The 64,599-nt window shown below is 37.1% G+C and overlaps 3 protein-coding genes and 1 long non-coding RNA gene across 6 annotated transcripts; 1 reads left to right on the top strand and 3 right to left on the bottom strand.

Annotated features, from left to right (window-relative positions):
- Positions 1-7,889: 7,889 nt before the first annotated feature.
- On the bottom strand, positions 7,890-10,095 carry LOC110703678 (S-protein homolog 1-like). The gene is made up of 2 exons (XM_021881471.1): positions 9,733-10,095; positions 7,890-7,940 (listed from the first exon to the last, which is right to left on the bottom strand). Exons 1-2 carry the CDS (start codon positions 10,093-10,095, stop codon positions 7,890-7,892), a joined length of 414 nt encoding a protein of 137 aa, XP_021737163.1.
- Positions 10,096-14,001: 3,906 nt separating this feature from the next.
- On the bottom strand, positions 14,002-16,540 carry LOC110703677 (G-type lectin S-receptor-like serine/threonine-protein kinase LECRK3; the record flags this gene model as incomplete). The annotated part of the gene is given in 2 exon segments (XM_021881470.1): positions 14,002-15,941; positions 15,943-16,540. Coding segments are annotated over 2 exon segments (2,301 nt in total), but the record flags the coding sequence as incomplete, so codon positions are not given.
- Positions 16,541-23,888: 7,348 nt separating this feature from the next.
- On the bottom strand, positions 23,889-27,699 carry LOC110703622 (cysteine-rich receptor-like protein kinase 14). Of its 3 annotated transcripts, none has more exons than XM_021881403.1 (7): positions 26,612-27,699; positions 26,392-26,523; positions 25,472-25,599; positions 25,174-25,384; positions 24,847-25,085; positions 24,510-24,660; positions 23,889-24,419 (listed from the first exon to the last, which is right to left on the bottom strand). In XM_021881403.1, the coding sequence occupies exons 1-5, from the start codon at positions 27,438-27,440 to the stop codon at positions 24,892-24,894; spliced, it is 1,494 nt and encodes a 497-aa protein (XP_021737095.1). In that variant the 5' UTR covers positions 27,441-27,699; the 3' UTR covers positions 23,889-24,419; positions 24,510-24,660; positions 24,847-24,891. The 3 variants fall into 3 exon arrangements, with proteins under 3 accessions (XP_021737095.1, XP_021737094.1, XP_021737093.1); XM_021881402.1 differs by having other exon boundaries at positions 24,856-25,085; XM_021881401.1 differs by having other exon boundaries at positions 24,510-25,085.
- A 21,708-nt stretch (positions 27,700-49,407) lies between these two features.
- LOC110703621 lies at positions 49,408-60,204 on the top strand. Its single transcript, XR_002507711.1, has 3 exons — positions 49,408-50,931; positions 53,830-53,850; positions 60,172-60,204. It is a non-coding gene; the product is annotated as an uncharacterized LOC110703621 (long non-coding RNA).
- The last annotated feature ends 4,395 nt before the right edge of the window (positions 60,205-64,599 follow it).

Raw genomic sequence — 64,599 nt, 5'->3', positions numbered from 1 at the left:
GAGGAAGGTGGCATGAACATTTTCGCAAAGATGGCTTTGTAAACGTGAAGTCGGGTTTGCTGGTAAGATCTACAACATTTATTCTTAATTGTGCATTAGTGAAGGTTATATGCGGATATAATTTGAATTGTGCAGCTTGTTAATCAATTTTAACTCAGATTGCAAGGATATAGCTGAATTACACCTCGATTTATGTAATTTTAGTATGAGCTGACTACTATTATGAATATACAAATTTTTAGAAATTTGTCAAATAAATAGCTAGGTTTTATTCGGGTGAAATGTCTCTTAAAATTTATAGAGTAAAAGATTTTTTTGGGCAGAGACTACCATATCAACGTGTAGATTATGTGGTAGCCATTATTGTATGCTGATGATGTTAGGGTGTTTCAATGCAAATTAGTCTTATTATCTGAAGTGAATCCATAGAATGTATTTCATTTTCGTGGATGCCATTCGTGTCTTCAGTTTAAGTGCTTGCTCGAATTGACTTCTTACTTATAGAGTTAGACGTATAATGTTGTAGGGTCTGGAGGGTAAAGCTCTTATTTACAAGTTGCAATATCATATGGATAGTTCTAGTTTAATTTTTTTATTAAATGATTTTAATAAACAGGTATATTAAGTAATCATGTCAGTGTCTAGTATTCAGTGACTTTGAACAAAATTATTATGTTGATATACTCAATTATTAAATTGGACCATATATACTATGGACGGGGGTTAGTACTTTGGTTTGAAATCGTAATTATTGAAGTAGTGATTTGCTTGTTTGGTGCTATGCCATTCTGTCATTTGTATTTTGCTAAAAGCTAACAAGCATGTGTGTTTTATATAAATGGTTGTGATTCATTGTAGGTGCAGAAATATACAAGTAATTGGTTACATGGAGAATTGTATACAATCTCCTCCTATTGTTGGTGGAAATGAAGTAGGAGTCCAAGATAAGGGTAGTGGTGTTCGGGGTCGTAGGGGTTTGGTTCAGGAGGATGATTTGATCGCGTGTCAAGATAACTGTCGTGTGTTGGTTCCTTGTGTCGATGGTGAGATAACACAACCCAATGAAGTCAATGATGATGGGATGCAATACGTATCACCAACCAAAACATTTGAGTTAGTACAAACAATAGTAGCAAGTAATCATATCTGTGTAGTTAGTTATTTGGAAGAACCAAAGATTGGGATGATATTTAGGAAATGGGAAGAGGTCGAAGAATATTATAAGGAGTATGCTGAGCAAAAGGGATTTGGAGTAAGTAGGGTGCAAGTTGTCTATTCCAAGGGTGAGGTGAGGGACCGGATATCTACGACATGGAGGTGCGAGTGTTATGGCAGACCTGATATGAGGGCGCAACGAGAAGCCAAAAAGAGAGCAAAAGCTATGGAGGCGAGTGGTTCAGGTGGAGTCATTGGTGGAGTTGTGGGGGATGATGAGCTTAGTCGTAGTAAATGAAGGTCGAAGAAATGTGAGTGACAAGCTAATATTTATGCTAGTATTAATCGGGAAGGTCAATGGGTAATTAGGAGAGTGCAGTTGGAGCATACATGCCACGCTCCTATTCCTTCCGATGCTCGTCTTGTCAAAGAGTATCGAATGAAACACTTTACTATAAGAGCCAGGAAGACGCTATATAACTATTTTTACAAAGGGGTTCCTGTGAAGCAAATTCATGGGTGCATGGGCACGGAGCTGGGTGGCTCTGACCCTCTGCCATACACAGTAAAGGACCTTGAGCATGAGGTCTACAAGCGTAGGAAGCCGAAAATGGAGGGAGGCGACTCAGTTACAATGATGAAATTTTTTCAACAAATGCAAGGCGGGAATCAGAATTTTTACTATGCACATCGGTTGGATGCTGAGGGAAGGTTAAAGGACGTTCTTTGGGTGGATGCTCAGAGCCGGGCTGCCTATGAAGAGTTTGGTGATGTTATATGTTTTGATGCAACGTATCTGACAAACGACTATGATCTCCCGTTTTCCAACTTTGTAGGTGTTAATCACCATGGTCAATCAATTCTGCTCGGTTGTGCTTTAGTATCACACGAAGACTGTGATACTTTCCGATGGGTATTTCAACAATGGTTACAATGTATGAATGAAAATGCTCCAAAAGCAATTCTGACTGATCAGGCAGCTGCGATGAGGCAACCACTGGAGGAGGTCATGCCAACAACGAGACACCGTTGGCGCATATGGCACATAATGAGAAAACTTCCGGAAAAGCTAGGGAAATGTGATGGGTAATTGTTGATCTAACATAGGAGATTAAATTTGTTAATATAGTGTTTATTACTAATAAATGTATGTGTATTCATGGTTGAATTATGTGTTTTGTATTGCAGGTATCAAGAATTTAAAAGCGAGCTAAAGTGTTTGATATATGAAAGCTTTACCATCCAGGAATTCGAGAATAGATGGAGTGAATTTGTTGTTAAATACAAATTGGAAACCAATGAGTGGCTACAAATATTGTACAAGGAACGACATATGTGGGTACCAGCTTCTATGAGGGACTTTTTCTGGGCTGGTATGAAGACAACACAACGGGTAGAGAGCATCAACAACTTTTTTGACGGATTTCTGAATCGAAAAACAAATCTTTTTGAGTTTCAATAGAAATATGACAAGGCAATGGAGAAGCGAATTGATGATGAGACTGATGCTGATGCTAAATGTGGAAAGTACATTAGAAGACTAGTCACCGGTTTTGCGGTTGAAAAGTTATTCCAAAAAATATATACAAACACAAAGTTCCAAGAAGTCCAAACAGAGTGTCACAGATTGATGTATTGCTACCCTCGTGAAGAGAATATACTCTCTGAGACCCTAGTTCAGTATCTAATAGAAGACCGGGTTTGGATTGTTCTAGAGGGAAAGAGTGAGGCTGTTCTCATAGATAGGAGGAGGTTTTATTCGGCTACGTTCCATACTGAAACAAAAGTAGTTTGCTGTGATTGCCAAAAATTTGAAACTGACGGGATAATTTGCAGGCACATCATTCGTATTCTAGACCTTAATCAAGTTGTCGACATTCCAAAAAGGTATGTTCTAAAACGCTGGTGAAAAGACTTGTTGAGGAAGCACACAAGAGTTAAGGTTTCCTACCATGATCCTTCAAAGGTTGGGGTGTGGAAAAGGTATAACACGTTGATGACTGCATTTGAGCAAATCTGCGAGGAGGCTGCAATGGTGGATGATGGTATGGTTAAGAACGTTCTCACAACACTAGATCAACTTCAATCCAAGGTTAGCGGCTGTAGTAAGCGCAAGAGGGACCAAACGGGCCCTAATACAATACCGGACGATTGTGCAGCCAATGTTGAGCATACGCGGTCAGATGAGAATGGGAATAATTCTACAGTGCATACTTCAAATCCTGATCTAGTCTTTCCTAAAGACCCGGTGACTAAAAAGAGAGGCAGAGGGAGGCCAAAAGGATCACGTAACAAGGGACTAGCTGAGATTGGATACAAAAAGGCTAAAAACCACAATCGACAGGTAGTTTTTGATTATTTTGTTTTTAATTTTCATACATAACTCACACTATACAACAATTTTTCCCTAGATATTTTCGAATACATGTGCAGAACGCTCGATCCTCGGCTGAGAATGGGACTACTTACACGATGCATAATCCACATCATAATATATTCTTACCTAACAATGCTTCTATACAACCGGTTCCTAATAAGAGAGGCAGAGGGAGGCCGAAAGGATCGCGTAACAAGGGAAGGAGAATGCCAAACCCAATGAAGTGCTCAGAAGATATTACCCTCTTTAATTCATTTATACAGAGGCAGAGATTATACCAATTTTTGGCTGGTGTTAACGACTCACTGGACAAAGAGAAGAGGGACTTACTGAATCAGGACCCTCTTCCATCAATTGACGCAGCATACGCATTCATTAGACGGGAAATTGCCCGTCGTGGGATAATGACCGGCGTTTCATCACCGGGACAAAATCCCTTAGAAATTGGAAGTGGGCTCGTTGCTAATCGCCGGTCGGAATCTTAATTCCGGCGAGAAGACAAATCCCACCTAAAGTGTACCCATTGTGGAGGAACGAAACACACCAAAAAGGGGTGCTTCGAAATTATCGGGTATCCGGAATGGTGGGAGGAATACACAAAGAAGAAGGCCGCCACCAAGGTCGGCGTGAACCAGACCGGCGGCAGGGCACATCTTGCCGTGAAATCGAGCCCAACCCCCAGTAGATCTGACAATGATGGTGGCGGAAAAAACTCAGGCAAGGAAGGTTGCGCAGAGAAGATCGCAAGCATGGAGGAAGCAGAAAGTACCACCGAGAATTATGGTGGTCAGGAAGGTAGAGAGCAGAAAATGGAAAGAGGTATTGAAAATGGGAAGGATGAGGCAAGGACGGTAGAAGACCTAACCCACAAAAAACCCACCCCCTGTCACCCTCTAACCGTCCCTCTTAAAACCCCAAGCCCACAAAATAAATTTAGCCCAATAAAACAAAAAATAGGAGCCCAAGTTGAAAATACTCAGCCCCCTAGCTTAAACCAAAAATCTTTTGGCCTCGTTTGTCATAGACCTATCCCGTGGATTTTTTATTGTGGAGCTACTGACACTATGACGTGTGACCCATTAGATATTAAAGCCACTCAAACCACCCATCGTAACCAAATTCAAACAGCAAACGGGGAATATATTCCTGTTTCCCAGGCTGGGACCGTTGATGTTACCTCGGACATTCATTTAAATAATTGTCTTTTAATTCCCAGTCTCACTCATAAGCTTTTATCTGTGAGTCAGTTGACTTAAAGAGCTTAATTGTACAGTCTTAATAATGGATTCTGGTTGTATTGTGCAGGATGCTCTAATAGGACGGATCATTGGGCGTGGTACTGAACGAGGGGGTTTGTACTATGTGGATGAGGTGGCTCAACAGGGTAACGCTTTGCTTGCTCATGGATCACCGGAAAACCAACTTTGGATGTGGCATCGTCGGCTAGGTCACCCCTCTCTTGGTTACCTTAAACGTTTATTTCCCTCATTTAAAAATATTGATGTAGCATTGAACTGTGAAGCATGTGTTTTAGCTAAGAGTCATAAACATACTTATCATCCTAGTTTAAGTCATGCCTCTGAACCTTTTGCTTTGATTCATTCCGATGTATGGGGCCCAGCGCCTGAATTTGCGTTCCATAACTATTCTTATTTTGTTTTATTTGTGGATGATTGTACTCGTATGAGTTGGGTTTATTTCTTAAAACATAAATTTGAAGTGTTTGATGTCTTTGTTAAATTTTATCATATGATATGCACTCAGTTTCATGCTCACCCACAAATTTTACGATCGGACAATGGGGGGGAATATATAACCTTAGATATGGAATAATTCATTATTGACCATGGTCTGATTCACCAAACCACGTGTCCAGACACTCCCCAACAAAAAGGGATTGCTGAACGGAAAAATCGAACCCTTCTTGAAATAACCAGAGCTATCATGTTAGAATCCCATGTCCCGGTCTATTTTTGGCCAGAAGCCATTGCTACATCCACCTATCTCACAAACCGACTTCCCAGTAAACCACTTGACTACAAAACACCTCTCGACACCTTATCCTCTCATGTCACCATCCCATCAGTCCATTCTTTACCTCCACGAGTCTTTGGGTGCGTTGTCTATGTTCATTTACCAAAACGGGCTCGAAATAAGCTCGAACCTAGGGCAGTTAAATGTGTCTTTATTGGGTATGGGGTTCATCAAAAAGGGTACCGTTGTTACGATCCAATTCAAAAAAGGGTCTACACCACCTTAGACTGTGAGTTCTTTGAACAAACTTACTATTACACCCCGCTAAGTCCTCAGGGGGAGAATTTGAGTGATGACCTTAGCTGGCTGACAAATCCAGAAATGGTGGACCCAGATCCTACAACACAAGTAGGCAATACCACCGATGCTACCCCAGAAGCAGTAGTCTCACTTCCTTTTCGGTCTCCACCAAATCCGCCAAATAAGCATCCATCTGAAGAGGTACCATCTGAAAGCTCTCCTGTTTCCTATAATATGCCTGAAATTAATCCTGTCTCCGATGAAAGTGAACAAAAAAGGTATGAGTTACCTCCTAGAAGTACGAGAGGAGTTCCACCAAGGAGATATGATTCTGAATATGAGGACCAACGGTCGAGATACCCAATCGAAAGAATCAGCACTGAAAATCTATCCAGCACAGCCATAGCTTTCAATGCCTCTTTATACTCCGCAGACATTCCAAAGAATGTGGAGGAAGCTGTCAAGAATGAAAAATGGAAGTAGGCTATGGAAGAAGAGTATCAGGCCCTACAGAAAAACAAGACTTGGGAGAAATGCATCTTACCAAAGGGGAAGAAGAAGGTGGGATGTAGATGGGTATTCTCCATCAAATACAAAGCAGATGGAACTATTGAGAGATACAAAGCACGGCTGGTTGCTAAGGGATACACTCAGACATATGGAATCGACTACTCAGAAACTTTCTCTCCTGTGGCCAAAATTGACACGATACGAGTTCTGTTTTCTGTAGCTGCAAACAAGGAATGGCCTTTGTACCAGTTTGATGTAAAAAATGCCTTCCTTCATGGAAGCATTGACGAGGAGGTGTATATGGAGGTACCTCCTGGATATTCTCATGATTTTAGAGATGGGGAAGGATGCAGATTGAGGAAGGCTCTCTACGGACTAAAACAGTCTCCTAAGGCGTGGTTCGGAAGATTCACAAAAGCTATGAAGAAGTTTGGATATAGGCAAAGTAATTCCGATCATACTTTATTCCTGAAGAAAGAAAAAGAGAAAATCACCTGTTTAATCATCTATGTAGATGACATGATTATTACAGGAAATGATGAGGAGGAGATTGCAGACTTAAAGGGAAAATTATTTTAGGAATTTGAGATGAAAGATTTGGGCAATCTCAAATACTTTCTTGGCATAGAGGTCTTGAGATCAAAGCAAGGGATCTTCATTCACCAGAGGAAATATATTCTTGACCTTCTGGCAGAAACAGGAATGCTTGGTTGCAAACCAGCTGAAACACCGATTGTGGCAAATCATGGCCTTCAAATTCTTGAAGGTGCAAAATTGACTAATAAGGAGGAGTATCAAAAGATTGTGGGGAAACTTATTTACTTAGCTCACACAAGACCAGACATAGCCTATGCAGTAGGGGTAGTGAGCAGATTCATGCATCTTCCACAAGTACAACACATGACAGCAGTAATGAGGATTTTGAGGTACCTAAAGGGTACAAGTAGTACTGGGATTTACTTTGACAAGAATGATCACCTAGATCTAATTGCGTACACGGACGCAGATTGGGCAGGAGATCGTGATGGTAGAAAATCCACCTCTGGATACTTCACCCTAGTAGGAGGTAATTTGGTCACCTGGAGAAGTAAGAAGCAGAAAGTAGTGGCTTTGTCAAGTGTAGAGGCAGAATTCAGAGGTATTGCAAAAGGGATAACTGAAATCTTATGGATCCGGAAACTTATGAGTGAAATTGGTTTTCCACAAAAAACAGCATGCAAACTCTTTTGTGATAACAAAGCAGCAATAAGTATCTCAGAAAATCCAGTTCAACACGACAGAACGAAGCATGTTGAGATAGACAGACACTTCATAAAAGACAAACTGGAAGATAAGATAATTAAACTTCCATTTGTGAGATCAAGAGATCAGTTAGCTAATATCCTGACAAAAGCTGTCAACAGTGAAGCATTCGATGAGACATTACGCAAGTTAGGCATTGGAGCACCAAATGCCCAACTTGAGGGGGAGTGTAGAAATAACCATAATTAGTTCCTTAATTAAAGGGACTAAATATTGACCAATTTATTCTGCAAATATTTAGGCTGTATTTTTGGTAGTAGTTGTTGTAACCTTAGTAGTAGTTGCCTAATTTACAGGATACTTCTGTGTATAAATATTTGTACTATCACCAGCAATAAACACACAGAAAATTGCAAACACAATTCTGCTTAATTCTCTATATGACTAGGTACCCGACTTAACCAAACTTAGGAAACAAACACTTGTTTCCTTAACACACACAACTTTACTAAATTATATCCACAATAATAAGCATGAAGTCATAAGGGATTTCTTAGAGCTCGATCAATTCCACTAATAATTCTTTGGTCATCAGTCCCCTAATTACTCCATGAATAAAACCATTCCATTCTCCCTATTATTGATTTTCAGTTCAATAAGTTCAGTTTAATAAGTGATAAGTAGATAACATTCCCATTTTCTAATTTTCTTTATGCTCGGAATAAACAAGCATTTACCACCTGACATTAGCCAGGTTGGCTGCAAGTAACTCTTATTATCATTTTAATTTCATCTACGACTGCCTCTAAACAGGAAGTGTATGCTCTATCATATGAAGTAGATACAACAGTAACTTAAAAGAATGGAGGCCTTGCTTAGTCTTCTTATCACAGACTAAGCAATGAACAAATTGTTCTTGGGAATCTGCCCAAATCCAAAACATGTACAGGGGAGTATTCTGGATTCCAACCTACCAGCAAAGTAGTAAACAAATATTATGAGGTTGGACAGGGGAATTCAGGAACTCGACAAGCCCATCTAGTATCGCTGCAAACATTATCATTGAAGAGCGTATGTCTTAAGGCCTGTGTGGTAATTAGCGATTAACTGATTGGTAAGAGCTGGTTACATTGTTAGCTGTTTTGACTACCTGGTTGCATTAGCTGTTTTGACTAGCTAATTTATAAGAGTTTTTTATGTAGAGTTGTTTGGTAAAATTAGCTTATTATTTGTACTTGTTTGTTAGTTGAACATATGAAATGACAATTTAAAACATTGCTAATTTTTTTTTTTTACTTGACTAAGGTAAGAAATTGGGAGGGCAAGAATGTGCTTTTTGACATCCATTACTCAATAAGCTAATCTAAAAAGCTCTATTTTTTTAGCTTTTTATAAATTAGCTTATTTGCCTCAATATGCTCATTTAAAATGCTCTTTTACCAAACAACCAAATTAGATGATTTATGTAGTCAAACCTCTAACTTGGTCAAATAAGCTCATTAATTTGGTACCAGCATATGAAGCCTGGAAGTTCACTGAAAGTGCTTTAATTTGGCACCTGAATTCTACCTTGTAGCTCAATCTTACCCTGAATCCATTCATAGCATAGTGCTTTAGTGCTCATCCACCTTTAATCTTTTCCCTGAATGAAAATTGTCCTGTCAACTGTCAGGCTTCTTTTTCCGAATTCCAACTGATCCTTCTTGGACGAAATTATCAACTTTGCGGAAGCAATTGCTATTGTCTTAACAAACTTCCTTCGTCTTATAATACCTTACACCTTGACTTTTTGTGCTATTCATGTGCTTACTTTGATGATTAAATTTTACTTATTGACGATTAAAAATATTATTAGTTTAATTTTACATTGGATACATGTCCTAATACTTTAAGAGAAACATTCCACTTCTTAAAAAAAAAAAAACAAAAAAGGGGATATCTAATTGAATTAAGTAAAAATAAAATAATTTGATATTATGAAAAAATTAGGATCAATCTAAATAAAATTCCACATTATTATAGGGAAAGCAAAAGGGAAAAAATTGATATAAGATGTCCGATGTAAAAAACCGAAAATTTTGATTAATGACTTTATTTTGATTCATGTTGGGACTTACCAACAAACCATGACCAAAGCTAAACAATCTTACATAATTTCTTTATTAATTTATTACCCAAGTTGTCACGAATGTAAAATTCCGATGCTTAATATTGTACAAGTAAATTCCACTATCGGTTGCTTTCCAAGAACAATGACGACCACCACAATAATCATCTACAAAAATCTTGTTATCTTCAAATGCAGTGAACGATAAATGACCATGATTAGGCCATGTCAAGTTACATTCATAAGACATGCTCTTCACAATACTGGTGTTGAACGTCCAACTATAATTACCATTTCCAGGAATATGAGAAATCTCAAGATCTTTGGATTTAAAACCAGATTTTTTACAATGAATATCAAGAATATCCATAGTCGCTAATCCATTCACTACTTCCACCGAATACTGTCCTGGCAGAAAACTCCAACCCATTATCACAAATGGTTGATCTATCACTCCCATACATAAAATTAGGACTAGTAAATTTTTCAACATTTTTTTCCTTGAGAGGTTTCTGAAATGAATTCTAGAAATTTTGGGGGTTAATTAGCTAGTTTATTGTATTTTACATTAATTGAGCACTATATGTAACAACTAATGTGGAAGGAAATCAAGCATATATGGTAGATAATCGTCACACATTATTGACATGATTTCTTAATTAATGATATTTGTCTCTTTTCTAAGAGTGATGGATAACTCAAGTGGTTAGAGAATAGAGATTCTAACCCGGTATGGGACTGATTTTCATCCATGCCCTTGTGGCTCTCTCTAAATACCAAAAAAAAAAAAAATTGTCTCTTTTCTCCCCTCCCCTCCCCCCTTTTTTTAAATAAAAAATAAAAAAGTTCACTTCACTTTGTTTAAACGTTTTGTTCCTATTAAAGTTTGACTGTATATGGAGTACTGGAATAATTAAATATTCTCTATTGATATTATTTGACACATTTAATTTAGACATGAATATGTTTCAATCAGGTTTAATAAGTTAAATAAGATTCAATAAAAACTAATAAGGTCTAATAAATTCAATTAGATGTAATAAATTTTAATAAGGTTTAATAAATTAGATTAGTCCCGATTCAATAAAGTGAAGATAACACACCCTTTATTTTAAAGAAAAGAAGAGAACACACCCTTTATCAACTAAATTCAACTATTTTATTTCAATTCATCCCTATTAATAAACCAAATTCAACTTATGATCTTGTATTAGTTGTACATAGCGTGGTATGCGTTAATGAATTACTACTAGTTTAATACTGCACCCGGGTGCACAAGCTAAGGGGTTCCAACAAAAGTTAGTAAATGAATTGAAACATGGTGATCGAATTGTTGAAGGTTATTATATAACTAATATATAAAGCTAAACTTTTAGTCAGGCGACGAGGCAGTGACACTTGGCGTTCCAACTTTTTGCCAAGTGTCGTGCCACGTAGGATAGAGTTATATAGAATTCAATTTGTAGGATAAAAAAGTTAGTTTAGAAATTTATTTTAATTAAATTTGGATAGAATTTTAGGATAAAATTGTTAATTTAGAGTTTTATTTTTGATAAAGTACCAATGTTTTTATTATAGAATTTTATTTTTTAATAAAGTACACATTGAATTATATCTTTACTAGATGAAGCCCGTGCGATGCACGGTTTGTTAGTATTTTTGTAAAAAAAAATATTTTCATATTTATGTGATTAAATTGTTATTATATAAGTTGTAAAATATTAGATAAAATTCCTAATCTCTAAAGATAATATTTTGTATTTAATTAATTTAAACTTTAAAATCTCATTCGTCAATTTTGCTTACGTGGCATTTGAATTATTTAATTGTAAAAGAAATTAATAATTTCTTATTTAATTGGCTACAACTTAATTTATAATCCTACATGGCGCGCTAAGAAAATTAAATCTTACGTGACTCTCTAAAAACTCGAGGAAAAACTCCCCTTATATATATACTAGTTTTGTGCCCCGTGCGATGCCCGGGTTGTTTATTGAATTATAAAATAAATTTTTAATCTTTATACGATTTGCTAGATTGTGAAGTATATTATTCTAACCAATTAGTGTATATTATAAATGTATGTTTTACGCTTTGAACTATTTCCTTTGCCTAAAAAATATTATGATACAAAAATAATTTATTAATTTTTAAGAATGATAATCTAATAAATATTTTAATAAAATTATAATTGAATTTGTACATTTGAAATATTGGTATTTTATCAAAAATAAAACTAATTTTATCCTAAAATTATATCCAAATAGAATTCTAAATTAACTTTTTTTATCTTATGAGTTCTATTTAAATCTATCCAACGTGGCGCGACACTTGGCAAAAAGTTGGAACGCCAAGTGTCGCTGTCTCATCACCTGACTAAAAGTTTAGCTTTATATATTAGTTATATGACTAGTATCGTGCCCCGTGCGATGCCCGGGTTGTTTATTAAATTTTAAGATAAATTTTTATTCTATATATATCAAAGTAATGCCTAATAATATTAGTGAAAATGTTCGATTTAATACATAAAAAAAATTAAAAATTAGCAAAAAATAAATTAAATTAAATAAATGTTCAAATCCCGTTGGGTTGATTCGAACCCAAAACTTTAGGCAAGGGTTGAACAGTTTTGACTCGTAACCTGAAGTGACTCAATCCGAAATTACTCATGACCCGACCCTAATTGAAATGTCTACATAGTTATAAAATCTATTAGCTTAGATTGCGAACTATATTATTTTAACCGGTTAGTATATATTATAAATGTATGTTTTACTCCTTGAAGTACTTCCTTCGCTCCGAAAAATATTATGATATAAAAAAGTAAATTTATATGATAATTTTTTAGAATTATAATCTAATAATTTTTTTGAATAAAATATAATTCAATTTGTACATCTAAAAAATTGGTATTTTATCGAAAATAAAACTTTTAACTAACAATTTTATCCTAAAATTCTATCCAAATAGAATTCTAAACTATTTTTTTATCTTCTGAATTCTATTTAAATCTATCCAACGTGGTGCGACATTCAAATTTTATTTTATTGAAAATAAAACTCTAAATTAACAATTTTATTCTAAAATTCTATCCAAATTTGATTCAAAATAAAATTCTAAACTAACTTTTTTAATCTTATGAAGTGTATTTAAATTTATCCAACGTGACGCGACACTTGGCGAAAAGTTAGAATGCCAAGTGTCGCTGTCTCGTGACCTGACTTAAAGTTTAGCTTTATATATTAGTTACTAGTTTTGTACCCGTGCGATGCCCGGGTTGTTTATTAAATTTAAAGATATATTTTAATCTATATGTCAAGTTTCAAAACATATCATTGATACAAAATTAGTTAGGAATTGATGTGTTTTTGTAATGATTTAAACTGGTAGATATGTAATGACAAATAATAATAATATTGGTGAAAAATATTTTTGAACCCTATCTGAAATGACTCGTGACCCGACCTGATTGACAGGTTTACACACAGTAATAAAATTATATTAGATTGTGAAGTATATTATTTTAATTGATTAGAATATATTATAAACCATGGATGTGGTACATTTTGAACTAATTCCTTTACTCCAAAAAATATTATGATACAAAAAATAAATTTATATGATAATTTATGAGAGTTATAATCTTTTTTTTTTTTTTGAATAAAATTATAATTCAATTTGTGCATATGAAATATTGGTACTTTATCAAAAATAAAACTCTAAATTAACAATTTTATCCTAAAATTCTATCCAAATTTGATTGAAAATAAAATTCTAAACTACCTTTTTTTTTATCCTACAAATTGAATTTTATATAACTCTATATATCCTACGTGGCACGACACTTGGCGAAAAGTTAGAATGCCAAGTGTCGCTGTCTCGTCGTCTAACTAAAAGTTTAGCTTTATATATTAGTTATATGATTAGATTGAAAGTACACATTGAATTATATCTTTATTGAAAAAATAATTAGATTATAACTCTCATAAATTATCTTATAAATTAATTTTTTGTATCATAATATTTTTCTGGAGCGAAGGAATTATTTTAAAATGTACCACATCCATTGTTTATAAATTATAATATATTCTAATCAATTAAAATAATATATTTCACAGTCTAATAAAATTTTATTATTGTGTGTAGACCTGTAAATCAGGTCGGGTTACCAGTCATTTTAGGCAGGGTCATTATTTCAGGCTACGGGTCAAGAAATATTTTTCACCAATATTTTTATTATTAGTCATTACATGTCTACAAGTTTAAATCGTCACAAAAACACATCAATTGCTAACTAATTTTGTATCGATAATACGTTTGACATATTGATTAAAAATATATATTAAAATTCAATAAACAACCCGGGCATTGCACGGGCACAAAACTAGTATAGACATATACAAAATACATTGCTTCTAAATTATTTGAGATTTAAAATACAAGCGTACATATCTTTAAACATTACTACATTCATGAAAAACTAACAAATAAATACAAATCATACAATCACAACAAAATGACTACAGATGGCATATATTAATGCCTTAACTAATCTGGAGACAACATAGAAGAGCTAGGTAGTCTCGGATGTTGAGTATGAGGTTGGGCACGGAGGTTCCGGAACTTGAACGAGTCCTTCTAGCATCTCTACGACCCTCCTCATCGTGGGTCGTAGACATGGGTCTTCTTGAATGCACCATATACAAATTTTTACCATTCTTTCTAATCTTTTTTTGTCATTTAGAGCCTCGGTATCATCCTTGACAAGTTCGTCAATTGTTTCCATTTGATAGCAGTCAAAGGCCCAATCAGTCAGCAGGAAAACACCCTCCTCTTCATTGTTTTCACCCTGCACATTCCTCTGACAACAAATTATCTCAAGTAACAGAATCCCAATGCTGTAAACATCTACTTTTGCTGTGATGGGCATATTCTTGAACCATTCAGGAGCCACATATCCTCTTGTTCCTCTTGGGGCGGTATTTGTTTGGGTCTGATCCAATCTCAAAAGCTTTGCCAATCCGAAGTCTGATATTCTAGCATTATGATCATCATCCAGGAGTATGTTCTGTGGTTTAATATCACAGTGGATGACCTGGGTGCTGCAGTCTTCGTGCAAGTAGAAGAGTCCCCGAGCAATGCCCTGGGCAATCCGCAACCTCTTCTCCCAGGTTGGCTTAGGAGGCTGATAGAGGAAGTCAGATAGTGTACCATTGCTCATAAACTCATACACGAGCATCCGATGCTCTTCTTCCTCACAGAATCCTACAAGCTTGACCAGATTTTTGTGATGCGTGTGACCTATCGAGTTTACTTCTGCCTTAAATTCCTTATCTGCATTTTGTGACAAGGCGTCTAATTTTTTGACAGCAATAGGAGTTTGAGTGCCCAATTGGTCACTGATAAAACCTTTGTAGACCACCCCAAAAGCGCCTCGTCCTAGTTCTTCATTGAACCCATTTGTAGCCTCATTAAGCTCCTTGTACCTGAAGCTGCGGACACTGTAGTTTCCACTTACTTTTGGTTTCTTACGATGTGCAAAGAAATAAAATCCAATAACAGTACCAAGCAAAACAATATTGGCTGACCCTGACGTAGCTAGAAGTGCTGTCAACACCTTTTTTACTCTGTTATATCGCCTTTCTTTGAAGCCACTGCTGATTCTGACCTTGATAAATGTTGTTCTATCAACAGAGCGGTCGTTCTTCCCGTTTGAGAGAGGAAGTTTCTTTTTCCAACAATCCCCGTTTTTCCTGAAAATTCCAACAGCACAGAAGCAGTCTGCCAGACAAGCTTCTCTACACCAATCTATGGAAACATTCTGAAAGTGCTCATAATCAGACAGCGGCCAGTCCACATCTTTCAGCATCTTGAAATCAAACCGATTATTTTCTGGTGTTGTTTTGTCACAGCTCTGTGGAAGAAAACTCTGAAAGCATCCGCTCATCTCATCTTCAGGATCTAAAACTGTGTAGCCCGAAGGGCATATGCAGTGCGGTTTGCTGTCGTATTCTAACTTGCAGTAGCTGTTGTAACCACACACCCCGCTGCCTGTTTGCTGTATAACAGCCGTACAAATGTTATCCGGAGCAAAAGACTTGATTGACCATCCACCACCTGTAATAGACGATGAGTTTTTGTAGACATAATGTCTTAAAACACCGTCAAATTCAAGAATTACCCTCTGATAGATCACTTGTTTTTCAGATAGTTCATTGGAGAACATGTCAGTAACAATGCTACCATTTCTGGCTGCAAGATACAAGACGCCAGATTGGTTAAAAACCACCTGGTGTCCTACCTCTTGGTAAAACCAGTAGTATTCGTTTAAATTGTTGAAAAGAGGGAAGTTTGTGGTGTACAATGCAGCATTTCCACTTCTTTTTAGCGTAAATGAAAACCTGCCACCTGAATAGTTTTTTTTCTGTGAAACGAGAAATGAGCTGCCCACCAAGGTTCAGTACCTGCGTGGGCAAAAGAGTGTCAGTTGGCTCGTCAAAGCTTTGCCAAAGTATAGCAGAAGCCTGATTTGCAAGTATGAAATTGCCGGTATCAAGTATGGCTGCGTAGGAGAGCCTTTCACCATCACTACTGCCATTGCTAACCAACTTAGCTCTCCAAATCTCTAGCCCATCGGAGTTGGTTAGTGTCAAACCTTTGTCAGTAGTGAACTCTACTTTCGAGCCACTCAATACAAGATGATCTCTATTGGCACACCACGCTATGGTCTTTTCAGGGATTTGATTGAACCAAATGGCTAAGAGGAAATTTCCGGGTTGAATCTCCTGGAACCCAAAAGCAAAGTCCTTAGAAGGAGATACCCACGACGAAGAGAGATCACCTGCCTGGAGGATTGAACCTAAGGTTATGTTGTTTTAAGCTTGAGCTGTGGTAGGAAAGGGTAAGAAAATGCTAATGAAGATAAAAAAAGGTAGTTGTAATGCCATGGAATAAGTTTAAGTTGTCACAAAAATTCCCTATTATTATTTGGGGAGTGTGGAATAAACTCTGCTTTGATAGAGGTTATATATATTTTTGCTGTTACAAAATTTTTTTTCCACACTGGCGTGAAGTAAGGGCAACTGGGCAAGTAATTGTGTTACGTTTGTGAGGGTTTAAGTGATTGATTGACATTGACTTTTTTTGAAAGAAGATTGACATTGACTTTTGTTATAAACGAATATTGAATGAAATGGTTGCGCATGTGGCATGTCCCAAATTTGAGAGCCAGGGGAGCTATTTACTACCTCATGTTCAATTTACTCGCAATAAAGGAAGTATTATTTGTGATATATAAAATATTCCTTTGTTGCGAGTAAATTTAACCAGATGTAGTATATTAATACTACTCGTACAAACGAAGTATTTTCTATAACTTAGTTGATTTTTATTTTTATTTATTTTTGACGAAAGTTGATTTTAGCTGACTACTATGAACTCTAACAGTCTAATAAGGCAGAGCCACGCTATAAGTACATACATGTTGACTTGAATTCGTCTCTACAAATTGACTATGAGAAGTGAGTTTAACATGTTGAAAGAAAGATGAGAAGAGTGAACTCATATATTGAGTATTTTATTAAGTGCCCTAGCAGACCCAATTAATCCAACATGGTAATAATTAATCACTTATGTCTTATTGAGTTATTGTGATATGGTTGTACCAGGGTATATATCAATTATCGCACTCAAAAATAAAATTGAATTGAACGTTAATTTCCCTTATCATGTTGGTGCAATATTATTTCCAAAACCTAAATTAAAGGGTGTTGATCCAAAAGGCTAGTACTCCGATCCGTAATCAAAGTTCTCCCGACGCCATAATCCAATCCAATTACCATGTCTAGTATCTAGTAATAATTACTCTCAATCTAGTATATAGAAGTGTAAATTATTCCCCCCAGACATATGATATCACTAGCATAACTAGGCAAACTAACCATACGTACTACTATTGAAATTTGACAGCTATAAGCTGAAAATTCAAACCTGACTAAACATTATCGCTTATATGGGTACTATTGTTGAAGATTCAAACTCGACTAAACATTACATCGCTTGTCAAACTCAAGAAATATTGGAGAAAGCAACTTAACTTTTGCATTGATGATAATCACAATATAAATACAATACAATAGGAAACCTAATTAGCTTAAAACTCCTAACAAAACAAACTTAACATAAATACAATATTAACATAAATATAACCAAACCGACTCTAATACTCCCCTCAAGTTGGAGCATGCAAATCGCGAATGCCCAACTTGCGTAACAGAAAACCAAACTACTGATGTCCAAGAGCCTTGGTTAGAATACCTGCCAACTGATGACCTGTCGAAACATAGGAGGTAGAAATATTACCGTTTATCAACTCATCACGAACAAAATGACAGTCTACCTCAATATGCTTCGTACGCTCATGAAATACCAGATTCTTAGCAATATGCAGGGCTGATTGACTATCACAAAATAACTGCATACGCTTAGAATGATTAACACCGAGAACAAACAACAACTGCTTCAACCATTTTAACTCATGAGTAGTGAAAGTCATAGACCGGTATTCGGCTTTCGCCGAGGATGTGGATACGGTAGACTGTTTCTTAGTCTTCCAAGAAATAGGAATCGACCTAAAAACACAAAATAACTTGTCAAGGAACGCCGAGTCAATGGACACGCCGCCCAATCACTGTCACAAAATGCCGTCAAGCGTAAATCCTTCATAGGTCACAACAAAATGCCTTGTCTCGAACTACTCTTATCGCAGTGCAAGACACAAATGGCCGCATCCCAATGAAAAAAACTTAACATAAATACAATATTAATATAAATATAACCAAACCGACTCTAATATCGTTATCTATACAGTGCATTATTGTCTTGTTACCTTTCTTTTGGGTAGATATTTCAAGTTCCACATGAAAACAGATCCGAACGGAATAAATTCAAAGCATATAATATCATACAAATGGATGTCCTATATATCCAACTACGGAGTAATTATGATTCAAACTCCATGTGAGCAAATTTCAAGGTTAGTGACTGGTTCTATTCTTACAATTAATTGATTGCGCGCACTATAATAGTGGACATTCACTGCTGGTTGAAATTTCAAACCTAACTGAATACATCATTCGGGTAGAATCCAAGATTGTCCTAATCGGGATCCTAATTAGGATAAACATTGTCAAAATCTAATATTACTACCTCCGTTAACAGTTATTTGTAACGAAAGGGACATGCGCGGACTCCTAGGTAAAACTTCTTAAACATGATTATTGAAAGTTATGGATATGTAATTAACTACATTATTTTAATTAAAAAAAAACCAATTCCAATTAAAAAGAACATCCCAGAACAACCACCACACGCCACCCAGAACCCACGAACCACCACCCACGCCACCCACAACTCACCGACAACCACCCACGAACTGACGGAATCCACCCAGAACCGACGAACCACCACCCACGCCACCCACAACTCAATGAAAGTCACCCACAAACCACTGAAATCCACCCAAGAATCATGGAAACCACACAATAACTATGAAAACCACCCTAGAACTACCAGATCTGAAACCCAAAACCTAAACCCATCCACGAAACTACCCCAACGAACCGCCCAAAACCACCACTACTGACACCAACCCACGAATCGAAACAACCATCCGCGAATAACACCCACCCACAAACCACAAAACAACCCCCAAACCATAAATTACCACCTAATCTACCAAACCCACCCACAAACCATTAACATCCACCACGATCTGAGAAGAAATTACGATACAGAAGAAGATGAAGAGGGAAGAAGATAAGAGATGAAGAGGGAAGAAGATGACAGATGAGAGAAGATGATGATGGTGAACTAAAAAATGAAGATCGAAAAAGATGAGAGATGATGAACTTAGAGATGAATATGGAGGAGAGAGATGGTGGGTAGATGAGATTAATCTGATTTTTTGAGGGGAAAAGTTAGATAATGAAAAGTTAGATTAGAGTTATAATTATTTGTAATTATGTGTAGTATTATGCGTTAATAATTTTTAAATGAGGGTATTCTGGTCATTTTACCAGAAAAAAGTTACTATATTAGGAAAAAAATAGATTTGTTGCAAATAATAAGTAGCACCCTATTTTGGTAAATGTTGTAAATAACCGTTAACAGAGGTAGTATACTACCTCCGGTCCACTTTAGTTGCAACTTTGGGGAGGTTTGCGGAGGTCGAGGCAAAATTTCCTAAACATGTTTATTGAAAGATAAGGGTATACAATTAAGTATTAATCAAGTAATGAAAAAAATCAAAATTCAACCCAATTTTAAAAAAGAAACCCACCACCACCAACCCAGCCACGACCACCAACCCAGCCACGGCCAACCCAGCCACAACCCCCAAACCACCGACCCCACAAACCCAACGACCCCCAACCCACCGATTCCAACAGCCACGACCACCAAACCACCGACCCCCAGCAACCCACCGACCAGAGAAACCCAACGACCCCCGAACCACCGACACCGAAACCACCAACACCGAAACACCAACCCCGAAACCCACCGATTTGAAACCCACCAACCCAACCCACCGATTGGAAACCCCAACCAACACTGCCGACACAACCAACCCCGAAACCATCAACCGCGAAACAACTAACACCAAAACGACCACATACTATCCCCCCAACCGCCGAAACAACCAGCACAGAAACCCACCGGCGAGCCGCAATAACCACCCACCTACCACCAAACCCACGAAGCCACACACCCACGAACACACAAACCTACAAATCTAGAAAAATAATAGGAATGGTTGAAGGAGGAGAGAGAAAAAAAATGGGGATGAGGAAGAAGATGTAGAAATTTGATGAACAATGGTGATGAGGAGGAAGATGAAAGAGGATGAAGGTGGCTGGAATTAGTTTTGGTGGCTAAGGGGTTGATTTTGGTGAAAATAGATAACTTAATTAATGTTAGGGTTTAAGCTAATTAGATAAAATCAGTTTTGTATTTAGGGTGTTTTAAAAAAAAGTAAGGGTAAATGGTAATTTTACCACTAAAAAGTTACTAAAAAAGGAAAGAAATGGGAAAGTTGCAAGTAAAGCGGACCGGCCCAAAAAGGAAATAGTTGCAAGTAAAGTGGATCGGAGGTAGTATAATAACTAATATATAAAGCTAAACTTTTAGCCAGAGGCAATGACAATTCGCGTTCCAACTTTTTGCCAAGTGTCGCGTCACGTTGGATAAATTTAAATAGACTTCATAAGATGAAATAGTTAGTTTAGAATTCTATTTGGATAGAATTTTAGGATAAAAGTGTTAGCTTAGAGTTTTTTTTTCGATAATATACCAATATTTCAAATGTACAAATTGAATTATATTTTTATTCAAAAAAGTTATTAGATTATAATTCTAAAAAATTATCATGTAAATTTATTTTTTATATCATAATATTTTTTGGGGCGAAGGAAGCAGTTCAAAGCGTAAAACATCCATTTGTAATATATACTAATCGATTAAAATAATATACTTCACAATATAATAGAATTTTATTACTATGTAGACATGTCAATTATGGTCGGGTGATGAGTCATCTCGGACTAGGTTATTTCAGGTTATTTAATTTTTTTTTTGCTAATATTTAAATATTTTTTTAAGATATTTTTTTAAACATTTCCACCAACATTATTATTAGTCATGCTTACTAGATAGCAAATCGTTACAAAATCACATCAATTCTTAACTAACTTTGCATCAATGATATATTTTAAAATTTGACACATAGATTAAAATTTTATCTTAAAATTCAATAAACAAACCGGACATCGCACGGGACACAAAACTAGTATATGTATATAGGGGAGATTTTCCCCAAGTTTTTAGAGAGTCACGTAAGATTTAATTTTCTTAGCGCGCCACGTAGGATTATAACATTTGGTTGTAGCCAATTAAATAAGAGATTATTATTTCTTTTACAATTAAATAATTCAAATGTCACACAAGCAAAATTGACGAATGAGGTTTTACCGTTTAAATTATTTAAATACAAAAAACATTATCTTTTGAGATTAGGAATTTTATCTAATATTTTAAATTAATATAATAATAATTTTAATCACATAAATATAAAAAAAAATAGTAGATGTTAATTTAAACTTAAAAATTTCATTCGTCAATTTTACCTATGTAGCATTTGAATTATTTAATTCTAAAAGAAATTAATAATCTCTTATTAAATTGGGTAAAACAAAAATTTATAATCCTATATGGCGCGTTAAGAAAATTAAATCCTACGTGGCTCTTCAAAAACTCGGAAAAAAACTCCCCTTTATATATATACTAGTTTTGTGCCCCTGCGATGTCCGGGTTGTTTATTGACATGTCTCCATTCTATTAGATTGTGAAGTATATAATTTTAATGGATTATTATATATTAGAAATGGATGTTTTACGCTTTGAACTACTTCCTTCGCTCCAAAAAAATATTACGATATAAAAAATAAATTTATATGATAATTTTTTAGAATTATAATCTAATTTTTTTTGAATAAAATTAGAATTCAATTTGTACATACTGGTATTTAATCGATAATAAAATTCTAAACTAACAATTTTTTCCTAAAATTCTATCCAAATAGAATTCTTAATCAACTTTTTTTATCCTATGACGTCTATTTAAATTTATCCAATAGGGCGCGACACTTGGCTAAAAATTGGAATGCCAAGTGTCGCAATCTCGTGACCTGGCTAAAAGTTTAGTTTTATATATTAGTTACTAGTTTTGTGCCCCGGTAATGCCCGGGTAGTTTATGGGCTTTTAAGATAAAATTATACTATTATAATTTAATTTGATTGAAAATAGAATTCTAAATTAACTTTTTTTTGCTACAAAGTCAATCTATATTTATCCAACGTGGTACGATACTTGGCGAAAAATTAAAACGCTAAATGATGTTGTCTTGTGGCCTAATTATAAATTTATTATTTGGTATTTTATCGAAGAAATAACTCTAAACTAATAATCTTATTCTAAAATGCTATCCTAATTTGATTGAAAATAGAATTCTTACCTAATTTTATTTATCTTATTAAATCTATCCAAGATGGCGCGACACTTGACGGTTTTTTATCATTTGAAGTCTATTTAAATCTATCAAAGGTGGCACTACACTTGGCGAAAAATTGAAATGCCAAGTGTCGCTATTTCGTGACCTGGCTAAAAGTTTAGCTTTATATATTAGTTATATGATATGATACTTCCTCCGTTCTATTAATATCGCAACAATGGACTTTTTGCATTATTCATCACTCTTGTTTGACCATATAATATGAGTTATACGTTAAACAAAATATAGTCAAGTGGGATCTTGTTGGATTCGTCTCATATAATACTTTCACAATATCAACTTTTAAGAATTTTTAATCTTACACAATTATAAATATTTAGCATATAAAATGTGTTTTGGGATGCGTAATTTCCTGCTTGTTGCAATATTAACAGAACGGAGGAAGTATGATATTAGTTTTTTAAAAAAATATTAACAAACCGTGCATCGCACGGGCTTCTTCTAGTAACGTTAAATTTGGACTAGCTAGTCTATAATTAATGTCAAAATACTCGGTATTTACTACTGAAATTATCTTTAATTGTAAGATCATACATATATAGATCCTACCCCTCATTATTTTTACAAGTAGGATTGCATGATCCTACCAAGTACCAACCAACCTTAAAATCCTACATATGATCTGGGTCGATCTCATGGTTTTGGATTATAGGATCATAGGATCGAATCAAGGTTTTACAATCAAAACTTTTATTTGGTTGATTTGCTCATTTAAAACTTCTAGATGAGCAAACAAGACAAGATACAACAATGATGCAATGTAATGTAATGCATTTGCCCTTTAAATTAGGGTCTTCAAAAACAATGATATTTGTGTCACACTTAAAATATTTAGTCATATTCTTTGAGAAAAAAAAATGTTTAGGCACATGATTGATCCCACACGCACCTTTCGAATTGTTTGAAGAGAATAAAATATAAACTATTTTATGTTGAAAAGCTTGTTACATTTTAATTATAGTACACCACTTTGGTTTCAACATTATACCGTTACTAAGATTGAGTGATTGAAAAAGTACGTGCTGACGTGCATGGTTCAAATTTAAATTAAATGGGCAATTAATCAATCAACAATCAACGAAGCTTACTTTGAACTGATTTTTATAATTATTTTAAGTGTAATAAGAATTCAAAGTATACTACTTTAAGGCAGCTAGTAAAAAGTTACAAGGGCTTAATTTAGAACAAGCATCAGTCTTCCCAATGCATAAAGAGTACTAAAGATTATATACATTCATCATCGAGGTGCAGGATATGTATGACTGAATGAAACTTCGTTTACTGATGTGAAGCCAGCAGATGATAATGATGACAGGCCGCTTGTTGCCTGATCTGTATCTGATGCATGGCTCCTCGATGCCAAATTTTTCTCCATGGTTGATACACTTGGCTCACCACTGACAATCTCCATAAGATATGCTGGTTCTGAAAGAGATGGGAGGCTTTGGGAACAACCTTCAAGCACTAAAACTACATCTTTCATGATAGGCCTGCACCCAACATTTTCTTGTACACACAGTAGTCCTATATGAATGCATCGTGTTATGTCATTGACTTGCCCATCTTCCCTCAGTAACATCGGGTCTATCAGTTCTAGAAGTTGCCCCTCCTTCCAGCATTTCCAAGCCTGCACAACGTGATTTTAAGAAAATTGTAATTGAAGATGAGCTAGTTATATTCTCATTTGTTATTGGTGTATACAGAGTTCTGTGTTCACCTTGCTTAATAGGTGCTCAAGCCGCCTTGGATTGTCAGATGCACTGTTTTTTCTCCCAGTAACAATCTCTAAGAGCAACACACCAAAGCTAAACACATCAACCTTTGTTGAAATCTTTCCATATTTTGCATACTCCGGAGGCATGTAACCACTGCAAAATATCAGCAATATCATGGTAAGAAAATTTCCTGAATACTTGCTGAGTGCCATATCTGTACCACAAGTTACTCTTCCGTTGTCAGTGGATTATAATTCAGAAACTCGACCTTTTTAGTCTATAGTCAGACTCAGCTGACTTCATGCCTATTTGCATTTACAGGATAGTGATACTACTCACTTTACTTACAATATACCAACAATTCTAGAAGCACTTCCATGGTCTTCAACAAAGTCTTGCTGTCCCAAAATCAGAAATTTTTGGATTCATGGACGCGTCTAGTAAAATATTACTAGCTTTAAGATCACGGTGAATAATCCTCAGCTGAGATTCTTCGTGCAGATAAAGCAGTCCACGTGTTATTCCTTCAATTATGTTGAACCGGATCTTCCAAGTTAAATTCTCCCTTCTATGTGGATCTACAACACACCCACAACAAAAATAAAATTGAGACAGAACTGTATCCTGTATTTAAGATTAAAGGATTGTAGAAAGGTTGAAATTTACGAAATAAAATATGATCAAGGCTTCCGCTGAGTGCTAGTTCATATATTAAAATCCGTTCTTTAACTCCTAAGCAAAATCCAATGAGCCTGACTAGATTTTTGTGATGAAGCCTAGCCACTAGCTGTACTTCATTTATGAATTCGGCTTCTCCATGTGCAGTACGACCAGTTAGCCTCTTAACCGCAACTAGCAGGCCACTTGGAAGCCTTCCCCTGTATGTACAACCACATACATAGCATACACTTTATTAAGATATAAAATCCTTTGAATTCTCAGGAAGCTAGATAAGCTGCCATACCCTGTAAACCACACCAAAACCACCTTGTCCAAGCTTGTTGGATTCAGAAAAGTCATTCGTCGCAGATCTTATTGTTTTGAAGCTAAACTCGAAGCACGACTCTATACTTCCAGCTCCAACAATGTCATCTGTTAGTGTATATACACTATTAATATCTAAGTTGAACAAAGTATATGTGAGCACCTGTCTTTAGATTGTTACATTAGTCTAACAATGGATGTGAGTACTGAGAGTCTATTGTCATTCATTCTTTTTTCTAAATCTATTTTTTCCTCTTTCTAACATACAAAAATAGCTCTAAAAAAAAGGCAGGACATACATAGAAGACAAGAACTAATTCCAAACGTTTCAATAAGCAAAATCTTTTCTGCTTCATATCTGATAACTTGTTATGTGTCTGAACTCTGAACTTCCTAATACTGTCAGCATGTACATACAATGCCCTCCTTTATTTTACTAATAAAACTTAAAATTATTCACTGCATCCCTAATTTATGTTGAGATGTAAACCTATTTTAAAAATCCGGAATCACATGTTAATGCTAATAATGCATTATTCCTCATAACAGTATAACTTGACAATTATCCTTAGGGAACTGAATTGAACAATAAAAGATTAAAAGTTTATCATTTGCAAAATTCTTAGCTGATGACCATATACACTAATGTGATAAAAGTAATATCCTAGATCAAAAACTTCAAACTTTGTCATAAGCAATATTCAATAATCAAGAAGTTCCCACTTATATTCACACCAAAATAATGAAAACAAACTCCATGTTCAATTCTTTCATTACTTGTTGAAATCCTATTTTAATTACTCGTAATTTTATTCTTACAGACTTTAAAAATTTATCGTAGGACAGAAAAAAAAATAATTAAATTAAATAAAGAGAGAGAAGAAGAAGAAATTTACTTACCTTTGTGGTCCCAGTGTTGCTTCCTTCTCTTCAAGATCATCCTAGTGCCAATTATGAGGACTAGTAGTGTCACAACACTGATTATAGGAAGGATAATAGTAAACACTGCTATTCTGTTGTTAGCTCTACTCTCTGCATAATCAAAGATATGGACATCAAATTTAATTTGGAAGTAACATCTTTTCATGATATGAAATAGATACATGAAGGGTAAACAAACTTTTTCTGGTGTTAGAAGAAGGAGAAACTGGTGGTGATGCAGCAACAGATTTGGTGGACTTGTAGAACGGATAGAGTTCAAAACGAAGAGCACAACCAGGTGTAAAAATACTTGCTCCGCTCTTTCCATTACAGTATTTATCACTTTGATTCGCGGCATAATTCAGGCAGGCAGTACAACCACTTGCAGATAAGCTAGGAAGACAATAGCCACCTGCATAGATTGTCTGACGATCACCAAATTTCGCTTCTTCAGTTGCAAAGTACTGAGGCTCGTTGTATCCGGAAGGGAAAGAGGATGAAGTTCCTTCAGCAGCAACTTTAAAAGCAAGTTTAGCTGTTACATTAGCTAATGTCCCACCAAACCGAGAGAGGTTAACAGCTGAGACACCGGTAGCATTGCAAGCATGTTCTGAAGGGTATGTGTCATCTTTTTGTGGCTTTAGGGTGGCTGGAGGGATGCATTGAACCATACAGTCGGCGTCTGCCCCCCAAGCAACAATCTGTTTTTGGACAGGACAATTTTGGCTGAGATCAGAAGCTGATTTGCTGATGCAGTCGTAACAGTCATCAGAAGATATCAGGTCTTTCCTACAAAGGCCTAGACAGTCAGGAACTGGTGTTGGAGGATACACTCCGGCAGTAAATCTGTAAAAACCACCCTGGTCTTTAACACCATCAGCAAGTGCCGAGAGTAGGCTATTCCGAGTTTGGATATACTGACTGTCACTGCTGAAGTTGCCGGTGGTGTAGCATCGGTAATAAGTATTACCTGCTGCTAACATTAGGCTATGATTCATGACAAAGTACAGAAACCAAAATTTCTCCATTTATGTCAGAGTCATTTGGTAAGAAGATCAGAAAATAGTTGTTTGAGTAGGAATTCTCAGAGTAAGAGGAAATTTGTAACAAGCTGCCTAATACTTTAATAGTTTAATGACTCGGTTGACTTGATAAGCATGTCAAGGGCAAGATATAAACGCAGTCCAATACCGACCTTATGAAACTTATGAAAATTATCCTAATACTTTAATCAGCTAATCTAATTAACATCCACGTAGTATACCAACAGTCCAATACCGACTTTATGTTTTTTGGTGTAGACTAGAGAGTCCAAGATTAATTTCGATTTCACTTATAGGATTATTTTCTTTCTCTAACTATAAAATCCAGAAATTTTGCGTAAACATTGTGTCATTTGGAGTATTTGATTTGGAGGTATTTGAAATATTACATTCGAAGGCCGTAACAGTAAAGACTTAAAAACTTATGCGAGACCGTTGAAATAAAGGAATTTTCATAAAATTTGTGGAAAAGTCATGTAATCAAACAGTACGGGCGTATAACTCCATTCTCCAAGTCCTTTTCTTTAATTTACTTTATCTGTTTGGTCAGATACGTAAAAAATAAAGTTGACCCAATAATCATCTTTGTCTTACTTCGATCTGATCTGATCTTTTTTCTTTGTTAGGGATGGAGTACTCTTTTACTTTCATACTACTATATGAAACTTTGAGCTTGTGTCCAAAAAAAAAAAAAAAAAAACTTTAAGCTAGAGTAAAAAGGATTGGAGGGAGTACTCTACATCCTTTTTTCTGAAATTTTTTCTATGAAGGCGGATGCACGATGCTCCGTGCATCCGTTTTCTCTTTAAAAATGCGGAATGAACATTTCGTTGTTCAGTAAAGAACATACATTTGTTTTGTAAAGAACATATATCTTTTTCATAAATAAAATCACATATAATTGTATTGTAATGAACATATAGTTGTATTATAAAGAACATATACCTATTTTGTAAAAAAAAAAAATCCAACTTCATGTTCTTTATATATATCTAAAGAACATCCGTAATATTAATTAAAATCATGATAATTAGAGGTGTTCAACTTCGGCCCAACCCAACCCGGCCCAGCCAGAAAATAGGGCGGGTTTAGACAAGCCTAAAAATGTATTTTTAGTTAAAAAAAATCCATTTTTAGTTAAAAAAATCCAAACTCGGCCCAAAAAAAGTCGAAAATCCAAATTAGAGTTATATTGTAATGAACATATAGTTGTTTGATAAAGAACATATACCTATTTTGTAAAAAAAATATCCAACTTCACGTTCTTTATATATATCTAAAGAACATCCGTAATATTAATTAAAAACATGATAATTAGAGGTGATCAACTTCGACCTGACCAGACCCGACCCGACCCGAAAATAGGGCGGGTTTAAACAAGCCTAAAAATGCATTTTTGGTTAAAAAAAATCCAAACTCGGCTCGAAAAAAACCGAAAAGCACACTACATTTTTCAAGTTTTTTGGACACAAGATATTATGTTATAGCCCAGCCCGACCCGAATTTTTTTATCACCTTTAATGATAATATAATGTAATGAACATTATTTTTTATTCAACCACCATAATTTAAAGACAAAATTCAAAGAACATTTCAAAATAAATAATTAACATAGGTCACAAATAAAATTATATTATTATGACAATCAAAGAACATGAAGATAAAGAACATTATTTAACTGCACGTTATGTTCTTTACAATTTTATAACATGTTCTTTGTACTTTAACGAAATGTTCTTTACATTTCTATACAATATTCTTTACAATTTTATAATATGTTCTTTTCACTTAAACTAAATGTTTTTTATATTTCTATGCTATGTTCTTTCCGCTTTTTTTTTTGGAAGAGATGCACCATGTGGATCGTGCATCCGCCTGCACGAACCATGCATTGCCTTTTTTCTATCTTATACAAACCTCAGTTACAACATTTCCCAATTTTTTTTTTATAACTAGTTGTGCCATCGCGCGCAATGTGCGTGATAGCCCAATTCACAAATATCGGATTGAGATAAATCGAAGGTTTCAATGGATGTGGCATAATGATCTGTTTTACTTGTTACTAAAAATGGGTGTGGTTGTTGCTATCTAAGATATCTATTTTGAATTGTGGGAAAATTTGGTAAGAACAAAAATATTAGAAGTAACACACAATGTAATAAGGGGGAATTCCAAGTTTACCTTCATGATTGACAAAGTTTGTCAATCATAGGGTATATATATGGTATTTCACCTTAGTTAGTTGAGGACGAAATTGTCAATTCCATCAGCTGACTAGATATAATTGCCTTGACTAAGCATCCACATGTGCAAGCCCTTGCCTTGTCGGACTTCAACGGCACATGCCCAAGCTTTGTTGGATTTCACAAATGCAATCAACCATGTTCTTCCGTTAGTTAAACAAACTCTTCATGAATACATGCAAATTTGTTTCAATGTAATTGCCCACAAATGGCAGAATATGATTGGGAAGAAGAAGGCATATTCCCTTTTGTATATTTACTTTCTTTATTTTGTATATATCAACATGCAAATTTGGATTGACTTTTAATAAATTGATTTTGAATATTATAGTAAATTAATATTGTAATTCGGTTGATTTGGGAAGAAGGAGGCATTTTTCCAAAGTATATTTACTATCTTTATTTGTATAAAACAACATGTAAATTAATATTTTAATATATAAATCAACATCTAAATTAATATTGTAGTTAAATTTGTAAGGTGTTATATTTATCTGATATTTTTTAAAAAAAATTGGTATTTTTATTATTTTCTAATGTTACGCTTTGATGTAATTGTAGATATGACGAAATTGAAAATGGAATTTTTTTTATTTTTTATTTTTGTTTTGAGTTGGTGAACATTTGGTAAGAGATAATTTAGCAAATAAAGCAGCCCAAAGAGATAATCTAGGCCAGGCTCACTAAAGACACCGATGTAAAATAGTTGTGTTGGCATTTAAAGGCCCAATGACACATTGTAGAATAGATGTGTTGGCATTTAAAGGCCCAATGACACATAGTGCATGTATTTTAAGGATTACATTATGTTTTGTTTGGGAAATAATTACTGTGTGTCGAATCAAATGGAAGTCAATTGCACTCAACAACTCAACCAAGGTAATTGAATCAATTAATATTATTATTACTCCCTCCTTTACATATTACTCGCAACAAAGAGGTATTATTTGTGAGACATAAAATATTCCTTTGTTGCGAGTAATATGTAACAAAGGGAGTATTAAAAATATTATTTCATTATTATTTTAATTATTATTATTAAAAAATAATAATTAGTGATTAGGGGATTTTTATCCACCAATCACCGTCTGACAAGTGGACCAACCAGGTTCCGCCACGGGTCCTTCACGAAGGCCAATAGGAGCCTGCCACGTGTCAATCACAGATACGTCCTCTACGGACCAATCAAAGCACGCCACGTGTCCACCCATGCCAAATGGGAAAACCGGCCATCAAGGCCCAATCCAGTCTAGAGGCCCGATCAGCCCTAGGTTTACCTGAAACCTAGAGAGTGGCACGCTTCTCAAGGCTATAAATACTTAATTAATCCTCATTAGTTAGGCAATCGAAAAATCAAGAGATCAAGCAGAGAAGAACAGAAATATTACGGAACACCAACAACCGGCTAATCTCGCTAACGACGCAGATTACCAACATTAAGCACTCTCACCTAGAGAGATCTTAGTACTTTAATTTCCGTATTAATAACTCCTTAATCAGGTACTAACTTGACCGTTGGAGGCGGAGCTCTCAGGAGTCTCCGTTATTTTGCAGGTACAGGCGTCCGGTTCCAGTCTCGGAATTGTAACTCTCCCGCAGGACATCAGAAAACCCCGAAACATTTGGCGCCGTCTGTGGGGAGAATACTTCAGAGATGGCATCCAAGTCTGTACCGACTCCTGAAGAGAGGCGTCTCCTAGACGATCCTCAAGTTCAGTCGGACCATGATACCGAAAGTGAATTTGAAGTTGAAACTCATATAGCTCCAGACGGGACCCTAAGGGCCAGACGTACCCGTCATACCGAAAGGAGGGAACGGGAGCATCTTCAAACAGGAAGCGAGCCAGCAGGCGCACCGCCTGCTCGGCAACAGCCGACTGATGGGTCTGCTCCCATCACAAGGAACGAACTCATGACCTTCATGAGGGACTTCAAGGGAGAGATTCAAGAGTTGATCAACAAAAAACCGCCTGCTTCAGTCAAAGAGCAGTCGGCCAAGAAACCTTCCACTTCACTGAAGAGGAAGCCAGTTCAAGGGCGAGAGGCGACTCCTCATCCTAAATCCAAGAAGCGGGAGCCACCTGCTCTTGATTTCACAAAACTCCGTTATCCTACGGGAAATAGGAAACCGGTTCGTCATATTCAGGCGGACGGGTCAAAGCAAACGTTCACAGATGCTCGGCTCCTGCTAGAGCAGAAGAAGAGTGACCGATTATCAGAGTCGGCTTCTACTTCAAATTTTCAAGAAAGTTTGCGAAATGCCTCGATGAGGCATACTCAGTCGTACCATGAGAGTCAGTCAGGCGGCACCTCCCGTCAGTCCGGCTTTCATAGTGCCCAGGTGGTACCAAACTTACCATTTGTGCCGCAACAACAGTATTTTATGCAGCCACCTCCATTTGGTGGACCTGCAGCAAAAAACGTCCAACCTATGGACTGGCAGCTACGGCTGCTTAGACTTGGTGAACAGCCGTCGGCCTTCTCCAAGGAAATTACTGAAGCCGCTCAGCCGGCCAAAGTAAAAAATGTTCTAGTAGGCGCCTATGACGGCACTACTAACCCAGAAGACCATCTGATGGCATTCACCAACCTGATGTACCTTCAAGGGTTGGATGATCCCACTTGGTGCAAGTGTTTCCCAGCGACTCTCAAGGGAATTGCACAGTAATGGTTCGGCAACCTGCCGACTGGTTGTGTAAACAGCTTCAGGACGCTTGCTTACTTATTTGCCTCCAACTTCGCTATGAACATCCCTGCGAAGAAAACGACCCTTGATTTGGGAACAATTCAGCAGGGCGAGAAGGAGGGGCTTCGTTCTAACATCAGGCGGTTCAACCTGATGAGAATACAGATTCAAGGGTTACCGGATGAGGTAGCTTATACTGACTTTTTTAGAGGTCTCAAAGACGGGTCTACCTTCAAATTTGATTTAGTTCGAAAAAGGGTGGCGACTCTTCAAGAGGCCTTGATTGAAGCAGAAGCCTATATACAGGCGACTGATCTGTGTACGATAAAACAGTCGGACGGGAAAAGGTTCGACAAAAGAGAGGGACGACAAAAACAGTCGTCCAACAAAGATGAGAAAAGAAAAGAGGTCTGGGCGGCTGATTCCTCTAAACAGCCGGCCCAGAAAAAGAAAAAAGAATTCAAACCATACTCCCCAAAGTATGTGTTTAACAAGGATAACCAGTTTATCCTAAAAGAAATAAAGGGACGGTTCTCAATTGAGAAGCCGCTCCCCATGAAGGGTTCTGCAAACAACCGGAACCAAGATAAAATTTGTGCTTATCATGATGACGTTGGTCATCACACCAATGACTGCATCAGTCTCATGCGGTACCTAGACCGCTTGGCTGAGCAAGGTGATCTTGACACTTATGTCAAGAAATATACGGGGAACACTTCCTCAAAAAAGCAGTCGGCCAAAAAGAATCAACAGGCTGACAGTTCTGATACAGATGATGCAGTCGTCTACACCATTGCAGGCGGCTTCTCAGGAGGCGGCCCCACTATTCGGGGCAACAAAGATAATATAAGGCGGTTAGATGTAAATTCCGTTCACCAAGAACGGCCGTCCAAATATACATTTCCTGAGATTGTCATCACTGAAGAGGATCTAGGAGGGGTAAAAGGGCCGCATGACGACCCTCTCGTTATTGAATGTAAAGTGGCCAACCAGAGAGTTGGCCGAATCCTCATAGATACCGGGAGCTCCTCAGATCTCATCAGCAGCAAATGTCTGTCGAAACTGAAATATCAGACGGACTGCATACATCCGGCCTCCCACCCTTTAATAGGGTTTGGAGGAGGAGTCGTCCACCCACTGGGACGAGTAGATTTACCCATTAAAGGGGAAGGACGACACATGGTAGTCCGGTTCCTAGTAGTAGAGGAACTCTCGGCCTACAACATGATTATGGGTCGACCAACCCTGAATAATTCCAAGGCTGTTATAATCCCGTCTCTTATGCTGCTTAAGTTTGAAAAGGATAATGGAACAGTCGGCTCCCTAAGGGGAGATCAGAGGATGGCCCGAGAGTGCTATCTCTCGGATGTCAAGCCCACTGTTGTGGCCACTGGGTCAAGTGGAGAAAAAACAGACCTTGACAATGTCAAGGAGAGTGCGCCTGTTCAAGAAGCAGGCGGCAAAAAGAGAAAGGCGTCCCAGACAGAGTCCGCGAAAAAAGCGAGAAAATAGCAATCATTGGCAGAGGAGCGGCCGGATGAGCTCCGCCCTCAGCCGACTGGTGAGCATGCGGACCTGATATTAGACGACTCACGTCCTGACCGAACAGTCAAAGTTGGGACGACTGCTCTGAGAAACCTTGGTGACGACTTTCACAACCTGTTGAAAGAATACAAGGACATCTTTGCATTTGAAGTCCATGAAATGCCAGGCATTAGTCCTGATCTGGCGGTACATAAACTCGCTGTGGATCCGAAAAAGAAGCCGGTACGGCAGAAGAAGCGGAACCATGGCGAAGAAAGAAGTCAGGCGGCAGCCGCCGAAGTTAAAAAATTACTTGATACAGGGTTCATTCGGCAATGTTACTTTCCAGACTGGGTTGCAAATGTGGTGCTTGTTAAAAAGCCGAATGGCACCTGGCGAATGTGTGTAGACTACACAGACTTAAACAAGGCGTGCCCCAAAGACAGTTACCCTCTGCCTAAAATTGATAACCTGGTCGACTCAACAGCCGGCCATGCCTTGATGAGTTTCATGGACGCCTATTCTGGTTTCCATCAAATTCCCTTATGGAAGAAAGATCAGGAGAAGACGGCCTTCGTCACTGATCAGGGGTTATACTGTTACACGGTCATGCCGTTTGGTCTTAAGAATGCCCCGGCTACCTTCCAACGAATGATAAACACAGTGTTCTTTGATCAGATTGGGAGAAACGTCGAGGCATATATTGATGATATGATTGTCAAGACTAAACTTCAGAAAGATCATCTGACGGACCTCCGAGAAACTTTCGCCACACTCAGGCGACACCATGTCATGCTCAATCCCAAGAAATGTGTATTTGGAGTTGAGTCTGGGAAATTTCTCGGATTCCTTATCAATCAGAGAGGAATAGAGGCGAACCCTGAGAAGGTACAGGCGGTCATTGACATGCAGTCGCCTCGTACCGTCCGAGAGGTTCAGAAGTTAACAGGTTGTCTGGCGGCCTTGGGGAGATTCCTAAGCCGATCAGGCGACAAATGCCTATACTTTTTCCAGGCAATTAAGAAAAAGGCAAGGTTTGAATGGGAGCCGGATGCTGAGGCCGCCTTCCAGAAATTAAAGGTTCACTTGCATTCCTTGCCGAGGCTGGTCAGCCCTTTGCCCAAAGAAGATCTCTACATGTACCTGGCCGTCTCTGATCATGCGTTAAGCGCTGTGCTCCTTGCTGAAAGGGACGGCTGTCAGCTCCCGGTCTACTTTGTCAGTCACGTACTGAAAAATGCCGAGTTGAGGTATCCCCTAGTGGAGAAATTTGGTCTTGCACTCTTCATGACTGTTAAAAAATTGAAGCCCTACTTTTTGGCACATGCAGTCGTCGTGTATACCGACCAACCAATCAAGCGGCCCCTTACCATCATGGAGTCGTCAGGACGAATGATCAAATGGGCCATAGAAATACAGAGCCTCGAAGTTACTTTCGAGCCTAGAAAAGCAGTGAAGGGGCAAGCCTTTGCTGACTTTATTGTAGAGATGACTCGTCCTCATGACTCTCAAGTTCCAGACCAAGTCTGGAAGGTATATGTGGACGGAAGCTCTACTTCAAATGGTTGTGGAGCAGGCGTCGTATGTCAATCTCCAGAGGGCGACAGGTTCGAGTATGCTCTACGCTTCAGTTTTCAGGCTTCAAACAATGAGGCAGAATATGAAGCTTTACTAGCCGGGATCCGCATGTGCAAGGCGGCAGGGGCAAGAAAAATAGACGCATGTTCTGATTCACAATTGATAGTGAGTCAGTACAATGGCGACTACGAAGCAACCCATCCGGCCATGATCAAGTATTTACAGGCGGTCCGACAAGCAGTCGGCTCCCTGGAGGATTTCCATCTGATCCAAGTGCCGAGATCAGAAAACAACCAGGCAGATGCACTGTCAAAATTAGCATCATCCGCCTCCTCCGATACTCCTCGAACTGTTTTTTGGGAAGTAATGGAGAAGAGAAGCATCGAGGAAAACCCTATTGGAATCCTAGACAGAAGCTCAACCTGGATGGATTCAATCAGGGCATATCTGACAAACGGTAAACTGCCGGATGATCCTCAACAAGCGGCAACACTGAAAAAACGAGCCTCCTGTTTTGAAATGATACAGGGAGAACTTCACAAGAGGGGGTACCTTCAACCCTTCTTAAAGTGTGTTACTCCTGAAAAGGGACGAGAGATATTAGATGATCTTCACTCTGGTTTCTGTGCTTCCCATATAGGTGGTAGGATGCTTGCTCAAAGGGCAAGGCGGCAGGGCTACTTTTGGCCTACTTTGGAAGCAGATGCAATGGAGATGGTGAAAAAATGTGACAAGTGCCAAAGGTTTGGCAAATTAATTCACCGTCCGGCTACTGACCTCACTACCATTCACAGCCCACTACCGTTTGCTAAGTGGGGCATGGACATTCTGGGTCCATATACGCCTGCTACAGGCGGCAGAAGGTATATACTTGTTGCCGTTGACTACTTCACTAAATGGGTAGAGGCGGAGGCTGTAAAGGGAATCAAGACGAAAGATGTAATTTCATTCATTTGGAAAAACGTCATCACTCGGTTCGGGGTTCCCATGTCTATGGTTTTTGATAATGGTCCCCAATTTGAGACGCCTGTTCTCAAAAGCTGGTTGGGAGACCAAGGAATTGCACATTACTTTGCATCTGTCGGTCGTCCACAAGCAAACGGCCAGGTAGAAGCCTTTAATAAAATCATCTCAGACGGTCTCAAGAAAAAGATTGAACGAGCAGGCGGCCTATGGGCGGATGAACTACCACATGTTCTCTGGGCCATTAGGACGACTGAAAAAGGGGCGACTGGAGAAACTCCATTCCTCCTAACTTATGGTGCAGAAGCTGTTCTTCCAATAGAACACTACGAGCCGACTCTTCGAGTAATGCTGTATAACGAAGAGGCAAACTGGGAAGCCATGCGCCTGGCATTAGACTCACTTCCTGAAAAGAGGGGCAATGCTGTTTTGCGCCATGAGATCTATCGCCTGAGAATGACTAGATCATACAACAAAAAAGTACACAGGCGTCCACTCAAAGTAGGGGACTTTGTACTTAGAAAAATGGAAGCAGTAGGTAGGGCTAATGAGTCTGGCAAACTAACTCCCAACTGGGAAGGACCCTACCGAATCTATGAGGAAGTCAGGGACGGTACCTACCGTCTGGAAACACCAGACGGACAACCGTTGCCTCGAACTTGGAATGTAGATAACCTTAAAAAATATTTCTTCTGAGAGATGTAAAGTAAAGAGCTACTTAATAAAGTTTGCACTTACTATTTAATTTTGTATTACGAGGGGCATGCCGTCTGTACCTTTACAGTCGGCTACTCTCCATTGAGTTTTTCACTCTATCTTCTGAGGGGCATGCCGTCTGTTCCTTTACAGTCGGCTACTCTCCATTGAGTATTTTACTCACAATACTTAGCTAAAAAGATTAGGGCCTGGCCGACCCTGTGTCTAACAGGCGGCTACCCTTCTTTTACTTAGCACCTACGTTCACCAAGAACTTACCAAGGCCACCGGCCGAATGATCAGACCAGGCGCCAAGCCACCTGATCAAATCTACAGAACTAATACGACCTGTCCCAACATCATAGCAGGCGTCCGACGGCATCCCTCCGGATGAAATTCGTCGCAGAGAGCAGCTCCCTTTTGGGTGGAACATTGTTCTATAAACTAATTACACGGCACCTATACGACTGTCCCCAAGGGCAACCACGTAGCCGTTTTTGAGACAAGGATAACTCTATCACTAACCAAACCAGTGGTAGCAGTTGACATCTGAGTCAGATGACCGCCTGTATTACTTGGGATAAATGCAGGGGGTACCTATTGAGTTAATAGCCAACAAACACTGGCGAATCAAGGGGTCTAGCCGGCCTCCGCCGCCTGGTACCTCTACTATTCAATCTAGAGTGTGACGAAGACTAAGTAACTCCTATGTTAACTTAATAGTCACTCAAACTTAGTATGGAGCCTAAAAGGTATGAGTCGTCCGCCTGTTTTTAACAAACAGGGACTCTCAACCACTACTCTTGCTAGGTTAAACAAATTACGAGTTAAAAGCCAACATTGGCAATAAAGGGAAACAACCGGTACCCGCCGCTTGTTATCCTACTTAATTCCTTGACGACTCGGTAATACTATTTACTTGGTCAGACCGATTGAATAAATAGTTCGAATACCGATTGAATAAATGGCCGACTGATCGTCTATCCTGGAAACAGACAACCAGTCGTCCAGGGGCATAGGCGGCGTACTTACTATTTGTACCTGTCTGCAACGTTCGGCCATACACAACAGTCGGTCTAGTGAACAAAGGGATATTAGATATGGAATACTTAGACAAATTTGAACCAAAACAAAAATTTGATTAAAAATAAGTCGGTCATTAAAGACCAGCAGAATATTCAAAACCCCGGCCCCCTGGCCGGGTAATTACAAAGCAAACGGCACGCAGGCCGTGGAAAAAATACTTAAAGCTTAAGAAGGGGGCAGTTCAGAATCAGCAGCTGCCGCCTGGTCAGCACTCTTCTTGCTGGACTCGGCTTTAGCTGCACCCTCTTTTGATGTCTTACCCCCAAGTGGCACAAGCGCCACAACCGGCTCTTCCTCCTCCAACGCACCTTCCAACGCCTCTTCTTCAGCAGCCGCCAGGATCTGTTGATTATATGTTTCGGAACACTGGCGGTACGTTCTTTCCCATGAGGCAAAGTCGGCACTGGGAAACAGTCGTTCCCAGGTCATGCGCTGGATTTGAGCGGAGTCTTCCACCATCTCCCGGACGAGCTCTTTCTTCTCTTGCTCGGCCTTTTCCGAGAGCTCTTGGGTAAGACTCTTCTCTTGGCTCACCAGGCGTTCTTTTACGTTGGCCAAAGATTTCTCCATGGCTTCGTAAGAGTGCATTTTTTGGCGAAGAGGTTTCAGCTCGGCCTTAAGGTTTGTGACGGTCGCCTCCAGCTCGTCAACCTTCTTTTGGGCCGCCTCTAACTGAGCCCGAACAGCGGCGGTAGCCTGCGCCTGATAATAAAGAAGATCAATGGTCAGTACTTCATTTTGGGCAATTTGAAACATTGCCTTATCACAGCTGGAGGCGGCCATAGCTTTTGCGGCCTTTACCTCTTTGTTTTTCCGATCAATCGGCTTGCAAAGGCTGTTGACTCGGAGCAGGGCCTAAGTACAAAGAAAAACATGCGTCAGTTTCCAAACAAAAAAGATAACAGGCGTCCTGGAACTCAAAAGCTCAAAAATATGCTAAGTATACCTCAGCAAGGACCCCTGAAATCCCATCAAGGTCAAGGGTGCCGGCACCCCTGACCGCCTCCCTGTCAGATGGAGGAACTACTTTAACCATGGACTTGGCTACCTCAACCAAGTCAAGCCCCTGAGGGCCGGCTGCATTAAGCGAAAGGAAAAAACAAGTTAGACCTAGTCAAGAAGGAAGCAAGTGTGAGTTTTTACAAGTGATTGTCCATACTTCTAGGCGGCCCCGCCGGGGTTTTAGAAGAAGTGGCCGGCTGCTTCTCAGCCGCCACTGTTTTCCTGGAAGACCCAGGAGAGCTTGCAACAGTCGTCCTCCGGGCCTTGGGGTCCGGCTGTTGCGAGGAAGAAGCCCTTGGAGTGCCAGACTGAAAACAAAAAGAGTTAGTATATGCATAAGACAACTCCTAAAAGAGGAAGAGTTTTCGAAGCTTACCAAGGGTGCCCCCTTGTTGGGGGAGTCGGCATAAGACTGTTGCATGAGCGAGGCCCGCAACATGGCCGCCGCAGTCTTGGATGCTGTTATTTTACTCATGGCGTCAGCTGCAAGAAATAAACAGCAAAGTTAGTAAAAATCCTAAGTAAACAAGGCGTGAAAAAACAGAGTATTTGTCAGGCCGGCTACCTCTAGAGCACCGACTGCTGAGGCCACAGGCGGCCAAAAAGTACTCGTCATAGAGCCACTTGAAGCTCGGGACGCAGTTTAGGGGTACTTGCTCTCGTACCCCTGACGTAGGGTTCACCCTAGTCTCTACTTTGAAGAGTCCTTTGTCTAGGATCTCTCTTTTAGCCTTTGGGGGAACAGGCGGCATGCTTCGGCCGCCTGCGAGAAGAGGCGGATCCCTATTCCACTTGTTAAAACGTTGGTTCAGCTCCGTGTCTGAACCCTCAATGATAAGGAAGGTGTTCCGCCAATCCTTCCATTTGTTCGCCTTACCTCTCGTCATGAGGTAACCCCTATGGCTTGTTAATTGGTACCAGCCGGTACCTCCCGACTTAGGGGTCCGGCTGAGATAGTTCATGTGGGCGAAAGCCTCAAAGCTTGGCTCCACCCCGTACATTTCGCACCCGGCCACATAGCCGAGTACGTTTACCCAAGAGTTGGGGGCTAACTGCCATAACCCCAGATCATACCCATCTAAAATCCGCTGAACAGCCGGATGTAATGGGAAGCGCAGTCCAGCTTTGATGGCCGCCACATAGCAGCCAAAGCAGCCGTCACCATAGCTGGTACCAGCCGGCCAGACGACAGTGTCTTCTGGATCCGACACGAACAGTAAAAATTCCGGGCCCATTCTGTGGTTGGCAATAAAGCTCGCCACGTTGTCTTGCATGGTTGCGATCCGGCCCCGGGGTACCATGCAGTAGTAGGGGCGTTTTCCTCTCTGTAAGAGGCGGACGGCTCCGCCCAATTGTCCCCCTTCTCAACTGCATGAGAAAGTCTCGCCTCTTGTAGGCGGCTATGTCTTTCTTCTGAGCCTGGAGAACTGTGGCCAGAAGAGCTGGACTCGGACTCGTCCTCTGACGAGTCCAAAGAGGACGACTCCTCCCCTCTCCCAGAGGGGCCCGCCTCCTCTCCCTTAGAAGGAGCAGGAGGAAAATTAGACATGTCAACGGTAAGATGGGAAGGGACCACCTTGGCCCTTCTCTCAGAACTGTCGGCTTGGCAGTCGCCTCGTTTCAATTCTACATCTGGCGCCTGGGCAGATGTTTCACTAAGGAGCACCCTTTGGGAGGAGCCGTCTGAGTTTGATATCATAGCAGTCTGTTTCGTTCTGGCCATCACGTTCTGCATAGACACAAATACAGTCGGACTTTGTATAAAGGGCAAAGATGGGTCCAGAAAAGGGCAGGCGGCACTCCTAGTCCTAGATTCAGCCGTCCCCGGTGACCGGCTGATCACTAACTTAGGTCGTGTCGTGTGCTTCCGTGGTGCCATTTCAAAAAATAAAAAGAAAATTAAGAGTAAGAGAACTGAGTTACCTGAACGAGTGACGGTTGATGAAGTCCTGGAAGTCCGGTGCAGTCGGCTTGTCAGAACAGGCGGTAGGCAGAAAAGGTCTGAAATGTCAGAGCAAGTTCAGGGGTCCGAATGTTCTCGCAAAGTTCTCAAATGTGAAAATGACCGAAGTCAGCACTTCCTTTTATAGGCAAAGTGAGAAGGCGAAAGGTCGCTTCCAAATTCAAAATTTGGGCGGGAAAATCTCTCGGCCGTTTGCAAGGTGACACCTGTAGCAGGCCGTCGCCTGTCACCGTGCGACACCTGTCACAGGCGACACGTGACCAGTCACGTGCCACCTGTGAGGGGCAAATGATTAGGGGATTTTTATCCACCAATCACCGTCTGACAAGTGGACCAACCAGGTTCCGCCACGGGTCCTTCACGAAGGCCAATAGGAGCCTGCCACGTGTCAATCACAGATACGTCCTCTACGGACCAATCAAAGCACGCCACGTGTCCACCCATGCCAAATGGGAAAACCGGCCATCAAGGCCCAATCCAGTCTAGAGGCCCGATCAGCCCTAGGTTTACCTGAAACCTAGAGAGTGGCACGCTTCTCAAGGCTATAAATACTTAATTAATCCTCATTAGTTAGGCAATCGAAAAATCAAGAGATCAAGCAGAGAAGAACAGAAATATTACGGAACACCAACAACCGGCTAATCTCGCTAACGACGCAGATTACCAACATTAAGCACTCTCACCTAGAGAGATCTTAGTACTTTAATTTCCGTATTAATAACTCCTTAATCAGGTACTAACTTGACCGTTGGAGGCGGAGCTCTCAGGAGTCTCCGTTATTTTGCAGGTACAGGCGTCCGGTTCCAGTCTCGGAATTGTAACTCTCCCGCAGGACATCAGAAAACCCCGAAACAATTAGTATTATATTTCATTATTATTTTGAATAAATTAAAGTGAAAGTTAAATGCATTTAACAAAAGCTAATTAAGTCAAAAAAAGTCAAACACATTCTAAACAAACGTATATGAATCAAATGAAAGTCAAATGCATTTAACAAAAGCTAATTGAGTAAAATGGAAGTCAATTGCACTTAACAAAGCTAATTGAATCAAATTAAAGTCAAACACATTCAAACAATGCATTTTGAATAAAGTGAAAGTCAAATGCATTTAAAAAGCTAATTAAGTCAAAAGAAAGTCAAACACATTCTAAACAAACGTATTTGAATCAAATGAAAGTCAAATGCATTTAACAAAAGCTAATTGAGTAAAAAGGAAGTCAATTGCACTCAACAAAGCTAATTGAATCAAATTACAGTCAAACAAATTCAAACAATGCGTTTGAATAAAGTGAAAGTCAAATGCATTTAACAAAAGCTAATTAAGTCAAAAGAAAGTCAAACACATTATACACAAAGGTTTTATAGTCAAACTAGTGTGTAGCTCAGGCGTTGCACCGGGTTGCTACTTTAATTATTATTTGTGATTATATGTATTCTATTTGATATTTATAATTTTTTTTTTTTTTAAAAAAATTAATTTTTTTATTTAGACCGTGTGATAATCAATTATATACATTTATTTTCATGTTTATAACATAGTTAATAATTGATTTAGATGGTTAAATAAACATCCTTCTCATAATAAGTTGGGTGTTAAAATCCCCTTATCATCATCTTTTTATATAAAGTAACATTGGCCGACGTGGCATAATGATTCATGTTGATTGAGTAGTGATGTTGTGGCATAATGAGAGATGGAGTACGTGACGTGGCGTGGTCTACGTGGCACATAGACGTTCTTAGTAACGTTTTTTAATATATAAATTTAGATGAAAGTCAAAATGCATTTAACAAAAGCTAATCGAGTTAAATGGAAGTTAATTGCACTCAACAAAGCTAGTTGAATCAAATTAAAGTCAAACGCATTCAAACAATGCTTTTTGAATAAAGTGAAAGTCAAATGCATTTAACAAAAGCTAATTAAGTCAAAAGAAATTCAAACGCATTCTAAAATCTATAACCCTTCTAAAATCCCTAAGCACCATGGCTGTAGCAATTTTACTGTTCCTTATGAATAGGAAATTGACGTTTCTGCCCTGCCCTTAGCACCCTTCCTTGATAGACAGGTCTATTTTGGTCTTTTCGGGCTCCCCATTTCTCTCTCCTGCTTTTGCTCCTCTCATCCTCACTCTTCTCCTAAGCATCCTCAAATTTCTCTCTCTCTCTCTCCACCATTATTGAAGCGCACTCTGAGTTCTCCATTGAAGCGCACTCTGAGTTCTCCATTGAAGCCTACTTTGAGTTTTCACTTCTCTGAGGTATAATGTTTTTTCTAAACCGATTTTACTTGCAAGTCCCACCGAGGATGAACCCAGGTGGAATGCTGATTTAGGGAAGGTGTAGACACCCAAATGTGTCTCCCCAAAACCAAACCCAGTGATGAATATCTTTCATTTCATTTGATTATCGAACAAAGCAAAAGTGTGAAAACTCTAGTGATGAGTATGTTTTTATTAAAATATCTCTTCTTTCTGTTTTTGAAAATATTTCTTTTCTTACCTTATTTATGAAAAACGTGCATTTCATTTTAGTTTGGTCCATGATAAGGGTCCAATAATGGTATAGTTAGATGGGTCTTGAAATGACCTTTCCAACGATATATTATAAGCCCAATTCCGATGAGTAATGAGGAAGTTATGGCCAAAATACTAAACTGGGCCCGATTTGGTTTTTATATGCGGACCAATGATCTAGATAAGGGCCTATTATTAATTATCATTCCTAAAGCTATTAGGATTGATTATAGTCTTTTAGAATATTCTAGAAGGTTCTTTTAAATCCTAATGGAGTTAGGATTGATAATTATGTTTCAAAGAGTTTGCAATTGAATAAAACTACTCTTTTTAAGAATCCTTGTTTTGTACGAAGTGGAATATATTCATATTTTATTTTTGTGCCTCATAAAATTTATCCAAATTTTATATCGTTGGATAGATCTTGAAATTATATTTCCAATGATATATTATAACCTATAACGAAAAAGATATGAATTAGATACAAAACTCTATCCAAAACTGACACCCTTCCACTATTTCGACCATATCTTTTATCTAAAAAATATTTTTAATCTGATTCTAATTGGGTTGGAAAGTAGACTTCAAGATCTTTCCAACGACATATTATATGCCTTATTTAGACTTCTATATCAAAAGATAAGATAAAAACAAATTCCGCAAAAACTGCTGTCCATCGAGTTTTATTTCGATTTGAATTCGGATTCTCTTCATATTCTTCGACCCTCTTTTTTCTCTATAAATAGAGGTCATATCTCCCCTTTTTTCAATCATCAATTCTTATTCTTTTTAATTCTTTCTTCTCACCAATATTAAGTTTGTGTTGTAGGTAAGCACTGCTAGAGAAGCTTGGGTTCAGCTTTGAAAAACGATTTTCTATGCCTAATGGATCTAGAAAATATAAACTAAACAAAGATTTTTACAATTTAAAACAAAACAATAGCACCATCAATGCTTATTATACTAGCATGACTAGTTTGTGGGAGGAAATTAATGTTATGAATGTTTTGCCAGTTGTGTCTGAGTCTAATGCTAAGATTAGAACTTTGTTGAATGCTATTTCCAAATATCAAGAAGAACACAGGTTACTTCAATTACTGAATGGTTTGGGTGAGCATTTTGGGCCTATAAGAAGCTAACTGCTCATGCTCACTCCATTACCAACTGTGGAGTCAGCTTGTTCAATGCTCCAACAGGAGGAGAGTCAAAGAGAAGTGTTGCTCGTGACTAAAAATGACCTTGATATTTTAGTTATGTATAGCAGGAATTCTAGTAATCATGGAAATCTAGGTTATGCAAATCCTTCTATTACAGCTGATAAGTTCCAAACTAGGGGTATACCTTATGTTTTCCTAGGGTACCCAACGACTCAGAAAGGGTATAGGTTACTTGATATATAGACAAAGAAAATTTTTTTTTCCAGAGATGTGACCTTCCATGAGACAATATTTCCTTTTTAGTTGTCATCTCTTAATCATTATATGAAGCCAATTCCCCTAGTTCTTACCCAAAGAACCAACTTCAATACTGCTTATATTGATGAAGTTGATGAGTCTGAACCTGTTATTGATACTACAGAACATACAAAACAAGAAAACCTCTTTGAAACTCCATCCTCTCCTTCTTCTCCTTAGCATTCTTCACTTCATTCTCTTAATGTTAATAACCAAGTATTTGATACTGTGATTGTTCCCAGACAAAGCACTAGACTATCAAGGGCACCAGCCTAAATGAAGATTATATTGAACCTAAGAAGAAATTTAATAGACATATTTCTAATTTGGCATTTCAAGATATTGCTCATGATTTTCATTGTTTCATGACAACTCTTGAGAAATATTAGGACCCTCTTTTTAACAAACATGTTGTAACTGAGCAACACTGGATTGATGCAATTAACCAAGAATTGGACCAATGTGAGAAAAATGGGACTTGGACAGCCACTCCTATTCCCCCAAGAAAAAAAAGTCATAGGATGCAAATGTATTTTTAAAACAAAGTACAAATCCAATGGTATTATTGAAAAACACAAATCAAGAATTTTTGCATTGGGAAACATGCAACAATATGGACTAGGTTATGGTGCAACCTTTGCTCCTGTTGCCAAAATGACTACTGTTAGAGCTCTTCTGGCAGATGCTGTTATGCAGGGTTGGTTGATATTTCAAATAGATGTCACTAATGCTTTCTTACATGGTGAATTAGATGAAGATGTCTATAAGTCTCTCCCTCAAGGCTATACTAGTCATGGAAGCAGAATAATAGTTGATCCTCAAGGGAAATCACCTGTTAAAGATTCACAGCTTGTGCGCAAACTTAACAAGTCTTTGTATGGTCTTAAACAAGCTCCCATGCAATGGTTTGTAAAGCTTCCACCTCTTATCTCTTTTGGCTATACTCAGTCTAAGTTTGACTATAGTTTGTTCACTAAATCTCAAGGAAATTCTATTGCTTCTGTATTGGTGTATGTTGATGATTTACTCATCACAGGAAATGATACCAATGAAATCAAGATCCTTAAGCAACTTCTGTCTTCTCATTTTCATATGAAGGATATGGGAAACTTGAGATATTTTTTGGGGCTGGAAATTGATCATACAGATTAGGGTATCTTTGTTTCTCAGAGAAAATATATAATTGACTTGTTGAAGGAGCAGGGAATGCTTAATGTTAAGCATCTCAAAGTTCTCATAGATTCTCATCTCAAACTGTGTGCTGATAAAGGCACTCCTCTGCTTAATCCAGTTGTGTATCGAAAATTGCTTGACAAATTGATATATTTAACTGTTACCAAGCCAAATATTTCATTTACAGTTCATTTGCTAAGCCAATTCATGCATTCTCCTACCTCAAATCATCTATAGGCATTTCATTCTTCTAATCATGAATTGTGTGAGAACTCCTAAATTCTCGCTGAAAATTAATGGCTCTATGCATGTTTTTTTCAATGCAAAAAGGGGACTTAGGCAAGGAGATCCCCTTTCTCCTCTTCTTTTTGTTCTTTTCATTGAATACTTGTCTAGAACTTTGAAGATAATGAGCAACAAGTCCAATTTCAAGTTTCACCCAAGATGTAAGGCTGCTGGTCTCACTCATCTTTGTTTTGCTAATGATTTTATTCTCTGCTGCAGAGGTGAGGTTAATTCAGTGAAATCGTTGATGAAGGGCTTTAGTGCATTTTCTAAGGCTACTGATTTACAGGCACTACACCAAAAACTAGATTAGAGATCGCAAAGTATAGAACGGTTACCAAAGGTAGGCGTTCTCCAGAAGAATATAGAACGTATATATATTAGAGGCGTTTTGTATGTTAATACATATAAAACGGTTAGCATAGTTAACCGTTCTCTATTTCTAAAAAGGGAAAATATGCCTTTTCAATGTAGAACGCTCCTCACGCAACCGTTCTATTTTACCCCATATTTTACCATTAGCCGTATTAAAAAAAAGTACAAGTATAAACCCTAACAACACTCTTTTTTGAGTTTTTCTAACTGAACCGCCGCCCATGTTTTCTCTCTCATCCTCTTGCTAAAATTTTCCTCTCTCCCTTCCTTCCATAGATATAGTTGGCTCTAACTTCTTCTCGCAGACCAAATTCTCAAATCCAATTCAATTAAAATAAACATCCAATATTTTCAGAGTTAATTTTAGATTCAAAATTGGAGAAGTTGATGAACACCCACCAATAAGAAACCCCGACGTACTGCGCATAAGGGTGCAAATCTTTCGGAATAGCAGCGACAATAAATATGTGTTAAGTTTACCACCGTCTCAAGGAGGACAAATTTGTCACCGTTCAAGCATGTAATGAAGCATGAATCAGAAAATGATAAACTGAAACAAAAGCCCAATGAAGCAATGCATGTAATCGAAACAGATGGTGATAATAATCCATTGTTGAGGTAATATACACATATGAGCAATAATAAAATTTTAATTAAATTTTAGGTCTGAAATTTAAGTTTTGTTTTTATTCACATAAATTCTCTCTAATTGTAGTTTGAATATTTGAAGATTAAAGTCTCTTGTTAGTTCATTTTAGAACTGGATTTAATTCTGTAAGTACTGGCTAATTATTTAAAGTTTATAAGGTTTAAACCTTTTATATTGCATGTTCTAGATTATTGAATTTATTTGTATAGTTCAATTTTTAGATCTAATTATACTATTATTGGTGCAGGAACACTTAATTTATAAAGATTTGAAGTGGAAAAAGCTCTTCAATACGAAGGAGATAAATTAATTTCAATAGAAGTTGAGTTGGTATATCATTTAATTTTGGAGCTATGGACAATGGACTTATGGAGTGGGAATGAATGTATCTATTAATTTATACTACTACTTGAATTAGTTTTTGTATGTCAGATTTTTTGGTTTATGATTTTCAAATCTGTGAATTGTATTATACTTTGTGTGAGTATATGATTATTGAGTTGGTTTTAATTCATCAATTTAAATTTCGTAATTTGAATTTTTTTTATAAATTCCATACGTATAACATTGTAATACGGCGTACAACTGTATAATATTTGTATAGAAAATACCACAGAAATACAGCGAGAAAGTGACGGATAATTTTTTTTTTTAATTTAGAAAATACACATTAGAGAACGGTTATCTTACATGACCGTTCTCTTTTGCATTGAAATATAGTACGGTTAAGCAGCCTACCCATTTTGTTTTCCTTTATTATTTTTCAAATTTAAGAAGGGAAAAGAGAACGGTTATGGCTATGAACCGTTCTCTATCTTACAGTATATAAAACGCCTATTTGAAGCGTTCTATATACTTTACACATCGCTTAGCAGAAGAACGGTTCTAAGACGTTCTATAAGGCCTATTTTAATAGTTCTATAAGCCCTTTTTTGTAGTAGTGAGGCTAGCCCTGAGAAAACATTTGTGTATTGTGCTGGTATGAATGATGCAATTATTCAGGAGATTTTGAGCATGACAGGTTTTAGCAAGGGTGCCTTTCCTTTTAGATATTTAGGAGTGCCTATTTGTTCGAAAAGGTTGACTGCTATTGATTGCGAACATCTTGTTGACAAGATGCGTGCAAGGATTAGAATTTGGGGTTCTAAACATATGTCCTTTGCTGCTAGAGCAATTTTAGTGAATGTTGTGTTGATGAGTATTCAGGTTTACTGGGCTCAAATTATGTCTACCAAAAGCTGTTTTTGAGAAAATGAATGAGATATGCGAAAAATTTCATTGGCATGGGAGTCTACAGCAAAAACCAGGTTATGTTGTTTGGGATAAAGTGTGCAGAAAGAAATTAGAAGGGGGCATGGGTATGAAGGATGCTGAAATCTGAAATCTGGCAACTGTAGGGAAACATTTTTGGGCTATAGCTTAGAGGAAAGAAAACTTATGGGTGAAATGGGTTAATGTGATGTACTTTAAAGGGAGAAACTGGTATACTTACCATCCTAGTTTGGATACTAATTAGTAATGAGAAAGATCTGTAGTATCAGGGATAAGCTTTAGAGTATTCACCCTGTTAGCTCTTTTGGGCAAGGAAACTACAAGATTAGCAAGGTGTATAAAGAGATGATGACTGATGCTACAAGGTGTAGATGGGATAAGCTGATCTAGGAAAGAATAGTTGTGCCCAAGCATCATTTTATAGCTTAGCTAGCCATTCAGGGTAAATTGTTAAGCAAAGACAGATTGCAGAAGTTTGGTATATCTAGTTTTGCTGAGTGTCTGCTTTGTGGGACACAAGATGAGTCTCATGTTCACTTGTTTTTTGGATCCTAGTACAGCAGAAGAATATGGGAAGACATTAGTAGCTGGATTGGTATTTCTGGTAGAGATTACAGCTTACAGAATGCTGCTAGAAGAACTAGAAATTATAAAACTACTTTCAAGCAATGTCTACTTAGAGCTTGTATTTTGGCAGTGGTGTATTGGATTTGGAAGGCTAGGAATGTGGCTCTTTAGAGCTAAAAAATTCTGTGTATTCACACAATTGTAAAAAATATCAAAGAAGAAGTTAGGAATAGAATGTTAAATGTAAATTCAAAGAAAATACATAGTGTAGATAAGGATTGGTTACAAGAGCAAATTATATAGGCTTGTTCTTGTTTGTTTTTTCTTTCAAGCAATTTGTTCTACCAGTTAGGTTGTTCCCGTTTTGGGACTAGTTTGTAAATATGATTTTGAGCTATAAATTTTACTTACCACAAAAAAAAAAAAAAAAAAAAAAAAAAAAAAAAAAAAAAAAACCTCATCTGTAGGCTGCCAAGAGACTCCTTAGATATCTTGCTGTCAGAAGATCATCTCAGGGTATACTTTTAGCTTCTTCATCTGCACCTCAACTAACTTCCTTTTGTGACAGTGATTGGGAAAGTTATCCAACTTCTCAAAGATCAACAACTAGTTACTGTATTTTACTTGGCAAGTCTCTAATTTCGATTCCTAGAAGCCAAGAAACAGAAAGTGGTTGCTAAATCCTCTACTGAGGCATAATATAGAGCTATGGCTCTAACAGCTTGTGAGGTTACCTGACTTAAATCTTTTCTCAAGGATCTGGGTATTACTTATCTTGGTCCTACATTACTCAACTGTGATAATCAAGCTGCAATTGCTATTGCAGCTAATCCTGTACTGCATTAAAGAACTAGGCACATAGAAATCGATTGTCCCTATGTTCAAGATATGGTAAAGTCTGGTGAACTTATTCAATCATATGTTTCTTCCAAGAATCAACTTGCTAATATTCTGACTAAGGGTCTATCTGTCAAGCAACATCAAGATATTCTTCTCACGCTTGGTGCTAGTTCTTCCTCTTCTAGCACTCAGCTTGAAGGGGGGTATTAAGGCAGGGGTAACTTAGGGGTTGTTTGGTAAGTAGTTTTTTGTATAGATTTTGGCTTTTAGCTTTTGAAAGTGGTCAAACAGCCAAAATTTGTTGTTTGGTTAATTGGGTTTTTGGTTGGTTAAAAAGCCAGCTTTAACGCCAAAAGCCAAAAGCCAAAAGCTAGTGATAGTAGCTTTTTTGGATTGACTTTTGGCTGAAATGATAACAAATAAAATTTTTTCCCTTTATTACTTTATCATCTCAATTTCCTTTCTCTCTCCTAAAACAAAAAAAAACCCACTATACTACTACTATACTACAGAGTGAATTTGGGAGAAGTTGGGGTGAACGTATCACCACTAGAGCAGCGGGAGCGGCGGTGCATAGATTTATCAAGCTCTGGCATCTGCTATACGGTAACTTTTTTTTTGGTTATTAAGTTTTTTAATAGATCTGTAGAAAATGCCCATTTAATTTGGTGAAATTTGATGTAGAATTTACCATTAAGCTCTTCAATTATCTTTTAATTAGGGAAGAATTTAATAAGAAGCCTTATTGGTTAGTTAAAACAAAATTGTTGAGATCTCAATTTGCAGATGTATGGGTTTTAATTTGCTTTTTATAATTTTTTTTTTAAAAAAAAACAATCTCATTAAAAAAGTGAGATCCCAACTAGCTTAATGCATGAGCAAAATGAAGAGGAAGCAAAATGACGTCTTTATTAGTGTTTTCTCCTTAGATTTACTACTATAACCCTGTTCACCCAAAATTTAATTATACAAAATTAAATTGTACAACAGTTGCTAACATGTATTAGAACATTGAATTTGCAATTTACATCTTTTAGGAATGAATTTGCTATTTACATCTTTCATATGTCCTGTCCCTGTGAGTATATAATTTTAAAAGTTTGAGTTTTAAACTTGTTATTCTAAACTTTAATTATCTTGTTATATGTAGTTGTTATTTACATCTTTCGTATCACGGTTTGGTTTTTCATTATACTATGTAATATATAAGTTGAAATAGCCGTGTAATAATGTTTTTACTTGTTTAGATGGCCCCAAAGAAAAACAAAAGTAATCACATTGAGGAGAGAAAATAAATGATGGAGAAATCCAAAATTTGGTGAATGTAATTAAATCGAATAGCTTGGTCTAATGAATTAATCCATAAAATTTTTGACATTTGTATTAAAAACACATTGTGGAGTAAAGGAAAAATGGTGCTATTACTCCACATAAGTTTTTGTGGAAAAAAGTGGTAGAAAATTGGGAAAATACCACAAACTTAGCATGGGATAAAGGCTGGCTTAAAATTAAATTAGATGGAATGAGGCCTAAATGGGTACTTTGGAAACAATTGAAATCGAAGGAAACCTGCTTAGGGTGGGATCATGAGAAAGGAACGGTGGCCGGAAAGTGATGAGTGGTGGGCTTTAAAAATAAAGGTTATTTTTTTAATGTTATTATAGGAGTGTTGTTTAATGATTAACAAGATGGGGGGAAGGTAAGAAAAATTTCAACTTATTATTGTTTTTTTTTATTGGAAAATGCAAATTTTGAAATCTTTCGTGATGAAAGAATTGAACCTGAGCTTGAATACAAAATGGATCAAGTTTTTGGGGGATGTGCCCAAGGAACCGAAAAGCTTACTCCAGTGGCCGATCCTCCTACAATGGATGATGAAGCATATGTCCCTTCTCCACCCATTAGTTCTCGTCTTGCTCATTCTCCTCATGTATGTGATTATGATGAAGTAGGTTCCAATTTGGGAAATGAATGGGATGTGATGTGGAGTGAACAAAGCCCTTCTTCCCCTAACCCCATATCCACCCCTAATAAGATCAATGATAAAGGAAAAGGAAAAGGGTAATGGAGAGTGGTTCCTTTCAAAGTAACAAGAGTGCAAGGTCTGAAAAAAAAAAGTCTGGAGGGAGTGCTGCCCTAAGTAATAAAATTGATGGAATGATAGAAATAATTGCTGAGAGGAATAGTTCCTCAAAAGAGTTTTAAACTACTATGGTGAATATGATGAATTTTATGAATGTTGCTACACCAAAATATAGTGTAACTGATGCTATGCTAAAATTGTGTTCCATGGATGATTTTGATTCCAGCTCACCTAAATTTTACTATGCTTGTACACTTTTTGAAGATCCACAAAGAAGGACAATCCTTTTAGAATTTTTGGATGATAAGAAAAGAGTTGAATACATTCGGTTTATGTATGCACAAAATGTAGGACACAAGTGATATGTGCTATTAACTTTACTAACTACTTAGAATTACATATGGTAAATTAGGAATTAGATTAAGAATGTTACTGTAGTGTAGACACCCATTTGTGTCTCCCCAAAACCAAACGCGGTGATGAATACTTTTCACGTCGAATCATAATCGAATGAAGTGAAAGTGTGCAAAGTCTAGTATTGCGGTTAGTTTTTATTCTTTTCTTTCTCTCTATTTTCGAAAACATATTTTATGAAAATAGCCAATCCAGTTTAGCTTGGTCCATGGCAAGGGTCCAATAATAGTGTAGTTGGATCGGGTTCGAAAAGAGCTTTCCAATGATATATTATAAGCCCAATTCCGATGAATAATGATGAAGTTATGGCTAAATTACTAAACTGGGCCCGATTTGATCTTTATATGCAGCCAAATGATCTAGAAGAGGGCCTATTATGAATTATCATTCCTAATGCAACTAAGATTGATTATAGTCTTCTAGAATCTTCTAGAGGGTTCTTTTGAATCCTAATGTGATTAGCATTGATAATTGAGTTTTATGAGTTTTATTTAGAATAAAAAAGTGTTTTTTAATGAAATTACAATTTTACCCCCTCGTACGCTTAATTTTATCAAAAATATGAAAACATGTGGAAAATTGCCTGCAGCGCCGCACAACAGACTGTCGCCTGGCGACAAGCCTGTCACACAGCGACAGAGGCAATTGAGGCGCTGCAGTCGTGTTTTATTCTTCTTAAAACTCCGATTCTTTTTTTTATCATATTCCTGCTTATTTTCATTATAAATAGCCTCCTTAAATCTCTGTTTTTAATTACCAACTCTCATCAAGAAAATCTTGATTCTCTCTCTCTCTCTTTCTCTTTTTCTAAACCAACTTTTTACAAACAAAATTCCGCATTCACAAGATCTAGATACACCTAGCATAATTCAAAGTTTTCTTCACCCTAGACGTGAAAAGTTTGATATTTCTGAGGGTTTGGTTCCAAATCTCTATTTCAATTATTTTATTTAATTGTTTTGTTTATATTTTCCTTGAAGTTACTAACGTGTATATTTTGTTATTAGAAAAAGGTACGAGGCATCCAAGTAAGTGCTTTAATTGTCTAATTGATCTTTTGATATAGAAATCATGCTTAGATTGTTATTTTGATTCCTAGTATCATGTTAGGATGTTTTATTGCTTCCTAGTATCATGTTTAGGGTTAATTAATATTTCTAATATCAACTATGATTAAAAGAATGCTTTATATCTTCTTTCCTAATATCATGTTAGTATCATGTTAGGGTTAAAGCTTTGATTTTTATTGTTTAGTGACATGCTAGGGTTTGTTATTAATCTTATTAGTATCATGCCTAGGATCTATCTATTATTATGCTTTAACATGATTATTTACATGATTATTGTGACTATTATTATGATGATTATTATCATGTGGCTTGATATATTTATTGTTATTGCTTGATCACACCTTTTATGCATGTTTAAAGGGAATTTGTACTGCAATCACGCTTAATAAGATAATTAATAATCTTGTTAGGGTTAATTTGATTATAATTCATGTGATCGCCAATAATAGATTTGTTTGTGCATTAATATTCAACCAACATAAATAAATAGGTTTAGGGTTAACCTAATGATTGCATGTTAGTCAGAAAGCGCACATGAATACGAGAAGAATAAAGTAGAGGCCTATTATTAGGCAGGTTCAATCTCTTTTAGGTTGGATTTGTACCATCATCCCCGAACTTCCAGTCTTGGTTCCATACCTATTGGAGTTAAAAATCTCTTGTATCGTTAAAGGGTGTAACCTTCACCCTGTGAACGGTTTACAAGTACCTAAAACTTGTTGGCAACTCTTTTGCTCTAGCTTCCTTCCCTTTGGACGCCACCATGCTTAAGTGCGTGTATGATCACAATGGGGTTCAAGTTTGAGGTAATGCTTGAAGTATTCCCTACATGTAGACACCCAAATGTGTCTTTCCAAACCAAACCCAATGATGATTACCTTTCATGTCATTTGATTATCGAACAAAGCGAAAGTTTGAAAAGTCTAGTGATGAGGATGTTTTTATTAAAAATCTCTCATTCTATTTTCGAAAACCTACCCTATTTATGAAAAACATGCATTCCATTTTATTTTGGTACATGATATTGGTCCAATAATAATGTAGTTGGATGGGGCTTGAAAAAACCTTTCCAACGATATATTATAAGCCTAATGCTGATGAATAATGAGGAAGTTATGGCTAAAATATTTAACTAGGTTCAAACCGGATTTTACCTACGGCCCAATGATCATGTGGAGGATCCAAAGGTTTAATCCTATTCCTAAATTAATTAGAATTAATTATAAGCTTCTATGAGTTCCTAAAATATCTTAATCATCCTTTTTGAAAAGATAAAATCAAAGAATTTGAAGTTGAATAAAACTTTCCTTTTTTTAAATCCTAATTTTATTCGAATTTAAAGATATTCAAAGAAATTCAGATATTATTTTTGTGCCTCATAATCTTTATCCAAATATTATATGGTTGGATAGATCATGAAATTATCTTTCCAATAATATATTATAATATTAATTCCAAGCTATAACGAAATAAATATGAATGGAATACAAAACTCTATCCAAAACTGACATCCTTCCACTATTTCAACCATATCTTTTTATCTACATAATATCTTAATCTGGTTCTAATTGGGTTGGAAATTAGACTTAAATAGATTTTCAACGACATATTATATGACTTATTTAGACTTCTAGATCAAAAGTTATGATAAAAACAAAATCCGCAAAAAAGTTGTCTCAGTGCCAAACGACAAGACTGTCGCCTAGCGACAATACCAGTCGCTTGGCGACGAGCTTGTCGTCTGGTGCTGACTCCTCTCGTTGGCGACCAGAGGTCTTTTATTCCGAATAGGACTCGAACTCTTTTCTATCGTTCCCGTGCTATTTTTTCTAAAAATAGGGGTCGTATCATCCTGTTTTCAAATCATCAACACCCAAAATTATCTTCTCTCTCTCTCTAAAAAGCTAGAAGCTTTCTCTCTCTCTCTCTCTCTTCTTTTTCTAAAACTTCCCTCTCTCAAAATTCCTCATTTATTAGCTCTAGACACACCTATCCAATTTCGAAGTTGCCTTCGCCCTAGACGTGAAAGGTTTGATATTTCTGAGGGTTTGGTCCCAAATCTCTATTTCAATTATATAATTTAATTATTTGATTTATATTTTCCTTGAAGTTACTAACGTGTGTATTTTGTTATTAGAAAGAGGTACGAGGAGTCGAAATAAGTAATTTAATTGTTTTTATTGATCTTTTGATATAGAAATCATGTTAGGGTGTTTTGCTTCACAGTATCATGTTTAGGGTAATAACAAAAATTTCTAATATCAAGTATGTATATTATGATGCTTCCTATTTCTTTCCTAATATCATGTTAGTATCATGTTAAGGCTAAAGCTTTGATTTTTATTTTTTAGTGACATGCTAGGGTTTTTATTAATCTTGTTAGTATCATCCCTAGGATCTTGTTGTTATTATGCTTTGACATGATTATGATAATTCTGATTATTATTATTTTGATGATGATGATTATAGGTATTATTATGATGATTTATTTATATTATTTTTGCTTGATATTATATATTATTATTTTTATTACTTGATCACACCTTTTATGCATGTTTAAAGGGAATTTGTACTTTTAATCACGATTAATAAGATAATTAATAATCTTGTTTAGGGCTAATATGATTATAATTTAAGTGATCTCCAATAATAGTTTCATTTGTGCATTAATGTTCAACCAACATAGATTAAACAGGTTTAGGGTTAACTTATTGATTGCATGTTAGTTAGAAAGCGCACATGAATGCGAGAAAAATAAAGTAGAGTCCTATTATTAGGGCAGATTCAATCTCTTTTAGGTTGGATTTGTACTTTTAACCCCGAACTTCCAGTCATGGTTCCAGACCTATTGGAGTTAACGATCTCCTGGATCATTAAGGGGTGTAACCTTCACCCTATGAACGGTTTACAAGTTCCTAAAATTTGTTGGCGACTCTTTTACTCTAGCTTCCTTCCCTTTGGACGCCACCATGCTTAAGTGTATGGTTATAGTGGGGCTAAAGTGTGGGATGGCTTGAAATATACCCTACATTTTTTTGGCGACTCCACTAAGGAGAATTTCTATTTTAAATCTTGAAATTTATTTTGGCAATGATTTAGAATAAGCGGATGAGACTCAAAAAGTTCTAATTATTTTATGTGCGTAATTTTGATTGACATTATTGGCATAAGCATACAAAGGTTCTCATTGGAAAGACCATCTGTAATGAGTCAAAAACATAGGATTTTTACACGTAAAAATCTAGGAAAATATCTTTCACAACTAAAGTCGAAATAATAATATGAAAAACTGTAAAATTCAAGAATAGAAAGCTGCTGAGGCATCTAGGAATTAACGCTGAGAAAACAGCGTCAGCGCCAAACGATGGCGAAGTCACCTGGCGACAAGCTTGTCGTTTGGAGACAGTGCCAGCGTCTGGTTACCACGCTATTTTCTCGCGCCAAATTCTTCCATTACCGAGCCAGAAATATACCTTCTTGTTTCGACTAGTTTTCTATTACTGTTTGCTCGGTTTTACTTCCTGATTGAGTTTTTTCCTTTTTTTTCTGAAACCCATATGTGTTCTACATATGGCCATAACCCTCTGAGAATTCATGCTCCATCTACCCAATCGAACGCTCCTGGCAACGAAGGGTACACCCAAGATTGTTGAATTCACCAAACCATGGAAGCGAGTTTAACTCGCGGGGTCCCATCCACACGCGCCAATCCTTCCAAAGGTAAGGCTTCCGCACGGTGCATCCAGACTCATAACCATGGACTCATAACTTGTGCATTATTTGTTGTGCATATTTTATATATGTGTTTTCCCTAACCGTTTGTTTGACTTGTGAATGAGTTAAATAAATTAATTAAAGACTAAAGGATTTTGCTTTATTAATTAATTAATTTAAACTAATAAATATGTCTAAAATCGAGTCATAGTTTCTTTGAGTCAACCCGAATTTTTATTCCCGTATACTGCACAAATGTCAACTTGTTTTGGTCATAGCCGGAGTTCTAGAAAGAGTTACAAGTCGTAAAACCTGTGGATCTGTTGCCCCGAGTTTTATCTTTAATTTAGCGTTGGTTTCATCCCAATCAGAGTCACACATAAAAAGTTATGACTAATGTAGGGAATATTTCAAGCATTATCCCAAACTTGAACTCCACTGTGATCATACACTAAAGTACGGTGGCGTCCAAAGGGAAAGAAGATAGAGCAAAAGAGTCGCCAACAAGTTTTAGGAACTTGTAAACCATTCACAGGGTGAAAGTTACACCCCTTAACGATCCAGGAGATCTTCAACTCCAATAGGTCTGGAACCATGACTGGTAGTTCGGGGATAAAGGTACAAATCTAACCTAAAAGAGATTGAACATGCCCTAATAATAGGCCTCTACTTTATTCTGATCGTATTCATGTGCGCTTTCTGACTAACATGCAATCAATAGGATTAACCCTAAACCTGTTTAATCTATGTTGGTTGAATATTAATGCACAAACAAACCTATTATTGGCGGTCACTTGAATTATAATCAAATTAACCCTAAATAAGATTATTAATTATCTTATTAAGCATGATTACAAGTACCAATTCCCTTTAAACATGCATAAAAGGTGTGATCAAGCAATAACAATAAATATCAAACAACATAATTATAATAAAAATAATCAAAATCATAATAATAATCATAATAATGTTAAAGTATAATAATAGCAAGATCCTAGGCATGATACTAACAAGATTAATAACAAACCCTAGCATGTCACTAAACAATAAAGATCAAATATATAGCCCTAACATGATACTATTAGGAAAGATAATAAAGGCATTATAGAAATCAGAATTGACATTATATTCTTTACCCTAAACATGATACTAAGAACTTATTGTTGTCACCCTAAACATCAAATTAAGAAAAACATCCTAACATGATACTAGGAATCATAATAACAACCAAGACATGATTTCTATATCATAATATCAATCAAACAATTAAAGCACTTACTTGGATGCCTCTTACCTCTTTCTTTCACGTCTAGGGCGAAGGCAACTTCGAATTTTGCTAGGTGTGTCTAGTGCTAATGTATAAGGAATTGTGTTTGTAAAAGGGTTGGTTAAGAAAGAATGAGAGAACCAAGAAATTCTTGATGAGAGTTGATTTAGAAAAGAGAGAGAGGGAATAAGCTTTAGCTTAGAGAGAGAAGAGAATTAGAGAGTTCTTTTGATGAAAAACGGAGATTTTAGAAGGCTATTTATAGAGAAAATCAGCCAAACGGATAGAAAACAAATCAGAGTTTCGACAAGGATAAAAGAAGTTAGCGCCAGACGCTGAACATTAGCGCCAGGCGCCAAGCATTAGCGCCAGGCACTAATGTCTGTCGTAAGGCGCTAATTATTATTTTCATGCGTTTTCTTAATTCAGATAAAATTTAGCCGTACAGAAGGGCAAAATCGTATTTTTCTTAAAAACACTCTTTTATTCTGATTAAAAATCTAAAAAGTCAACCGAAGTCAATTTATCAATGCTAATTGAATTAGGAATGAAAAGAACCTTCTAGAAGAATCTAGAAGACTAAAATCAATTCTAATTGCATTAGGAATGATAAATCCATATTAGGCCCTCCTCTAGATCATTGGGCCGCATATAAGTATTAAACCGGGCCCAGTTTAGTAATTTGGCCATAACTTCCTCATTATTCATCGGAATTGGGTTTATAATATATCGTTGGAAAGCTCTTTTCAAGCCCCATCCAATTACACCATTATTGGACCCTTGATATGGACCAACCAAACTAGATTGTCTGTTTTCTTAAAATAGGTTTTCAAAAACAGAGAGAAAATAAAAGAAATTAAAACTATCCGCAACACTAGACTTTCCACACTTTCACTTCATTCGATTATGATTCGACGCGAAAGTTACTAATCACGGGTTTGGTTTTGGGGAGACACAAATGGGTGTTTACTACTAAAATATTACAACTTGTCCAGTTTAATGCACATACATGAGGTCTTAACTTAGTCTTTGTTCAAGTGTAGTCACATAGTCTAGTCACATGGTCATGACACAAGTCTTAACATGTCACCTACACTCACTAGTCTTAGCACACACTTTGTATATACTCTTTTCACACCATGACCATGTTTTAGGTTCATGCATGAGTCATTTCCTGTCATTTGAGTTGATGGTCCATCCCATTTCTATTTCCTTCCATGTTCTCTTCCCATCCATTGCATGTTGAATAGAGCTTGAGTCAAAAATGAAAAACTTACCCCTAATTTTCCTTTTCACAGCACTTGGTCAAGGAGGGAAGGGCGATTAATCAAGGAAAACACCTTTGTTCAAGTGCTACTTTTTGACAAACCAATTAGTCGGAAAAGAAAGGCTAAGAAGATAATGGCGTTTCAGGAAAAAAGTTAATGAACTCAAGAAGGATGTAGCCAACCTAACTGAATTAATGAAGAGTATAGCTCTTCAAGCCAATGACCCTACGAGGCAACAACAAATGGAGCTCATGTAAGAAAGCTTGAGCAAAATATCTAGTGACTATAGATTTCAGGGCATTAGCTCACAAGGGGTCTTAGTTGACAAGGAACTTCTTTCGCAGTAGTTCAATGCCAATGACATCCCTAAGTTAAAGGCAACAGATAATCCTTACTTCCACTTAAGGGCATTTGAGACAACAATGAACATTAAGGGGATAGATAAGAAAATTTTTCATACATTGTTTTCTTTATCACTTATAACCGTTTGTCATCAATGGTTCTTTTCTCTTGATAAAGAGAAAACCTCTACTTGGGATGCTATTGTAAACGCTTTCATTGTTAGATATAAATGTAATATTCAAGTTGAAACCGACTATAGAAAACTTAAGATGCTAAGACAAAAAGAGAATGAATGCTTTACTTCTTTCTTTAATAAGTGGAGGGAAACTTCCGCTAAGGTGATTGAGGTGCCCACCTGTAGACACCTAAAAATGTCTCCCCAAAACCAAACCCGATGATGAACACCTTTCACCGCCATTATTGGTCGGGTTGAGTATTTAATCTTTGGAGTGCTTAAATCCATGTTCAATAAAATATATTTTATGAACCAATCCAATTTCTTTTTTCTTTTCTTTTTTTTTTTTTTTTTTTTTTTTTTTTTTGAGAAAACCAATCCAATTTCTAGCTCATTCCCTAAACCATAACATATTTTCCACTTTTCGTGTCCACATCACAACACTGAGCTGAAATCATTTTATGGATATATATTATTGATCCAATTATTATTTGGTTGTATATGCCTTTTAATAATATTTCCAACCATATATCATAAGCCCAATTCAGAGCTATAACGAAAAAGATATGAGCAAAACACTAAACTCGACTCAAAACCAACACCCTTCTTTTAAAACGGCCATATTTTAAAATATAAAAACGATTTTGACCAGATTCTAATTGAGTTGTAAAGTATAATTGATAAGATTTCCAATGATATATTATATGCCTTATTCCAAGTTACGGATCAAAAGTTATTGCAATTTTAAAAACGTGTAAAAAAAAACCAAAATTACCGCGCACAGTGCAAAAGCACCGTGTCACGGCGCCTGATGACGTGGAACGGTGCCAGATGTCGTGACACGATACTTTACATTGTGTCACGGTGCTATTTTTGAAACTTTTTTACGTCAAATTCCACCGTTTCCGTGGCACGGTACCTGTTTCCGTGAAACGGTGCCTGCTACCGTGACACGGTATTTCTCACCGTGTCACGGTGCTTTTTCCGTGTGATTTCCTTGTTATCCTATACCGTGACACGGTGTACCGTGCCATGGTGGAAACTGCCATGTCACGGTACGTGTGCCGTGTCACGGAATTTTCTCGTGTCTTTTCCGCGTAAACCCTTCACGCGTTTTCACTTCCCGTAGGTCAAATATCTCCCGCGTCGCACTGTTTTCCACCGTTTCATGGGAGTGTGCCCCATATGATGATTCCTGGAACTGTGTCACAGTGTTCTCTGCCATGTCGCGGTGTTAATTTTTAGGGTTTTTATCTTTTTAGGGTTCCGTGTGCTCATTTTCCCTATAAATAGGACCCCCTTTCTGCAGTTCGGGGCACCAAAACCTTCTCTCTTTTACACCAAAAATCATTCTCTTCTATTTATCTCATATTCTAAGCCTCAAACCTGTATTCCTAATTACATCATTCTTCCCCTAAGCACTCCAAGAGTCTATACTTAACCTGAGGTTCCGTCCTTAAACCAAGGCGTGAAAGGTACAAATAACTGAGGGTTTGGACCAAATTAACTCTACTTTTTTATTTAATTTAATTTAATTTATATTTTTTTATTTAAGTTAATAACAGTTTATTCATGATGTAGCAATTTAAAGGAACGCGCGGAATGTGAGCAATTAATCAATTTAATTACTCTTATTTTATTTTTATATTGCTAGTATCATGATTAGGTTATTTATTATTTGATTTGACTAAAGCTATTATTGTTAAACTACTTCCAATAATAATGTTTATTCTATTATATTTATTGATCACCATATTGCATGTTAAAGGGAATATGTAATTGAAAATCACGCCTAATAAGATAATTTGGACAACCGGCTTAGGTTCCTTTTTAATCTTGTTGTTTAATAAAGTGATCACGATATATTAGAATTATATGTTGCATTAATATTAAACCAATTTTGCCTAATAATATATTGGAGTAAATTGAATATTTTATCTGCATGCCTTTGAGATCGCAGGAATCACTTTTCACTATAAGAATCGAGTAGAGGCCAATACGGGCGAATGTGACTCCATGACTCACTTCGTACCATCATCCCCGATCCTCCTTTTGTGGTTCCGAACCATATGGAGTTAGTAATCTCATGGATTATGAATGGGATGTAACCTTCACGGGTCAATCGTTGTCCCTAATTCGTGGTTGCCTTTTATGACCCGTGAACGGTTTACAAGTTCCTTAAAACTTGTTGGTGGCTCCCTACTTTGCTTTGTCCCTAATCGTATTATGTCAATTCCCACTTCTATGAGTGCCAAGAATATTCACACATGCTTTAACGTAGGCGCACTTCGAACGACGCCTACACCACCGAAAAAGAATCTGTAAGGATGTTCATCAAGAACCTTCACGACAAGTATTCGAAGCATTTGAAATATCAACACAACTTTAATATTTTCAAAACCGTTTATGAAATAGGAATTGAAATAGAAGATGACCTCGCAAAGAAAAAAGCTACTAACAATAGCAACAACAGTGGCTAGAAAGGAAAGAAGAACGACAATCCTTCTTCTTCCGAAAATGCCCACTCTAGTAACAATGTTAGTACCTGTGATCTCAATGAAGTCTTAGCCATGGATAATAAAGGGTCTAAAAAGCAACTAAGGAAATATTTCACTCCTATTGGGATGAGCTATGATACTGCCTTCGATCGACTCCATGCCAAGGGACTCATTACTCCCATTGGAACTATTCAAGATCCCGCACCTGAGAAGAGATTGCCTAGTTGGAACCCAGATGCACATTGCAAGTACCATCAAGGTAGGAGTCATACTACTGAGAACTGTTGGAAGCTAAAAGAGGTCATCCAAGATCGATAATAACAAGCTTCCCATACCTCCAGCTAGCAAGAAGACCGAGTAATAATAAGGCATAAGACAAGAGGCGAGCTTCAACGACAAGATTTTGTGACCTCTTTTTTCTATTTCTTTTTCATTCTTGCTTTCCCCAATAAGTCTAGCATAGGCACCCTGCATTTTCCTTAGATTTACTTTGTAGGTTTTTTCTTTTTCCCTTTTAATAAAATGAGCAGTTATTTCCTTGCATATAAACATTACATTGCAAAATAAAAAAAAAAATAACAATGTCGAACTAAGCACAAGGTATACTAATTATTTGAGGCACCCTTTGTAGCCTATCATATCATCTTCACCCTTTCAAATATACAATCTTTTTTTGATAAACCACTTTGAGCCTCACCTAGCGATAGGATTTTCTTTTTTCAACCTACATCTACCTAACCTTGGGATGGGATAGTGTGCAATTTATGAAATTTTCAAAGAATAAAGGCTTGAGTCATTTTATAAAAATTTCAAAAGAATAAAATAGCAATAAAAGTGTGCATAAGGGCAAGTGTTCCAATGTCATTTATATGAACAAGTCTCATATTGCGTCTCTAATCGAGTGCTCGGTACCGTGCCTGAGAAACATGAATTCCAAGTAAGTGATAGACCACATGATCAAGATTGCCCACACTTATCAAAAAAGGTTCAAAATAAAAAAAAATGCAAAAGCAAAAAAAGAAAGCAAAAAAAAAAATAAAAAAAGAAATAGCTCAAAAGTGAGAAACCTCGAGCATAATAATACAAAGATTCAAAAGCAATGTTGCACACCTTGGGGGCTTATCTAGGGTCTTCAGTCCTTATCCCTTTCTTCTTCAACCTTTAGCCTAACCACGTTACAACCCTTAAAAGACCTCTTTTAGGTATACACATACTTGTGCGAGGTTTGGCCTAATTCCTAATGGATACGTAGGCAACCTCACATTGGGGTGCAACCGTAATAAAAATGCATTCATATTTACGTTCATAATTGATCATATCAAGGAGATCTCTTATGCTCATCCTTATGCATTTAGAGATAGACTTGGGGGCTTAATCCCTACATCATTATCTTACCTAGACTAAAGAGTCATCATTATTTAGTTCTTCTCATAATACTTTCTC

The sequence above is a fragment of the Chenopodium quinoa genome, unplaced genomic scaffold (genome assembly GCF_001683475.1).
Source record: "Chenopodium quinoa cultivar QQ74 unplaced genomic scaffold, ASM168347v1, whole genome shotgun sequence".
Taxonomy (NCBI): Eukaryota; Viridiplantae; Streptophyta; class Magnoliopsida; order Caryophyllales; family Amaranthaceae; genus Chenopodium; species Chenopodium quinoa.
This window is presented reverse-complemented; position numbering and strand designations above follow the sequence as displayed.

Coding starts and splice junctions, on each gene's coding strand:
- LOC110703678 (XM_021881471.1), bottom strand. CDS start 10,095: ATGGGTTGGAGTTTTCTGCCAGGACAGTATTCGGTGGAAGTAGTGAAT. Junction 7,941..9,732: donor TTACATTCGTGACAACTTGG/GTAATAAATTAA, acceptor TGCTGGTGATAG/TACAAATATTTATACACAGA.
- LOC110703622 (XM_021881401.1), bottom strand. CDS start 27,440: ATGGAGAAATTTTGGTTTCTGTACTTTGTCATGAATCATAGCCTAATG. Junction 26,524..26,611: donor TTCTTCTAACACCAGAAAAA/GTTTGTTTACCC, acceptor TTGATTATGCAG/AGAGTAGAGCTAACAACAGA. Junction 25,600..26,391: donor GCAACACTGGGACCACAAAG/GTAAGTAAATTT, acceptor ATACACTAACAG/ATGACATTGTTGGAGCTGGA.